The following is a 72,089-nucleotide window of genomic DNA, read 5'->3' as shown; positions in this document are numbered from 1 at the left end:
TATAAAAATGTCCAAGCAAACCCCGAAAAATCTCAAAAATTGACACAACACTCCTGTTGTTATGTGTTGACACTAGGAAAAAATTGAAATCGAGAAGAGGTAATGGATATCGTTTCGTCTAGAAAGGTGAAACGTTCCCTATCGAAACCATCAAGCTTGTTGTGAGAACCTCTGGTTTGTGAGAAGCATATCCCCAAACCTGCCCAAATGGGGCAAAAAATTTACCACGGCATGTTGATGCCGCTCCATGATAGCATGCCAAGTTTCCTAAATTTCAGAGGATCTTTGGATTTACTAGAATTTAAAAACCAGGTATCTCAATGTTTGTGGCCGAGTGACGGTGGCAGGGTGTTTAACATTCATTCCCGTTTCGTGCATGGGACCTAAGCATGTAACCAAGATCACAGATTTGAATTTTCAACCAATTTATATGCATTAGAGCATGTGCATGTAGTTCAAATTTGAATTATGCACATAAATTTATTGAAAATTCAATTAATGCAAAAAAATGTCCAAACGAACCTCGAAAAATCCCAAAAATTGACACAACACTCTTGTTGTTCTATGTTGACACGAAAAAAAAATGAAAGCAACAAGAGGCTATAGATATCGTTTTGTCCCCAATGGTGGGACGTTCCCAACCGAAACCATCAGGCTTGTTGTGAGAAGCTCTGGTTTGTGAGAAGCATATCCCGAAACCGGCCCCAAATGGGACAAAAAATTTACCACGACATGTTGATGCCGCTCCATGATAGCATGCCAAGTTTCATGAGTTTCAGACAAGCTTTGGATTTACTAGAATTAAAAAACCCAGTAACTCAATGTTTGCGGCTGAGTGACGATGGCAGGTGTTTGGCATTCATTCTTGTTTCTTGCATGGGACCTAAGCATGCAACCAAGGAAACATATTTGAGTTTTCAACAAATTTATATGCATTTGAGCATGTGCATATAGTTCAAATTTGAATTATGCACATGAATGCATAGAAAACTCGGTTAATGTATAAAAATGTCCAAGCAAACCCCGAAAAATCTCAAAAATTGACACAACACTCCTGTTGTTATGTGTTGACACTAGGAAAAAATTGAAATCGAGAAGAGGTAATGGATATCGTTTCGTCTAGAAAGGTGAAACGTTCCCTATCGAAACCATCAAGCTTGTTGTGAGAACCTCTGGTTTGTGAGAAGCATATCCCCAAACCTGCCCAAATGGGGCAATAATTTTACCACGGCATGTTGATGCCGCTCCATGATAGCATGCCAAGTTTCCTAAATTTCAGAGGATCTTTGGATTTACTAGAATTTAAAAACCAGGTATCTCAATGTTTGTGGCTGAGTGACGGTGGCAGGGTGTTTCACATTCATTCCCGTTTCGTGCATGGGACCTAAGCATGTAACCAAGATCACAGATTTGAATTTTCAACCAATTTATATGCATTAGAGCATGTGCATGTAGTTCAAATTTGAATTATGCACATAAATTTATTGAAAATTCAATTAATGCATAAAAATGTCCAAACGAACCTCGAAAAATCCCAAAATTTGACACAACACTCTTGTTGTTCTATGTTGACACGAAAAAAATGAAAGCAACAAGAGGCTATAGATATCGTTTTGTCCCCAATGGTGGGACGTTCCCAACCGAAACCATCAGGCTTGTTGTGAGAAGCTCTGGTTTGTGAGAAGCATATCCCGAAACCGGCCCCAAATGGGACAAAAAATTTACCACGACATGTTGATGCCGCTCCACTTTAGCATGCCAAGTTTCATGAATTTCAGACGAGCTTTAGATTTACTAGAATTTAAAAACCAGGTAACTCAATGTTTGCGGCTGAGTGACGATGGCAGGTGTTTGGCATTCATTCTTGTTTCTTGCATGGGACCTAAGCATGCAACCAAGGAAACATATTTGAGTTTTCAACCAATTTATATGCATTTGAGCATGTGCATATAGTTCAAATTTGAATTATGCACATGAATGCATAGAAAACTCGGTTAATGTATAAAAATGTCCAAGCAAACCCCGAAAAATCTCAAAAATTGACACAACACTCCTGTTGTTATGTGTTGACACTAGGAAAAAATTGAAATCGAGAAGAGGTAATGGATATCGTTTCGTCTAGAAAGGTGAAACGTTCCCTATCGAAACCATCAAGCTTGTTGTGAGAACCTCTGGTTTGTGAGAAGCATATCCCCAAACCTGCCCAAATGGGGCAAAAATTTTACCACGGCATGTTGATGCCGCTCCATGATAGCATGCCAAGTTTCCTAAATTTCAGAGGATCTTTGGATTTACTAGAATTTAAAAACCAGGTATCTCAATGTTTGTGGCCGAGTGACGGTGGCAGGGTGTTTAACATTCATTCCCGTTTCGTGCATGGGACCTAAGCATGTAACCAAGATCACAGATTTGAATTTTCAACCAATTTATATGCATTAGAGCATGTGCATGTAGTTCAAATTTGAATTATGCACATAAATTTATTGAAAATTCAATTAATGCATAAAAATGTCCAAACGAACCTCGAAAAATCCCAAAATTTGACACAACACTCTTGTTGTTCTATGTTGACACGAAAAAAAAATGAAAGCAACAAGAGGCTATAGATATCGTTTTGTCCCCAATGGTGGGACGTTCCCAACCGAAACCATCAGGCTTGTTGTGAGAAGCTCTGGTTTGTGAGAAGCATATCCCGAAACCGGCCCCAAATGGGACAAAAAATTTACCACGACATGTTGATGCCGCTCCATGATAGCATGCCAAGTTTCATGAGTTTCAGACAAGCTTTGGATTTACTAGAATTAAAAAACCCAGTAACTCAATGTTTGCGGCGGAGTGACGGTGGCATGGTGTTTGGCATTCATTCCCGATTCTTGCATGGGACCTAAGCATGCAACCTAGGACACAGATTTGAATTTGCAACCACTTTATATGCAATTGAGCATGTGCATATAGTTCAAATTTGAATTATGCACATGAATGCATAGAAAAATCAGTTAATGTATAAAAATGTCCAATCAAATCCCCAAAAATCCCAAAAATTGACACAACACTCATGTTGTTCTATGTTGACACTAGGAAAAAATTGAAATCGAGAAGAGGCAATGGATATCGTTTCGTCTAGAAAGGTGAAACGTTCCCTACAGAAACCATAAGGTTGTTGTGAGAAGCTGTGGTTTGTGAGAAGCATATCCCCTAACCTGCCCCAAGTGGGACAAAAAATTACCACGGCATGTTGATGCCGCTCAATGATAGAATGCCAAGTTTCATGAATTTCAGTCAATCTTTGGATTTACTAGAATTTAAAAACGAGGTATCTCAATGTTTGCGGCCGAGTGACGGTGGCAGGGTGTTTGACATTCATTCCCATTTCTTGCATGGGACCTGAGCATGTAACCAAGAACAAAGATTTTAATTTTCAACGAATTTATATGCATTAGAGCATGTGCATGTAGTTCAAATTTGAATTATGCACATAAATGCATTGAAAATTCAATTAATTCATAAAAATGTCCAAACGAACCTTGAAAAATCCCAAAATTTGACACAACACTCTTGTTGTTCTACGTTGACACGAGAAAAAATTTGAAAGCAATAAGAGGCAATGGATATCGTTTTGTCCCCAATGGTGGGACATTCCCTACCGAAAACATCAGGCTTGTTGTGAGAAGCTCTCGTTATTGAGAAGCATATCCCCAAATGGGACAAAAATTTAGCACGACATGTTGATGCCGCTCCATGATAGCATGCCAAGTTTCATGAATATCAGACGATCTTTGGATTTACTAGAATTTAAAAACTAGGTATCTCAATGTTTGCGGCCGAGTGACGGTGGCAGGGTGTTTGACATTCATTCTCATTTCTTGCATGGGACCTAAGCATGTAACCAAGAACACATATTTGAATTCTCAACCAATTTATATGCATTAGAACATTTGCATGTAGTTCAAATTTGAATTATTCACATAAATGCATTGAAAATTCAATTAATGCATAAAAATGTCCAAACGAACCTCGAAAAATCCCAAAATTTGACACAACACTCTTGTTGTTCTATGTTGACACATGAAAATTTTTGAAAGCAATAAGTGGCAATGGATATCGTTTTGTCCCCAATGGTGGTACGTTCCCTACTGAAACCATCAGGCTTGTTGTGAGAAGCTCTGGTTTGTGAGAAGCATATCCCCAAACCTACCCCAAATGGGACAAAAATTTTACCACGACATGTTGATGCCGCTCCATGATAGCATGCCAAGTTTCATGAATTTCGGACAACTTTTGGATTTATTAGAATTAAAAAAGCAAGTACGTCGACGTTTGCCGGAGAGCCACGGTGCCGTGGTGTTCGAAATTCATCCCCATTTCTTGCATGGGACATAAGCATAAACCCATGGACACATATATGATTTTACAACCCATGTTGGTGCACCGGAGCATGTGCATGTAGTTTAATTTTGAATTGTGCTCCTGAAATGTCTGGAAAACCAATTTAATGTATAAAATATCCAAACGAACCCTGAATAATTCCAATTATTTTACGACACACATATAGTTGCATGTTCACTGCAGATAAAAGGTCTAGCAATTCAAACACCATACATTTCCACTGTGACCCCATTATGTAATTCAAAACAAGATGAAAAGTCAAGTAGATCCCACATAGTTTATTATCACCAACCGTGTGAGCTGCAGTACAAAATATCCTGGAGCACCGTCGGTGTATAGTATGCCTATGGCTTACACGAGAAGGTGCGTCGGCTACAGTCCACAGCCGGTGTGTCAAGAACACTAGATCACTCCCCAAATATTATTTCACTATTCAATCATCACCGGTGAAAGATGGGGACATGTACCCGCGTCGTGAGGGCAACTTCGGCAGCCCACTCCAACGAGAGCGCGGCCGCGGCCGCCATGCGCGTGCTAAGAAGGTGCATGAGCGCGGCTGCACTCTGCGACCGGGCGGCGAAGGCAGCCCAAATGGCCGTTGTTGCTTCTCAGGTGGCGGCTGCAACATTGCCTTGGGGATAGCAACTGGCGAGAGCGGCACAACAGCTCTCTGTTCTGCAGTGCCGGCCTTAGCCCTGATGGAGGCCAGCCACGAACATGTCGAGGCCGCCCTTCCCAGCTCGTGGCGGTCACCACACAAATCAAACGAAGCTTCTCCGACAACGGTTGGCAACCCACGGCCGAAGAGTTGGCAATCGCCACTACAAAAAATACACTTCCGTGATGATACGTGTTTGTCACAGTAGGTCACTTTTTCAGTCATGCATGTACGTCCATGACGATTTTATGACAAAATCAAGATAGTGTTCCATGACATTACCAAAATTATCATCACAGAAGTGTCCACTTCCATGATGATAAATGGTGCGTCATGGAAGTGTTTTCGTCAAGGGCAACTGACACATGGCATCCACCGTAACAGGTCGCCGTTAAGCTATAGGGTCCGGTTTTGGATCCAATAACCCGTTAACAGCCCTGAGCAATGGGGATTTTCCACGTGTAAAATTCTCACTAGCCGGAGGAAACACGTGTTGGCTCTCCGTTGGGACAGATGTCATCCACTCATTGGACAGGAGGCGCCTATGATATGTCGACACATGGCATGGCCCAACAGAGGCCCATTCTGGTGAAAAGGCCGGCCCGTTTGACTTGGTCAAAAGGTAACGGGCCGGCCCACGGAAAGCCTGTTAACGACCTATTCGTATATAGCCCATTTACAGCCCGCTAACTCACGGCCCATTACGGCCTATCGGAATTAAGCCTAGTAGCTTCATCTGGGCCGTCCAATATAGTTCCAGCCCATTGTAACTTCCGGCCCATGTATTGCCCATGATGTCTTTCGGCCCATATGAGGCCCTTTGTAACTCCGAGCCCATTAAAGGCCTGAGATGAAGCTGGCCCATGATACACAGTGTATCGCTTTATACCCATTAACGGCCCATTATTCCGTCGGCCGTTTCCAGCCCGTGTTAACTTTCGGCCTTCTAAGGGCCCATTTATTCTTGGGCTCATTTCTAGAATTCAGTTAGTTATGGTCCGTTATTGGCCTGTTCCGTTTGTGGGCCAAATTCAGCGCGTGGTTACATTCGGCCCGTTTGTTGCGCGTTAACCCGTTGGGCCGTTTTCATAGCGTTATCAAATACGGCCTATTAACAGCCCATTATGGTCCATAAATAGTATGGTCCATGTTTGGCGAAATGATTATACGCCCCGTAGAAGGCCCATGGATCCTATGACCCGTAGAAGGCCAATGGATCCTACGGCCCATAGAAGGCCCATGGATCATACGGCCCGTAGAAAGGCCATGGATCCTATGGCCCGTAGAAGGCCCATGGATCCTACGGCCTGCAGGATGCCCATGGTTACAACAGTCTGTGTGTTGCCATGGTTATTGTGGCCTAGTTACCAAAAATAGGTTATTGTGGCCACTAGAAAAATGCGGAAAAAGAACTGCAGTGACTACAAGCACACAACTAAACAAGACAATAAGTAAATGAATAAGCAAGCAACTAATGCTAGCCTATTACAGCTATTACACATACTACATCCATTGGGCATCAAAGTTCGCCACCAGTGCAAATATAGGGAACAAAGCAGCATATTACATACACTGGCCGTCAAAATTGGCCACCAGTGCAAATAAACGCGGCAGCAAAACAAGTCCATAACTGAAACAACTTCAGAAGAGCTCAAGAAACGTTATCCTGGGTATCCACCATGCTAGCAATAAGCTTAGCAAGCTTATTAGCTTTGTCCTGTTTGGCGCTAAAATTCTCCAACGCTTGCTGTTGCACCAGAAAGTATGCATCTGAATGCTCCAGGGACTTCCGCAGTCCTTCCACTTGTCGCAGCACAGCTGATCGGTCTCTTTGAGCTTGTAGTTGAGACTCAAGAAACCAAACTGATTCAGACAATGAGTTTGAATAGCTTGTGCAAGGGGTAGTGGCCAATAACTTGAACAGTAAACCAAGACAGGACTTTGGGGTTGTCTCACTGTCCTGAAGATAGATTTCCTTAGCTGCTTTATGAGCTTTGTTGGAGACCAACAAGGATGTCTCACTATCCTGAACCTTATCTGCATTACTTCCTTTACCATTGCTTAATAAGGCACTCTTGCCCAATATTCTGTCAGCATTCTAAAAGAAGAAACAAGCAGACACATAACAGGTTTAGCATGTACTAGTATATGAAACTCATTTCGGTGAACCAGTTCATTAGTAAGGTGGACAAGATTAAACTACCAAGTCTTCTATTGCCAAGTAGTACATTATACAAGCATCAAACAAACATATATCTATGTCCTATGGTCACTGCATTGTCTTGCCAAATCAAAATAGAGACACGGTTCAAATCATATCAGTTCAAGAGAAAGCAGCACTGAAAGAATACAAAGCGTGGGAAACTACATGGCACAAGAAGATTTCAGATGGGTACCACGGGTCTACATGTACAACAACACTATTGGCTCTGTTGTGATGCTAGTAATGTGCATGTTATGAGAAGTCAACTGTATACACAATTGAAATTGAAATTAATAGATCTATTTATAAGAGCAAAACTGCTAAAGAAACATGCGTAAACATACTTGTTGTGCCATTGGAGTTTCAATTGGATCATTCAATTTAATAATAAGTTTGTATGAGTAAATACAGTGATACAAGAGCAAAGCAGTATGCATGATAGCAATGGATTCTTAAATGAGAACAGTTGTTCTTCAGGTTTAAGCACATGTTCTACATGAACTGAGTAAAGTAAGACACAAGCATATAGTACTTACAAAAAAATGAGCTCATAAACCTTACCACATTCTTGGTTCGGGACCAGTACAGAACAAGGCATTCCCAGTCATCGTCCAGTAAATGTGTCTGAGAACGTAAGGGAATTTGATGAGTTTGTTTGCCAGTGAAGTACGTTTTCTTTAGGTAATTCCGATACTGCCACCAAGCATTCTTGAAGATAGCAGAGGTATTAGCACAGGTTACCTCATCCTGAGTTTCCAAATCGGTCCTTCTCTATAGAGAAAAATGGGAAAATTTGTTGTATTATAACCATCATGGAGGTAGAATGTATGGGACAAAGCAAAGTAATTGCCATGAATAACATTACTTACACATAACTCCTGGACAAACACCTGCAACTGGCATTTTCCTTCATCTTCAGTATAATATTTCCATGATGGGAAGATACGCACATAGGATTTAACAACATCAAATGTGATAGATGCTAAACTATGAATGGCTGGTTGTGCTTCCTCCACAGGAATAGGTGTACTAACTGGTGGAGTTGGGGTTCGCCGTGGTAGTACTGGCGCTTTGGGCACTGGAGCTGCCTTACTAACTGCTCTTGTTTGGGAGCTCTGTGGTGGAGATGGTGCTGTGTCAACAGGAACTGGGTTACTATCTGCTAGGGTTGGGGTTAGATTGGGTGAAGCTGGTTCTCTGTCCATCGCAGTAGGGATACAATCTGCGAGAGTCTGGGTTATGCATGGTAGCGCTGGTTTTCATGCATGTACAACCGGGGCGCTATCTCCACCAAGAGGTAGCACTATTTTATTTGAAGAGAGTGTTTTTACTTCGCTAGATACTGCCATCACCCGCTCCAATTCAAATGGTTGATAAACAGGAAACATAGTTGAATGTACAGACATTGTATGAGAGACAGATGCAATAGATAGTGTGGAAAAAAGAGGGCATGAAATAGTTGACATGTATATTTTTTAACTAAAACGGATAGCATGACATAATTTCACATATATGATGTCTATCTAAAGTGGATAGCATAGCATAACATAATTCAATGATATGATGACTAACTAAACAGGATCGCATGACATAATTCACTTACATGTTATCTAAGTAATCAGGATGCATGATTTAATTCACATATGTGATTTATATGCTTAGCAGAGGGCATTCGCATATATGATGTCTGAACTAAGAACATGGTGTTGAATATTGTGTATATGATGTCCAACTATGCAATGCAAGACACTATATGCATGATATGAGCAGTATATCTATGCCAAGTTAGAGCATACACCACGGTGGGGGAATAGGACTGGTCATTTGTCTCTGAATCCATCTCTGAGGAGCTACCGGGACCCAGCAAGAGATCTGCTTCGACGGGTAGCACTTTCTACTCTGAAGGCCTTGTTTTCACTCCAGATTTTTCCATCAAACACTCAAATGGCTGATTCACTGGAAGAGTAGTTTAATGTACAAACATTGTTGACAAATGGAAATGTAATGAAGAAAAGGATGGGCAAGATATCATTCAAATATATGATGCCTGGTTAAACAGGATGGCGTTGCACATTTCACATATATTATGGCTGGCTAAAAGACATGAGACTGCATAATTCCCATATATGATATAGAAACTAAATAGGTGGCATTATAGAACATGCCTAAACTAAGCAGATGACATATATGATGTCGAAAGTATTGCAAGGCAACATATGCATGATATGACTAACATCATCATGCCAAGTTAGAGCAAACACCTTGGGGGGTAAATAGGAGTGGTCAGCTGCGTGTGAATCCGCCTCAGAACAGATATCTTCCTTTGGATTACAATCTGGAGAGGGGGGAGGGTTTGCCATTGAACCCACCATGGAGCGATGTCTGCATGGCATTGTATTGCCGCGCAAAACTCTTCTCTTTTTCTCTACATGTTCAGCATGACTGTGTGCAATATCTGACATGATACAAAAAAATATAGTGAGATTGTGTAAGGAGAGAATGCAGAAATCTAGAGTGATGCTAACAACCAGTGCATGGATCCAAAAATAATGATAGCAGGCTAATGATTGCTTTAATTTAATAAAAACAGATGATGATTTCTTTACTATTTGTTTCCCACCCAAGATGAACAACATAGGCATACCCTAGGTGAACCAGATATTAGACAGAGATACTATTCATTGTTGCCTCGATATGTGCCCCACAACTAAGTTAGAACTCAAGTTTGAACATTAATTTTGACCTGACTTAGAGTCTTAGAGGTGAACAGGACGATAAAGTAGCAGGTAATATTAGAGTCTTAGAGGTAAACAAAAGAATGTGACCTCTGTTGTGGACCCGTGTACTCCTCAGGTTCATCTGCTGAGTAGATGATGGTGATGCCGTTGCGGTGGGTGCCGGCGGCAGGGAAGGAGATCTGAGGCGGCAAAAGATGGTCAGGAGTCATGATGTCTGGTTTGGTGGATGCTTCGGTCGATGGAGTAGCTCAGGTGAGGTGGACGACGTCGTGGCAGGAGCAGGACAAACCACACAAAGTTTTCTTCGACACCTACGTGTAACTAAAGTAATTCTGTAAGGGCTCATTTGGCTTGCATGATTCTAAAAATGCAGGGATAGGAAAAACACCAGAATAGGATAGGAATGCACATGGGAAACAAAGCATTTGTGAACATAGGATTTCTGTCAACTTGGGTGTTTGGTTCACAGCAATTGGAGGAGCAGAGGAATGCAAAGAAACATTGCCAAAATAAAGTGAAACCATATGAAAGTGTGTACAGTTAGAATGTTAGTCTGCCAGTAATGCACTTGGTCTTGTTTTCATGCATAGGGTTTTGAAAAGTAGGTCCAGTGGATGTTTTGCACCATTCCTTTCAATAAAATGCATGAAAAATTGAATAGTAGAGTTCCATAGGAAAATTTCCTATTGCTATGTTTTTCCGTTGAACCAAAATAGCTCTAATGGATCGACATGAATGTAGAGTAATAAGTGATGCGACAAGTGTACAACCTCTTTGTTGTAGCCGTGTCGAACTCAGCATCATTGGGTTGGTCGCTGAAGAAGTTGAGGCAGAGGTGGCCGTCGGAGGTGTGGAGGAAGATCCGAGGAATCTGTAGACGGCGTCCAGGGCACTGCTCTGTTGTGATGGATAGTTCTGTTGTTGGAGCAGCTCCGACGAGCCGTAAGACGTTGAGGCTGAAACAGCACATGACAGACATCGGTAATCTCAAGTGGAATTCTAATAGCATCTCTAATAGATGATGAAATACATTACCAAAAAGCGATAGATGTAAAATTTACATCACCAAAAATCACCGGACTACAACAGATGAGGTAAAAACTGTTGACTCTGAACTTAATTGTCGAAACTGAAATTTACTGTGGAATCTGAATGTTACTGTCGAAACTGAATGCAATGGTAGCAGAGAGACACTTCATATGTAGTTTAGGGAGGGCATGCAGTTCACTTTCAACCTACACCCCTTTGATCCGCCAGCCACCACCGGCTGCACCGCCGGCACCCGCCGCCCGCTGCCGGCGGCGCACCCGCGCTGCCTCGCCGCCCCAAAACAACTCCCCACCGCCGGTCCGCCGCCACCCCGGCCAGCCCTATAGGCCTCCCCGCGCAGAGCTTTTTCTTCGGCGATCCCCATGCCACCACCCCCCCACTGCGCCCTCCCCCCATCACCGGCGACCACCACCCCCACCCTGAACCCTAAGATATATAGTGGGGTACCTCCCCGGCGAGCCCCCCTCCCCGCTGCGAGTGGTTCTCCCTTAACTCCGGCAAGCCCCCCCCCCCCACCCGCTGAAAATCGACTGACCAAAAGTCGATTCAGTCAACTAAAGTGTACCTAAATCGGAGCAGAGCAGCAGCACAAGCGAGGGGAGATCAGCAGCCGCAGCGCGAGCGAGTGAGTGAGAGCCGGAGCAGCAGCAGTAGCGCGAGCGAGCGAGAGCCAAAGCAGCAGCAGCAGATCCGACTGGTATGGACACCGCCGCCGAAGGGGCCTCGCACTGGGGGACAGCCACCATGGAGATGTCGCCTGCGGCACCGGCTTCGAGGTAGCCGCGCCATGGGGGTGCGGGATGGAGCACCGTCGGCGCCGGGAGGCCGAGTTAAGGAGAAGGTCCAATGCGATGAGTGTACAACCTCTTTGGTGCCGCCGAGTAGGCCTCGACTTCGTCCGAGGAGTCGGTGAGGATGATGCGTTTCCGGTGGAGCAGGTTAAGGCGGTGCTGTAGGGATGGAGCAGCCGCGATAGACGAGGCGATCGTCGGAACAGCTCCTTGGAGGTGGAGGACGGGGCGGCTGAACCGGCGGGACGACGAGATGGATGACGGATCCTCATCTGGGGAGGTGGATGAGGGACGTTGAGCTGTTGTGGTGGATGAAGTTGTCGGGGAAGAGGCTCCGGCTGGGGAGCGGTGAGGTGGCGGACGGAGGAGGGTGGGGTTTCGCGGCTGGAGCGGAGAGGTTATGGCGGCCTGAGATTTCGAATGGTGAAAAGGAGGCGATGGGAGGGGGAACCATGACTTAGGGCCGCGGTTGTTCAAAATGTAGGGTGTGTTACAAAAGTACCCCCGCCGATTTGAACTAGCGGCCCTTTCGGCTCAGGGTTAGAAGGAGGATTTCGCGTGTTGGGATTTGGCAGCTGGAGGGAGTTTTCGCGCGTGTTGTAATTTCGGGATACCAAGGTGCGGGTTATGAAGGCGCGAGTTTTGGGAGCACGATATCTGAATTTTCGGGATATAAAAAGGCGCGGTTTGAATTTTAGGGACAAGCCTAATGTGTAATATTGTACTTGTACGTACCAAATCAATTCGCACTTCCCTCAACGAAAAAACGAATTATGATCCCGACACGCAAAGAGAGAGTCTTGTCCCGTTTTACTATACAAATGCTATTCAAAGTTATGAATCCATGTTATGTCCAATTAAAAAAAATCGCTGGCTTTATTGCATGTAACCTACTCATACCAACATTTTAGTGCATTCCAAATGTCTATACTACCGCTGCAATTCGAACTAAATTTGAATTCGTTTCTCTATTTGAATAAGAATCTACGATCATGATTGTTGCCAACTTCAACCATCATTCGTGTATTACCTTAACAACACACCACACGATTACCATAGAGATAGATATGAACCGTGTGTACTATATGAACTCAAATTCAATTTTTTAAATACACTTGATGCTGATTCCAGATAATAGTACATTTGATGTACTAACTAGATATTCATTATCTAAACCATGTTCCATACGTGCACCGTGTTTATCACACAAAGTATAGTGCCCCGCCCCTACATTATGACAAGTATTTTGCCCTGAGCTGCAAAAGCCACACATTATCCCAAATTATAATCAATGTTCTACATTAAGATATATTCTTCAAGTATTCGTATCCACTTTTCTATAATGAATTATGATCTCTCTTCGTCTTTTACACCTTCACGATCCTCTTCTCTTTGTAGCTAGCTAGCGCTAATTTTCTATCGTGCATGCACACGCCTGCCCCCTCTCACCCTCCCTCAGTGTCCCCTCCATCGCGCACATTCGTTATTTCTCTTTATGTCGTTCACCCACGGTGTGTGTAGCCCCCCTGGCTCCTTCTTTCTGGCACACACCGGTCAATATACCTCTCTAGCCAAGTGTGCCTACCACAAACACACACTTCCCCTCTTCTCTTCTCACCGTCCATGCCCTCCTATGTCCAATACAGTTCCACGCAGGTGCACACTCCCGCCCTTCTTTTCATCGATCTCATACTCACAAACTCCTCCCCCCTCGACATAGTAGGCCTCTCACACCACCTCCTAGACGCCCCCATCTCCCCCTGTCCGTCTCTCCGGACCTTAGTTGCTTCTAACACATGCATGCATGTATACGTACCAATCTCCCTACATATAGCTAGGTCGACTGTAATTCTTTTTCTCCACGCACTGATAGACTTACCTCACTAGTTATGTCTCTCCCTTTCTCAGACACATGACGGTTGATCTTCCTATGTAGTTACGTATTCTTACCACAACCATATCATCCCCCTCATCATCCTTGCATACCTCCCGACCCGTCTCTCACACACACGTGCATAGACAGGCAGGCATCCCCGGCCCTCTCTTATTGATATTGCACTCGTACCCTCCGTTTGTCTAGCAGGCCTCTCCCACGATTTGTGAGAAGCAACTCCATCACCAACGCTCTGACACTCTACCTTTGTCTTTCTCCCAACCTTATTCCTCTACTACACATATGCATGGATGTCGATCGATCTCCCTCAATACATAGCTAGGTCTCTCTCCTTCTCCACACATATACTAGTCGATCCACCTCTCTATAGTTAGGACTCTGTCCCCTCCCCCCCCCCACACACACACCGATAGTCAAACTTCATAGGTAGGTATCCATGGCACAGAGAAAAACTGCACCTCTGCCCTCTCAAATTCCAGTAGGCCAACCGCCCTGTATCTTTGTCATGGGCAAACACAAATTCGATGGCACTCTTTATCGATTGCGCAGCCACACACTTCATCCCTGTTTTCGATTCTATCGATATCTCTCGCCAATGATCCCTCTACTCTCTTCTCGTGGATCGCTCTGTCTATATATGATATATCCATGACTCTGTTTCACACACATTGCATATGTTATGTTTTTTTGTTTGAGATATCATCGACACACTGCCTCTGTTTCGCACAAACCATCTCTCTCATACCCACCCACGTACATACATGCACCTAAAGAAGAGGTGCACGTAGGATGCACGTACTCATGTCTCGTTCCCGGCCACACCCGCGCGGGTACACGGTGGAGTTCGTTACTGTACGAAAAGGTAGCCCACGTGATAATTTGACGTGTGTAGTGGTTATTTACTCGAAGGAGGGTCGTGTACCACGCGTAGACGGAACAAAGTTCGACTTGACGTGTTACTATTAAATAAAGTTTTATTCCTCAATGGCACGTACAGAATATAAAATGATTGTCGTTAGGAAAAAAGAAAAATCCGGTCCACTATATACAATGGAGCCTGCGTGCCGGGGTTTGTCTCTCGTCACACCATCTCACACAAGGCGGCGGTGGCCTCTCTCTCACCGTTGGTCAGTGATCCGGCCGCATCCCGTCTGCCGGCGGAAAGGGAGGATGTGCATCGTTTCTCTGTTCGACGGCGTTGAGGCAGCACCTCCCGATCTGCGGTACCCGTCGTTCTCTCTGACCAAGCTTTGGCGCGGCAGGGCCTTTGCCACTTGCTCGCTGCCGCAGTATGGGCAGATCCCGGCCACCAGCGCCCTCCTAGTTTCATCCCGACGACCCTCAGGTACAGCTTCCTCCGGCTTTGCTCCACTTCCCATCTTCCCATGTTGCTGCATGTGAAAAATTCTACATGTGGATCTTCTTTAGTTGTTTGCTTAAAACGTATCTCGGCCGTCGTACTTTCCATCTTGCAATCTCCTCCTCAAACCATTTTTGACAAACCACCATGCCGCTATCTTTCCCTTATTACATGGAATATGCTTCTTTTTTGTCGGTGTATGTGTCTTCAACTCGTGTTATTGGGCAGTAATTGTTTCCTTTGTACCTCCTTTTGCAAACAAGGCTATCCATTTCACCTCGTTGCTATTACGACCTTTTGGTGAACTGCACAAATCACTTTTTTCTCAAGAGTGTTTTGTGCAGTTCCGCCAAAATGTCACACGGGCAATGTTTTTACATTTCTGTGGGACTGCAGAAAGGGAGATTAGTTTTGCAACCCTCCTCATCCAACTCCGTGCCTCATCTTCTCCAACAAGTAGTTAGTCCTAAAGAGAGATCGCAGAGGTGATCGACTTCTATTTGCGTGTGTTATGTTTCATCATCTAGTTCCACTATTACTGTAATCACACTGACTGGATATCTTTCAAACTGGGATGGTCAGCTCGATTTTAGTGGAGCTGCACAAAATGATCGGATTGTGATGTCCTCCATACACCTCACTTTGGCTACAGAGCTGGGTGAAACTAGCTACGAACCAATGAACATTGTGCCCAGGAAATGGAGCTATGCCTATGGACAACATCGATCAATAATATATTTTTCTTTATTTGTACACCTTGTGACAACTTTGTCTTCAGTTGTGATGTGAATATTAGCGCTGATCTGTGAACCATTGAGATGCATTTGCAGCCATGGTAGTTTCATTTGTATTTGATGGAATGTTGTAACGAGATAATCTTGAGGCAAGAGGACACATGAATCCTAAGTTGAAACCCTTTTTTTCCCGCGGGAACCAAAGTTGAAACCTTCATAGCATCACAGTACAATTTCATTAAAATTTTGCGTACATATAAACAAATCCTGAAGGATTGATAGCAATGCAGAAACAATTCAACTTCGTTTCGCCAACATGTGGGACATCCTTCATCCGGCTCCACCTGCCATGCAGCAATATTGAGCGCACGACTGCAGGGAAAGATTCACCGCGGTCGTTGCGCCGCAGTAGTAATGACTAGTGAGCCGTCAAATCACAGAGCCCCACCTTCGCCACAGTAAGTTGCTCGGACGAAGCAACCATCATTTCTTTGTTCGTTGAACCCGCTGGTACTTCCATATTCCCAGAGTAATAAGTTGCTCGGGCGAAGCAACCATCACCTCACCTTTCCCATAGTAAGTACTACTCCCACCTTTCCGATTTATAGGGATTAATTTGAAAATCTCTTCAACCAAGGTAGATGATGAATGCTGGAATTAATTCCGTAGTTTGCAAAAGTACTACTCCCTCCGTCTAGGTGTGTAAGTCACCTTACGAAAATCAGATATTCCCAAAACACTTAGGTGCAATGCATTAAATTCCGTCCTCGTTCCCCTCACTGCCTCGTTCATCAGCGAGCAACTTTTTTGGCTGAACCACGCGGGGGGGGGGGAGTTAATGCGGGAGAGAATGAGCGACCTATGCATATAGAGAAGGAACACGTTGATTAGGGGAGGGATTGACCCCAGTTTGCATGCACGTCAATGGGCCTGCATGGGATGGCTGAAACGGCAGCCCTATTAATTAGGGATTCATTGCTGATCTCCGCTTGGTTTAGGAGGAAAAAAGTGGTGCGGTGATTGGAAGAATTTTCGGTATGATTCTTTGGCCTCTTCCAATCCGCAACCACTTAGGTCGCCCTGCTCCACCTTAGGTGACTTACACACACCTAGACAGAGGGAGTACTCTCATTTTTCTCAAAAATTTGTGTAAACCGATGCATTAATTACACCACATGCATGCATGACCACTTAATGACCAAGAACTTCTACATGCATTGGTGAGTTTTTTCTTCATCCTTGGATGCAGTGATTTAATACACCTTGAAATCTGAATATGTGATGGAGTAGTAGAATTGAAAGTTATAAAACGGAAAAACAATCTTTTTTAGATGAGCCCTATAAACCAGAAAGGAGGGAGTACCTCCTTTTTTTAGTCTAGAAACAACCACACGCGAATATTGGATGGTATCAGCACAGCAACTGAATGAAAAATTGAAACCAACCAATGAACTACTACTACTGGTGAGCGTTTGCTAGTATCATGTACTCCGTATGTCCTTGTATATAGGGCTTAATGCGTTTTCTGAGACTAACTTCGGCCCTGTTTGGATCCATGGGTTAGAGTTAGTTTGAGCTAGTTGGGGCTCAAATAGCCCTAAAGTATCCAAACATGAGGGTTAAATTGGAGCAAGTTTCCCCAAACCCACCCAAAAAAACTATCCCACCCAAGAGTCGCTAACATGTGATGAGTTAACCGACCTCAATAGACGGCAAAAACGCCAGCCCGCCGCACTTTGAGAGAGACAAGGAGCGAGAAGCGATACGGGCTGGTGGATTACTAGATCTAGGTGTCGCACAGAGGCCAAGAAATATGGTGATAGCATAGGTTAGCCATGTAGTATGATGTAACTACACTGGGCTGCCATGTTTCGTACTCTTTCGGTCTACTGTGGAGATGATTGGTTGATTTTATATCGCTGAATAATATAAAATACTATTATGAGTGCAGACGCTCCACCACGAGGTTCCTTGCTCCTTCTCGATCGTCAGGAATCTATGTTCTTCCACTCTCTTTTTACGTGAGCTTTGTTCATCCTTTTGCCGAGGTGCACGTGTCATGCAAGAAAATGGAGATAAGCAGTGCGTAAGTGAGTCATGCACTACGATGGCACCTCGTACTACGCAATATTTTTCCTCCTCGATGGCACGTGAATAGTGCATGTACTCAATGACGGAGCATGGGATGGTAGCCATGCATATGGTCGGCCCTTTTTGGAGAGTACTAAATACATATTAACTTTGATGTGTCCCGTCAACTCGCAGAACGACGAGATGCACACACTGAATGACGGAGCACGGGATGGTAGCCATGGACATGGTCAACCCTTTTTGGAGACTAATGCACTACTTTTGATGTGTCCGGGCCCCATGCTCATGTATGCCAACGTGGTACTAGTCAATTATTTTGCCTGAGTCAGCTATCACACACTTTCGATGCCACATCAATATACCCACTAGAAACAAGTTAGACTTGTTCGGTTCAACCACCTCCCTAGGTGTTTGGAGAGGAATTGGCCAGCGCGAGGCAGTTCTATAAGTCTGCATGCGGCTTAAAACAAGGGAAAATGCGCGAACCAGCTAGACGAAGGAGGGAAGCTTCTACATTCGCAGGGGACGTGGCATTGGCTATTGGGCGGCAACAATGCGATCATCCGGGTACGCCATAAAGGATACGAAGAGGCATCCTATATCAGCAAGGACCAACTTCCCTACCGATATCTCATCTAACAGAAATCTCAAGTTAACTGTGCTGAGGCTGGTGTAGTCATGAGATGGGTGACTGGATGGGAAGTGGACTCGATGTTAACTAGAGGGATGGGTTACTGCAAAGGTTTATTATAAACCTTTGCAGTGACCCATCTGTCTAGTCAATATCAAGGTCTTTGTTTTGTAATTTTTGACATTTTTTGTTTTTTGAACACATGTTAATGAAAGATTTTTTGAACATAATGCATCCCAAGACATATATGCTTATGTGGCATGGAGTTAATGAGGAGAGAGGTGTTTGTAGTAACATAATATGTTACCGTAACATAACGCACACCATTGCAAAATGAGTATACAACATAATAAATGAAGGATTGCATGACCCAACATTTACGTTACTACCCCTATGATGATAGTAACATAAACTAGTAACATGCATATGCTACTAGTCTAAATTACTGCCCACTATGACTAGCCTTAGCATGGTTAATAATATAGCCAACTGATGGCTACAAGGAACCGCCATGTCATCTACAGCCATCATCTATATGCACTCATACAATAGTGTGGGCTAAAAGGTTGGCTATTAGTACTTTAATACTTTTTTCCATCTTCTCTCTATCTCTTTCTGCACATTTATTGCATTTACCTAGGAATGCGTATATAGTTAGGCTCTTGCATGAGAGCCCACTCCCCTTACTTTTTATCATCTCTCTCCTCCACATAGGCAATAATGCCATGTAAGCGAGCTATAAGCCCACTACTGTACTTGCTCTTAGAGCAAGGATAATAGTGGGCTTATAGCCCACTTACATGGCATTTTTGCCTATGTGGAGAAGAGAGTGATGAAAAAGTAAGACTAGTAACAATGGGTAGTAACTTAGACTAGTAATATGCATATGTTTCTAGTCTATGTTACTGCCTCTATAGTGGGGAGTATATGTGGTGTCATGCAACACTTCATTTATTAGGTTGTAGACTCATCTTGTCTTGGTATGTGTGATGTTACAATAACTAGCTATGTTACCACATGCTTCTCTTTTCTCATTAATTACTCGCCACATCATCTGTTTTGTGTGATGTTACCATCTATGTTACTCCCACTATGGGTAGTCTAAGCGGAGTGGGCTATCATGCAAGAGCCTAGCTATATGCGGATTCCTAGACAAATAGAATAAATGTGAAGAAAGAGAAAGAGAGAAGGTTGAAAAAAGTAGTAATGTTATAGCCAACCTTGTAGCCCACACTACTATAGAGTGACTATAAATGATGGCTATACTTGACATGGCAGTTTCTTATAGCCATTAGCTGGCTATACTATTAGAGCATCTCCAATAGCTTGTCTATATGGAGGTCTATACTCGTTTTCCATGACGTGATCCCAAAACAGGCGTCCAACAGCTTGTCTATATGGTCGTACAAATATACACATCCTCTAAATCAACCTCGCCAATGTCCACACCTGGACAATGTGAATGTGTTGTCTAAACTCAGCTGCAGTCGTGATTTCTTCCTCTCCCCAGCGACGGTCCACCTGTCATGGTCCCTATATATAGACGTTCTGATGCAAAACTGGGCATGTATATGAGGTAATATTTTTAGACCATTGTCTATGTGAATATATAGACATCCAAATATACACATGCTACTGGAGATGCTCTTAACCAAGCTCTTAGTAGGTGACCTTGCGCTTGGCTCTTCGCCTCTTCCGGAAGTCGAACAATAATGATGGTACTACAGTAGTACTTCTGGCAATCTGACACCAAATGAACTGCTGCACGTCCACCACTTGTAAGCAAAAGTTTCTCCTCGTGCTTCGAGCCACCGCGCACGCGTTGGCGAGGGAGAAGGCGTAGTAAGCAAGCTTCTCGTTGTTCTGTGAGTTGCCGCATGTTGGCAAAAGGATAAACAAAGCTCACATCCAAAAAAAGAGCGGAAGAACATAGATTCCTGATGACCGAGAAGGAGCAAGGAATCTCGTGGTGGAGCATCTGCACTCATAATATTTTATATTATTCAGTGATATAAAATCAAGCAATCATCTCCATAGTAGACCGGATGAGTGCGAAACACGGCAGCCCAGTGTAGTTACATCAGACTACGTGGCTAACTAATACGTCTCCAACGTATCTACTTTTCCAAACACTTTTGCCCTTGTTTTGGACTCTAACTTGCATGATTTGAATGGAACTAACCTGGACTGATGCTTTTTTCAGCAGAACTGCCATGGTGTTATTTTTGTGCAGAAATAAAAGTTCTCGGAATGACCTGAAAATCCACGGAGACACGTTTTGGAATTAATAAAAAATATCGGGGAAAGAATCAGCATCAGGGGGCCCACACCCTGTCCACGAGGGTGCAGGGCGCCCCCCTGGGGCGTGCCCCCTGCCTCGTGGGCCCCCTGGGACTCCACCGACCTCAACCTCAACTCCATATATTCACGTTCGGGGAGAAAAAATCAGAGAGAAGGATTCATCGCGTTTTACGATACGGAGCCGCCGCCAAGCCCTAATCTTCACTACAAAAAAGACACGTACATGACATTTTGGGCCGAACAATTTTTTTTCTGTCATACTTATGACACTTCTATGATGATAATTGTGACAAAACCCGGTATCATCATAGATGTGGTGGGGTCCTACTTCTATGACAAAAAATCATGACAGAAAATGGGCTTTTTCTCCTGGGCGGGCCGGAGACGCAGCTGCATGACATTCTTTGGGCCGTCCATGACGGAAAAAACCGTGGTAGAAGCGAGGGCGACGAAAATATCGGGGTGTTCCCGGTTACGGTGGGTGGTCGGGGCCGAGTGATGTGTGTTTCTCTCGTACACGCACGCGCGTGGGTGCGAGGTGTTGGGATCTAACTGAACCCGAGCGAGGCGTTGGGCTCTAACTAAACCCGAGCGATTGCACTGCAGGCTACGCGTTACCAAACCCGAGCGATCGATCGATGGCTGTTAACTAAACCCGATCGAGCGATTCCTTCACTACTGCTGCTAACTGAAGCTGATCGATGCTGCCTCTGGATGAACAGTGAGCGTTGCTGGGGGGGTTTGGATGAACAGTTCCCGGTGGGGGTGGATGAACATGACCCCGTGGTGCTGCCTCTGGATGAACAGTGAGCGTTGCTGGGGGGTTTGGATGAACAGTTCCCGGTGGGGGTGGATGAATAGGACCCCGTGGTGTTGCCTCTAGATGAACGGGACCCTGATCGATCGAGCCGGTTGGGGCTGAATGAACAGGACCCCGTGGAGGGCTGGATGAACAGGACCACCCCGTGGAGGGCTAGATGAACAGTAGACGATGGAGGGCTGGATGAACAGTAGCCCGTGGAGGGGTGGTTGAACAGGAGCCCGTGGAGAGGGCTGGTTGAACAGTAGCCGGTGGAGTAGAGCGCGGTAGAGGCTGGATGAACAGGAGCCCGTGGATGAACAGTCACAGGTGGAGGCTAGAGGAGGTCAACGATGGATGAACAGTAGCCCGTGGAGGCTGGAGGGGGTCGACGGTGGAGATGAACAGTATCCCGTGGAGTCACGTTTTGCGGTATGCCACGCCCCTCCTGATAAATAGGACCCCCGTTTCGACCGTAGCGCTCCAACACAAGTTTGTTTCCTCCGTTTTGCGGTACGCCACGCCCCTCCCGATCAACAGGACCCCCGTTTCGACCGTAGGAGGTCCGTTTCCTCTGTTTTGCGGCATGCCAAACCCCTCCCGATGAACAGGATCCCGTTTCGAACGTGGACGGTCGAACACAAGGCCGTTTCCTTCGTTCTGCGGTACGGCAGGCCTCGCTTCTGTCGGTGTTCTGGGAACGGGGGTCCCCAGACTTGGCTGCCTGCGGCCCACGGCGTGGCTTTGCTAGCAGGCCTATACGGCCCATCTTCATCAACAAGGCATCCAACACCCTCGCGAGGGGCTAAGCTTCGCGAGGCGGACGACACAAGACCTCCTTAGGAGCGGCCTCGCCAGGCAGGCTCGCGAGGGGCGAAGAGATCAAGGCAAGGCAAACCTCGTGAGGTTCTCGTGACGTGAGCCATGACGATCGAGACCAGGCGGGCGCCAGTGCGCGCAGCGTCCTTGTTTCCTCTTTGGTGCTAAGAAGGCAAGCGCATGCGCGGAGTACTGAGGCATCAAGCAAACGTTTCCATATCAGTGCAACGAGACCAAGACCAGCAGGACGGCAAGATGGAGGTCACCATGGAGCCCAAGGCGGCGTCACCACCAGAGCCTTTTGCAGGCGAAGACCGCTTTTGTCAGGATAAGCTATACTAGCTGTCCCCTTTCAAATTGGTCGTTGTTGGCTCCCTTCCCGCTCAATATTTGGGAAGAGGACCAGGGCCTATATAAGTAGAACTAGCCACCACCGTAGGAGAGAACTCATTCAGAGGCGGCTCGATCTCATCTTGAGTAATCCTCACCCACACAAGTTCGCCAAGCACAAGAACACCTCATCCTCAGGAGGCTATTCTTCCCCCTTTATACTGTTCATCACAAGCCCAAGAGGCAATCCACCACCACCACACTGGAGTAGGGTATTACACCACAACGGTGGCCCGAACCAGTAAAAATCTTGTGCCTCTTGTGTTGTGAGTTCGTTGAGTTCGTCCGCGAGATCTTAGCAAGCTAGGGCGCGGATCGGTAGGAAAAGATCTTTGCGCGCACCCCAGAGTTCGAACCTTGAGGGTTTTGCCGGAGCCCATGATCCGACATTTGGCGCGCCAGGTAGGGGTGCGCCGAAGCTTCCCTTCCGTCGCTCCACGTCACGTCGCTTCATCGTCTCCATGGCGGATGCACGCCGCGCCCGCGCCGAGCGCAGGGCTGCCCTCACCACCCGCGTTGCTCAGACGGCCCCTGTCGGCGGGCCACCCCATCGCTCTCCGTCGCCTGCCGCCAACACCGCGACCGGCCCGGCGGGGAACGAGCAGCAAGCATCCTTGCTGCACCCCTCGGTGCGGCGAGACGGCCGCACCGCCACTCCATCGCTGACTCCCGCTGGTTCGTCGTCCCACGCTCGTCGCGCTCCCACGGACGCACGGGCCGCGCTCCTCATGGCGCACGAGCTCCTGTGCTACCACCCAGTCGACGACCTCTATGAGGACTGGCTCGACCGCATCGCCGAGCTTGTCCGCGCCGCAGGGGGCTCCCCTGCGCCGTCCCTCTCTGCCTCGCCCTCCGCCAGCCACGGGCAATGTAGCTCACGGAGCACCTCCACCACCTCTGCACGAAGACGGCGCCCTGGTGCCAAGGCACGCGGCTCCACGGCACGACCCACCGCGCCCGGCGCCCGCGCGTGAAGAAAGAAGTTGTCAACAAGTCCCTCGACTGCAAGAGAATGCTCTGCCACTCCTCGCACCGCTGCCCCAGGATCGCTTGCCGTAGTGGTGCGCGGGCGTCAAGACCAAGCTCCACCTCCAAGGTGGGCCCCGGTGACCACGGCCAGCTGCCGCGCCTTCACCCCCGAGCTGCGTAGCGTCGCTTGGCCGGGCAAGTTCAAGCCGGATCTGCCTCCTCGCTACGACGACACCCCCGACCCTGCAGAGTTCCTGCAGCTCTAGGAGCTGAGCATCAAGGCGGCCAACGACGACGAGAAAGTCATGGTGAACTGGTTCCCTATGGCGCTCAAAGACGGCGCCCGTTCGTGGCTCCTGAACCTGCCTCCAGGCTTGATCTCCTCTTGGGACGAGATGCACGACCGCTTCGTCGCCAACTTCCAGGGCACTCGCGACCGCCCCCCGGCCGCGGGTGACCTGCGTCGCGTCAAGCAGCAACCAGGAGAGACCCTCCAGAAGTAAATCCAGCACTTCAACAACGTTCGTCTCAAGATCCCCAAGGTGACGGACGAGGCCATCATCTCCGCATTCTCTGATGGCGTCCGTGACGTCAAGATGAAGGAGGAGCTCGCTATCCACGAGGAGTTGTGCATGTCCCTAGAGCTGTTCAACCTGGCGACCAAGTGCGCAAGAGCTGAGGAAGGGAGCCTCTCCCTCCTTGATCTCCCGGCTGCAGACTCGGAGGAGAAGAAAGCCAAGGCCAAGGACGTGAAGCGCAAGGGAGCAGCCGTGCTTGCGGGCGAACCGGACACCAAGCATGACAGAGATCAGCCCGAGTCATCCAAGAGCAGTCGACCGTTCTGCGCCTTCCATAACCTGCATACCCACAACACCAGCGACTGTCAAGAGCTCAGAGACATTCGAGAAGGACGCTTCGGTCGATGTCCCGAGCGTAGCGACCGGGGCTACGGCCGAGGAGGAGGACGTGGTGGCGGACGCTCGGACGATCGTTGCCCGCGCCAGGAGTGGCCCGACTGGCCTCGTGCGGACCGCTGGCAGGATCAGCCTCGCGAGGGTGCCTGGAGGGACCAGCCTCGTGAGGATCGACCTCAGGGCAATGCCGGTCTTCCCCCACTACCGCCACCGCCAAGAAGGAATGACGACCACCATCAAGACGAGGGGGCTGGGGGCTTCCAGGAGCCGCGTGCTATCGCCTGCATCTTGGGCGGAGCTCGGGCCCCAGCCCCGCAGCGTATCTTCAAACGGTTTGCTCGTGAAGTGAATGCAGTCCTCCCCAAGCTCGAGGCCACACGCCCGCTCAGGTGGTCCAAGTGTGCCATCACCTTCAGTTCGGCAGATCAACTCAAGTGCGCAGCTACCGGGGGCGCCCTCCCGATACTTTGCTCCCCAGTCATCAGCAACATGCAAGTCACCAAGACCCTCATCGACAGCGACGCAGGGCTCAACGTCCTGTCTGTCGACACGTTCGACAACCTCCAAGTGCCATATGACCAGCTTCAGCCTACCAAGCCTTTCTCAGGAGTAACCGACGGTTCCACCACACCGATTGGGCAGGTCCGCCTCCCTGTCACCTTCGGAGAACGCAAAAACTACCGCACCGAACTCATCGACTTCGACGTTGCACACATCCGTGTGCCGTACAATGCCATCCTCGGGTATCCAGCCCTGGCCAAGTTCATGGCGGTGACCCATCACGGCTACAACGTCCTCAAGATGCCGGGAAGCGGCGGAATCATCACAGTCCCGTGCAAAGAAAGAGATGCGGTGTGCGCCCTCGAGCGTGCCTTCCAAGCTGCAGCAATCGATGACCCCGACAGCAAGGGCGAGCGCCCTCCTGAGGCCACCCCAAGAAGAAGAAGCAGCTGCACCACGCCGGGCCTCAGGCAAGCGGCGCCTCGTCAGGGTCAGCGCCCGCGCCTGGGGCGCCTCCCTCCATCACATAGGAAAGCGCGCCCAGCGCCCCTCTTGGGCAGGGCTCGAGGGCTCTCTTCTAGAGGGCCTCAGACTTTGCCAACATCACGAGGGAGGAGCTTGGGCACCACTTGGAGGCGTGCTTCATGGCATGTTTCCCTCAGGAGAACACAGGGCGAGGAGCGCCCACCGCTCGGGAGTTCATCACCAGGACCACTCAAGAACTGCAAGACGCAAGGGCCATGCGCGGCGACTGCCGCTCACGAAGCGCAGCTCCCCACCTAGGCGAGGATGCTGGGCTGCGTGTCTGCATCGACGTCCCAGGGCTCAACAGGGCCGCATCTCAGGAGCCCTTCTGGCCTTCGCGCGTGGGCCGCTGCGAGGGTCCACCGTACGGCAACGTTCGCATGCCTTTTGGCCTGCCGAGCGTGTCGTCCGCCTATCAACGCAACTTGAGGCGTGTCCTGGCAGCTCAGGAGGCCAGGCATCACGCCGTCCTGACGGAGATGGAGACGGTCCTCAAGGAACCGCCCGGACCCCCAGAGCCTCCTGAGGCTCACGGCCCCGGTGGCTCATGAGGAGCAACTCCTTTGCCGCGTACCTTCAGCTGCCCCGACATCCCTTCATTGACAGAAGCAGGTGACATTTTCCAAGTTTATTTAGCTGGGAGCGCCCCCAGGGCTGCATCATTCCCAGGCGGCGTGGGTCCGTCCCTGTGGCATGTATCCCTTCTTATGTCTTTAGCTTACCTTGCTGGGGCGCCCCTCGTGCTGCATCATCCCCAAGCCGCTCGGGCATGACCTAGTGGCATGTATCTCCCCTACCTTCACTTAAGCCAGTTTGCTTTCCATGCTTAACCTACCTATGACTATCACCTGTTTGACTCTCACCTCCCACGGAGGCTACTCGCGCTGGCACGGCGCTTGTGCACGGGTCCGTCCCTGCAACGTCGACAAATCTGAGCGGTCGAGCTCTGGCTCGCGGCACGCCCCGCGCACGTCACCTCACCAGGCCCTCCGTGCCTTCGTCTCCTCGCGAAGTAGCCGGCGGCGGACTGGCAACCATAATGGAAAACTGTGTTTCTCCTTGTGCTGGCTCACAGGAATCTCATGAGAATGACAGCAGGCAGCACCGCTAGCTCCCTCTCCTCCCATGCAATCCGCTTGCGCGTTAAAACGGGGGCTCCTCAGCATCGCGACTCAGGAGCTCCTACTGGCTCTCCAGCCCTCACCCCCTGGCCTTGACCACGGCACGCGACCTGGCATACCAGCGGCGGCTGAGCTCGCTCAAGGGCCGCTACATGAGGACATAGAGCGCGAAGGAGAGCGTGGAGAAGAGGGGGGAGGCTCGCATGGACCTGGCCTAGCTACGCATTAACACGGCGCATCGCAAGGAATCGACTCCAGACCGCCAAGATAAGTCTCGCGCTCAGATCGGCTAATCGTTGGAGCCTAGGAGTCACGCTCGCCGCAGCTCTGTTGCGGAACGTCGCCTCCCTTTCTTACCTTACCACGGCTGCTTGAGCGCTAAAGGGGACCTCCTGAGCATCGCGCCTCAGGGGCTCTTACTGGACCTCGGGCCGCTCACCTCCTGGCCTTGACCACGCACGCGACCTGGCATACTAGCGACGGCTGCAGCTTGCCTGGGGACCGGGACCTGATCGCGTCGAGCAACGAGCCGTCGTGAGGTTGGAAAGGAGAGACCGAGCCTAAACAGGACATGCATTCGCAATTCTTCATAACAAGGATAATATCAACAAAAGGCATTACAGACCCTTTACACGCCCCCACGGGGTACTTCTTGATTCCTCGCAGGGAACAAAAGACAAGAACCTAGGAGAACCCTATCTACATGCCCCCGCGGCCGGCGCCATCATCAACAGTGGGCCGCGGAAGGCTGGTGGCAACCCCATCCAGATCAGCGAGGGCGGCGGCTGGGCGCTGCTGCCCTGCTCCGGGCGCGGCAAGAGCTCGGGGGCACGTAGCTGTCGTCGCTCGTCCCCGGAGTCTCGTAGAGCTCAGGAGAACCACTGGACTCCCAAGGGTCGCTGCTGCTGGAGGAACCGCGAGCGGAGCGCGCATCGACCCGGCGCTCCCCTCCGGGGCAGCACTCCAGGCGGCGGCCCTCCGCATTGAAGACCTTGAAGGACAGCGTGGAAGCACCATCATAATCGAAGTGGATCGCGAGGGCGCCCTCGGCACGGCAGACCCGCGCGACCTCACCCCAGCCACGGGTCATGAAGATCTTGCCAGGGGAGACCGCTTTGACCTCTGCACCGGTCGCCGGAGCGTCACAGTCAGCATGCTGCAACCAGAGCTCGAGGGGTCCCCTCGGCGGCATCACGTCGGAGAAGAACCGCGGGAAGCAGATCCAAGTGCTTGGGGGCATCGCCGCCCACAGCACGAGCTTGTGAGAGGAGTCCGCAGCATGGATTCCAGGGGCGATGGCGCGAGTCGCCATGGCGTGGAGGCCGCGGTCGCGGCGCGGGCGGTGCCGCTCGTCGCTCCTTCCTCCTGAGCCCTGGGCTTGGGCGTACAGGGGTAGCGGATACCTAGGAGGAGGCTGCTCGCACCAAAGCCTCGTCACCACCTGCATCGCCGCTGCGTCGCGGCGGTGAACCGACCTCTTCTTCGGCGGGAGCGGCGCCGGCACGTCGAGGGGAGTCTTTCCCTTCTCCGCAGCAGAAAACCTTCGGATGGGCGCCATTGCTACTAGCAGAGGATCGTGGAGGAAGGAGCAAACAGGATGGCAAGAAGTGGCGATGGGGGCTCTGCCCCCTCCTCATTTATAGCAGGAGAAGGCCAACCAGCGCCCCCACGATCACATGTAATGATGGTGTTCCTTGCATGTCGCATGGACTTGTCAAGTCGGGCAGTTGCCGAGGCAGCGTGGGGAAGCGGAGACGCCCACGTCCAATTAAGCGCCACGCGTCGACCAAGGCCGCAGGCTTTTGGGGCCCGTGATGCTCCACGCTTGACCTTTGGCTTCGGCTCGAAGCCAAGCCTGAGCGTGCCTTGGGCCCGGGGGCTACTATCGGCGTTCTGGGAATCGGGGTCCCCAGACTTGCCTGCCTGCGGCCCATGGCGTGGCTTTGCTAGCAGGCCTGTACGACCCATCTTCATCAACAAGGCATCCAAGACCCTCGTGAGGGGCCAAGCCTCGCGAGGCAGACAACACAAGACCTCCTCAGGAGCAGCCTCGCCAGGCAGGCTCGCGAGGGGCAGAGAGATGAAGGCAAGGCAAAGCTCGCGAGGTTCTCGTGACGTGAGCCATGACGATTGAGACCAGGCGGGTGCCAGCGCGCGCAGCGTCCTTGTTTCCTCTTTGGTGCTAAGGAGGCAAGCGCACGCGCGGAGTGCCGAGGCATCAAGCAAAGGTTTCCATATCAGTGCAACGAGACCAAGACCAGCAGGACGGCAACATGGAGGTCACCATGGAGCCCAAGGCGGCGTCACCACCAGAGCCTTTTGCAGGCGAAGACCGCTTTTGTCAGGATAAGCTGTACTAGTTGTCCCCTTTCAAATTGGTCGTTGTTGGCTCCCTTCCCGCTCAATATTTGGGAAGAGGACCAGGGCCTATATAAGTAGAACTAGCCACCACCGTAGGAGAGAACTCCTTCAGAGGCGGCTCGATCTCATCTTGAGTAATCCTCACCCACACAAGTTTGCCAAGCACAAGAACACCTCATCGTCAGGAGGCTGTTCTTCCCCCTTTGTACTGTTCGTCATCAGCCCAAGAGGCAATCCACCACCACCACACTGGAGTAGGGTATTACACCACAACGGTGGCCAGAAACAGTATAAATCTTGTGTCTCTTGTGTTGTGAGTTCGTTGAGTTCGTCCGCGCGATCTTAGCAAGCTAGGGCGCGGATCGGTAGGAAAAGATCTTCGCGCGCACCTCAGAGTTCGAACCTTATGGGTTTTGCCGCAACCCGTGATCCGACAGTTTCCATTGGTTGTTCCGTCCAAGCCCTCCCGATGTACACGACGACGCATTCCGTTCCGACCCAGCCGGTTGCCTCCCCATGAACACGACGACGACGCTATTTCTCTGTTCCGACCCAGCCATGTACACGAGCCCTGGCTGTACGTATGCGCGAGTAGCCGTTCGAGACCCTGCCCGTATGTACGTACGTGGCCGTATTTTCTTTCTTGCACACTGGCCGTTGTACATACGTGTACATGCTACACGCGCGCCTCTACTACGACACGTGCACGCCTCTACATCGACCAGTATGTACATACATGGTCGCGACCAGAATGACAACGCTACGTACGCTTCGACCAGGTGGGTCCCGACTGTCAGGCACTTCCTTGCGTGCGAAGATGTAGCTGGTGGGTCCCAACAGTCACGGGGGCGAATCGGTTTTTTTTGCCCAGACGCACTTCCTTGCGTGCGAAGATGTTGCTGGTGGGTCCCAGCAGTTAGGGGGAAACGTTTTTTTTATGAAATACGATGGCCCGTTCGGTGGGTCCCAGCTGTCAGGTGGAGGAATAATTATTTTGCGTGTAATAAGGAGGCACTTCCTTGCTGCGGCCGTGGACCCAGCTGTCAGCCTCTCCACGTACAGTCCACGTCTGATGGAAGTCGTTCCTTGACCACGTTGACCACGCCACGCCGAGAGCACCAGGGCAGTGGACGACGGCGAGGCCTAGGAAGGGGACGACGCGGAGCCGGGGAAGACGCGGCAGTGGATGCCCACGCGTAGAGGAGTATGAGGGTTCACTGGTTCGGCTCCTGTGTGACGCTGCCGTCGCCGCAGAATAACAGGGGGTGTGGATGAGTAGATGGATGGCCTGGCCAGCGGTGGCAGTAGTAGTGGGCGGTGAGGCCTCTACCGCATCGCAGCCGGCCACGGGAGGCAGGAAGACGAGGCACGACCGGCGCTGGTTTGGGCGGCTGGAGCAAGAAGACGAGAGGTTGAAGAAGCACTACGGCTGTTGGATGGACATCGTACGGTCACTGGAGCTAGAATCGTGCATATTGACTAAGTTGACAAAGTCCTCCGTCCCCGTCAACTTATTAGGCCCACAAGTCAGCCTGCCACTATACTGGGTCCCAGCTAGCAGGGGGAGTATTCATTTTTTTTGTGCGTAATAAGGAGGCACTTCCTTGCGTGCGAAGATACAGCTGGTGGGTCCAAGCTGTCAGCGACGTTAACGTTTTTTCGCGAAATACAGAGGCCCTTTCAGTGGGTCCCAGATGTCAGGTGGAGGAATCATTATTTTGCACGTAATAAGGAGGCATTTCCTTGCGTGCGGCCGTGGACCCAGCTGTCAGCCTCTCCACATACAGTCCACTTCAGATGCATGTCGGTCGTTGACCACGTTGACCAGGCCGCGCCGAGAGCACCAGGGCGGTGGACGACGGCAAGGCCTAGGAAGGGAATGGCACGGAGGCACGGAAGACTCGGCAGTTGTTTCCCATGCGGAGGGGAGTATGACTATACGAGGGTTTACTGGTTCGTCTGCCGTCGCGAGAGAATAACAGCAGGTGTGGGTGAGTAGAGGGATGGCTAGGCCAGTGATGGGAGTACGGTGGGGCGGTGAGGCCTGCGCGGCACCACAGCCGGCCGCGGGGAGGAGAGAGCAGGCAGTCCCGCCGGCGCTTGTTTGAGCGGCTAGAGCAGGAAGAGCAGAGATTGAAGAAGCACGACGGCCGTTGGATGGACATCCAACAGTCACTGCTTGTGCGTCAACCTTTTTTTAGGAAAGCCTCAAATCTGTGGAAAACATCATACAGCCCATCTGCCATTATTTCTAATAATTTACAGCCCATTTGCTAATTCTTATGGTTTTTTTGGAGCCCAAATTCTTTTTGTTAGCATTACAGCCCATATTGTGGCCACGGTTAAAAAATTATACGGAATTTTGCATATTTCGGTGCGGTCCGAACTGTTTTTAATCCCGAAATTTCGAGTCACATTTTGCGCGTAATAAGGAGGCATTTCCTTGTGTGCGGCCGTGGACCCAGCTATCAGCCTCTCCATGTATAGTCCACTTCCAATGGATGTCATTCGTTGACCACGTTGACCACGTCGCGCCGATTGCACCAGGGCAGTGGACGACGGCGAGGCCTACGAAAGGAACGACACGGAGCCGGGGAAGACAAGGCAGTGGCTGCCTATGCGGTGGAGAGTACGAGGGTTGACTGGTTCGGCTGCCGTTGCCGGAAAATAACAGGAGGTGTGGGTGCGTAGAGGGATAGACAGGCCAGGGATGCGAGTATACGATGGGGCCGTGAGGCCTGCCCGGCAGCACAACCGGCAATGGGAGGCGGGAGCAAGCGGTTCCGATGGCGCTGGTTTGGGCGGCTGGGGCAGGAAGATCAGAGACTGAAGAAGCACGATTGCCGTTAGATTGACATCTAACGGTGTGACGCTGGTGTTGGGTAACGTAGTAATTTCAAAAAATTTCCTACGCACACGCAAGATCATGGTGACGCATAGCAACGAGAGGGGAGAGTGTTGTCCACGTACCCTCGTAGACCGACAGCGGAAGCGTTATCACAACGCGGTTGATGTAGTCGAACGCCTTCACGATCCGACCGATCAAGTACCGAACGCACGGCACCTCCGAAGTTCTACACACGTTCAGCTCGATGACGTCCCTCGAGCTCCGATCCAGCCGAGTGTTGAGGGAGAGTTTCGTCAGCACGACGGCGTGGTGACGATGATGATGTTCCACCGACGCAGGGCTTCGCCTAAGCTTCGCGACGGTATTATCGAGGTGTAATCTGGTGGAGGGGGGCACCGCACACGGCTAAAATATCGTATATCAAGTGTGTTCTTAGGTGCCCCCCTGCCCCCGTATATAAAGGATCAAGGGGGAGGCCGGCTGCCTATGGGGCGCGCCAAGGAGAGGGGGGGAGTCCTCCTCCTAGTAGGAGTAGGACTCCCCTTTCCTAGTCCTACTAGGAAAAGAAGGGGGGAAGGAAAGAGAGGGAGAGGGAGAGGGAAAGGGGGCTGCGCCCCCCTCTCCTAGTCCAACTAGGACTCCTCTGGGAGGGGGCGCACCACCTCCTGGCTGCTGCCCTCTCTCTCCCCTCAAGGCCCATTAAGGCCCAATACTTCCCCGGGGGGTTCCGGTAACCCTCCGGCACTCCGGTTTAATCCGAAACTTCTCCGGAACACTTCCGGTGTCCGAATATAGTCGTCCAATATATCAATCTTTACGTCTCGACCATTTCGAGACTCCTCGTCATGTCCGTGATCACATCTGGGACTCCGAACAACCTTCGGTACATCAAATCATATAAACTCATAATAAAACTGTCATCGTAACTTTAAGCGTGCGGACCCTTTGGGTTCGAGAACTATGTAGACATGACCGAGACACCTCTCCGGTCAATAACCAATAGCGGGACCTGGATGCCCATATTGGCTCCTACATATTCTACGAAGATCTTTATCGGTCAGACCGCATAACAACATACGTTGTTCCCTTTGTCATCGGTATGTTACTTGCCCGAGATTCGATCGTCGGTATCTCGATACCTAGTTCAATCTCGTTACCGGAAAGTCTCTTTACTCGTTCCGTAATACATCATCCCGCAACTAACTCATTAGTCACAATGCTTGCAAGGCTTATAGTGATGTGCATTACCGAGTGGGCCCTGAGACACCTCTCCGTCAATCGGAGTGACAAATCCTAATCTCGAAATACGCCAACCCAACAAGTACCTTTGGAGACACCTGTAGAGCACCTTTATAATCACCCAGTTACGTTGTGACGTTTGGTAGCACACAAAGTGTTCCTCCGATAAACGGGAGTTGCATAATCTCATAGTCATAGGAACATGTATAAGTCATGAAGAAAGCAATAGCAACATACTAAACGATCGGGTGCTAAGCTAATGTAATGGGTCATGTCAATCACGTCATTCTCCTAATGAGGTGATCCCGTTAATCAAATGACAACTCATGTTTATGGCTAGGAAACATAACCATCTTTAATTAACGAACTAGTCAAGTAGAGGCATACTAGTGACACTTTGTTTGTCTATGTATTCACACATGTATTATGTTTCCGGTTAATACAATTCTAGCATGAATAATAAACATTTATCATGATATAAGGAAATATATAATACTTTATTATTGCCTCTAGGGCATATTTCCTTCAGCTGGTAGAGTCGATTGTTGACTAAGTTTCTTTTTTGATAAACCTTGTGTACGCATGAACTTAGTAGGCCCACAAGTCAGCCTCCAAATCTGTGGCCGACAACACAGAGCCCATTTGCTATTTTTAATAATTTGCAGCCCATTTTCTAATTTTAAGTAATTTATTACAGCCCATTTTCTGCCCAGGACCACGGTCAAAAAGTTCAACCTTATTTTGCATATTTCGGTGGAATCCGAACTTTTGTAATCCCAAAATGATAAACATTTTTTAAGAACTTATTGATTTGCCAAAAAAATTGTTTTGTTTTTGTAAGCAAATAAGACGTGGGACAATTGAGTTGGTTTAAGGGAAAACCAGTGATAAAAAAATCAGTGCTGGGAGGGAAAACAACAACAAAAATAAGGATGTAAATATGAAAAGTGAATTTTATGTATTTTCAATATAATGATACGTGTATATGAACTAGTAAAACTATAGGTAGAGATTAGAAAACGGATGTAGGACATGCGTTTCAAGAGGAAAATAGAACTGGGCCGTGAGTTTGATCCAGTATAAAAACTGCCTGCGGTTGTTGTAAGACAAAATATAACTAACGCTGGCGGGCTAGAGGCCAGTAGATACCTGCTGGATCTTTGTGCCCCGTTGTCGTCATGGGCTGGGCCTGTAAAAAACAAAACCAAGCCTGGGCAGTCTACAGCCCAATTGAAACTTGCTCGATGTGAAAAAACAATATATGTGCTCAATAATTGAGAGAATTCTGCAAGTACAAACTGATAACTAGGATGCAGCAGGGATATTGTTTTTTCATCATAATAATAAGAGCATGCACTTGTTTGAAAAAATTGGGAGAACTGGGAATTCGAATGGCAGGTGCTTATGCTACCCATCAAATAAAAATCAGGTGCCTAAAAATTCGTTTCGAAACAAATGTTGGAAGCAAATGCCAAGTTCATACCAAAAGATCGTTAACAACAATACCAAATTGCGGACGACAAGGTAGTACAAGTACCTATACCAAACTAACATAATCTTTTTACTCCCGGCCCTAGTGTTCGTTTGGTAGAAAATCTTGCAGAGGACTAGCTCCCGCTCCTTCTCTTGCTCCAGGTCCCCGAGGTGGTACTGGTGCATCACCCAGTTGGTCCTCTGCTGGTCGAAGTTCTTGTTGGTGTGCAGCACCAGAACCTTTTTGTTGCCCGTCTGCCGGCCGTTGACCATCACCGGCAAGGTATTGCCGGTGTTGTGCCACATCGCGTGCATGCCGCACTCTGACTGTATCTTGCGACGCATCCACGTGCCCCTTTTGAACTCCCTGGAATTGCGCTGGAAGAAATGCTTGCATAGGCCACTCAGTGTGATACCTGCAGTATTGTCGAATACAGGTTTTAGTGTACGTAGTTGGCATTTTCATAACATATTTGGCATGTTGCAGTCACTTGTTTCACTTTTTATTAACTGTCAAATTGTAATTGCTTCACCAGGTCTGCGTCTAAAAAGAAAAATAGAGCTATAAACAAAGGAATATGTTTGTGCAAGTAGACGGCCGATCGGTGTCTTACCTGGAAGTTTCTCAGGATGGGTGTAGCATATGTCGTGCTCGCTGTCGATGGTTGGTATAAACAAATTGATGAGAGGGTGAGATCTCGCGCTGTCAGCACTCACTTTGGCCTCAAGGTGCTCGATCAGCTCCTGATCCGTGGGATCGAACTTGACGCTAGCCGGCAGCACCGGCCAATCCTTCTTCGACTTGCATGGGTTAATTCCAGTTATATGGTACTCAATGTATGATCAATCGACTGTTTTAAGTGAATGATGAAAGATTTCGACAGATAAGTGGTACTCCAAATCTGAAGTCCAGAATACCCAAACACGCCGCCCGGGATTCTTGTGTCACCTCACGCGCAGTGTGTTGTCACGTCAATTCAGTGTGTGGACATGATGAATAATTTGACCGACGTATACTAGTACTGCTACTGTACTACTTACTAGTCGTATTTAGTGTCACATTTTAACCATAGGTTTAACTAACAAGTACGCACTTGAAGCCTAAGTGATATATATATATATATATAGTGATGCTATTCATCACCCAGGGTGCAGAATAAGTTATTCTTCACCTGAGGTAATCTTACGATCACTTCCTAATTAAATTACATTTGGAATTCAAATAGTTACATTTCTATTAATTCACTACGTAAAATTTGGTATAAGAAAATTAAAATATAGGTCATAAGACAAGAAATTTTGCAGTTTATGTATATTTTTGTCGGAGTAAACGGCCACGGGTAGCCCAACCGACTACCCCTGGTTCTTCAGAAAAATTATCAGGCCTTTGGGCCTTCAAGCACTCCAAGCATTTGGGCCGCCTTCCCTGGCCGGCTACCTCTGAAGCCGACTCCCGGAAGGCGACCCAGCCTCGAGCAACCTCTCCCTAGGACGACTACGGGGTGGCCGACTCCAAGAAGCCGGCCAAGAAGGACGTTGGCTCCTAGCAGCCGGCCGAGACCACAACCACCAAAGCCGTTCCCACATAACGGCGACACGACGGGGTGTGGCCACAGTGCGGCCCACTACCCCCGAAGCCCGAGGCGGGCATGGCTACAGGAGGCCGTACGGGACGGCCGTCTCCCGTGCGGCTCGGCACTGTAGCCATGCTAGCCTCGACGTCATCCACAACCAACTCCTGTACGGCCCAAGGACTACGGGCCCCTTCAGCCACAGAGAGGCGTGAAGGCGGCCCGGCCTTTCCCAGTCGGCCAAGAGCATAGCCGGCCTCCAGAAGCCGGCTACTCCCTTCCTCGAAGCAGGAGCCCCATTAAGGAGCCAAGATGAGGTAAGGCTACAGTGATGGACCCCGAGGCGGCCCACTGTAGCCACGCTTACCTCGACAAAGCCCTCGTCATCATAGGCGAGGCTACAGTAAGCAGCCGCCGACAAGACCCTAGGCGGTGGGGCCGGCCTGTCGACCAAGTAGCCGGCAGCCGGCGGGACCCTGCAGCCGGCGGGACCCAGCAGCCGGCGGAGAAGCCGGCGAGCGTAGACACTGACGGCTGGGACCAGCTCCCAGTCGGATTACCATTGTACCCCCGGGGGGTAGGCCTATATAAACCCCCCGGAGCACCCATGCAAAGGGTTCGCTGCTAAGCATAGTTGGCCTCTGAGCATAGAGTTGCCTCCTAAGCATAGCACACGCACCATAGATAGAGAGAAGCAAGAGCTAGTCTTGTTCTTCTTCTCCCTTGATCTCAACAGCTCTAGGAGCGATTGTAGCTACCTTTCATCGATCTAGTGATCATGCGGAGACCCCGCAGAGCAGGACTAGGGGTGTTATCTCCTCGGAGAGCCCCGAACCTGGGTAAGATCCGCCGGCGTGCATGTCTTCGCCTCATCCCGTTTCCAGGCACCGGCGACATTTTATTGGCTCCCACAATGATAAGCCATCCCTTGGCATATGTCGCACCAACCACCCGACATTTGGCGCCCACCGTCGGGCCAGGTGCACCGTCGTCCGGAGACCTGTTCTGGACGGGAACCCTCTTCCTCCCCCGCGAGCGCAGCCAGCCTGCTGCGCCCGATGGCGTTTGCCTTGACGCGCTGCAAGGCGTCGACGACGCCTGCGCAGCGAGCTGCCTCGCCGATCTGCTCGGCGAGACTCGCATCTCCGACGAGCCTGCGTCCGACGCAGGCACCGACTACCCCGAGAGCCGCCTCGTCAGCCTCCTCGACCAGCTTCACGTCTCCAGCGAGCCTGCTGCAGACGTGAGTCGGTCGGCTCCACCGACCCGATGCTCGTCGACTCTGACACTGCATCACTTGACGCCTACCCCTCCGACGTGGTGGTCTTCGACGACCCCCTTCCTCGAGCTGACAGCGGAAGCAGCGCTATCACCGAAGTGCTGGTCATCAGCCACGTCTCCAACTCGGGCGAGAATGCCCGCGACGCTCAGCAAGCGGCGATGCACGACCTCTCCGTCCCCATCCCGGCCGACGCCGACGCCGAGACCTTGGAGGCACGCCGCCTTGCCCTCATTGCGGAGGGCCAGAAGATAGCCTCCATGAGACGCCTCACCGAGGCCCACCAGCGCGAAGTCGACCGCGCCGCCTTCGGCACGCCGCCGCCTAGCGGCCCGAGCCGAGCCGGCTTCGTCCAGAAGCGCGGCGCGGCCGTTGCAGGCATGCTGGGCGCAGATCGCCCCGTCTACGCCACCCCGCTTGAGAATCTGCGAGCCGCTCGGGCGGCTGCAGAGGAGCTCAATGGGTTGGGAGCCGATGAGCTCCCCTACATGACAAGACGGATCCAGCAGCTGCTCGACGCGGCTGCAGAACGGCACGAAGCCGGCGCCCGTGCCGATAGTCATCCCCCGCGCGGGGAACACGCCGCGACGTCCCGCTCGCCGACTGCGAGCGGCGCACACCAGAAGAAAGACAAGGAGCCGGCTGCCAGCCGCAGCCGGACTCACATCACCATCGAGCGCGACGCGGAGGGCCGCCCTCGAGCAGTAGAGCACCAAGGAAACCTGCCTCCTCCCCCGCCTCGAAGAGAAAGACGCCTCAGTCCACCGCCCATCACACATCCGACTCTTGGCGACCGACTCGGCCGCCGAGAAGGAGTCGGCGAGAGTGACGCCCGCTATAGGATCGACCGCCTTGCTCGATCCTTGGCGTTAGAAGAAGAAGACGATGTCGGCCCGCCATGCTTTGGCCCCCGCATCCGCGACGAGCCCTTCCCCAAAGGGTTCTCGCTCCCCAGAGACACGCCCAAGTACAACGGCTCAGCGAAGCTGGAAGATTGGCTCATCGACTACTCCACGGCCGTCAGCATCGCCAACGGCAATCGGCGCGTCGCCGTGAAGTACGTCCCCCTGATGCTACAAGGCACGGCGCGCACATGGCTCAACAGCCTCAAGCCCTACAGCATCAACAGTTGGCTGGACTTCACCGAAGTTTTCGTCCGCAACTTCACCAGCACCTACAAGCGGCCTCCCAAGCCTCGCCAGCTCTCCCTTTGCGTCCAAGGGCCCAACGAGTCGACCCGCGACTACCTCACGCGATGGGCCGAGCTCCGCAACTCCTCCGAAGGAGTGCACGAGGTCTAGGCCATCGAGTACTTCACCGCCGGGTGCCGAGAGGGCACCCTCCTCAAGCACCGACTCCTCTGCGACGAGCCGGCTAACCGCGATGAGTTGCTGATCACCGCCGACAAGTACGCCACTGCCGACTCCTCGATGAAGACCGAGCTGCGAGTAGACGCCTCGGGGAAAGTAATTGCTCCGGCTCCCAAGACGCCGGCTGGCGACCCTAATCGGCGCCCCCACCAGAACGACCACAAGCGCAAGGGCCCCATGCCGACTTCCTCCAGTCGGCAGGTGGCCACAGTTGAAGACGAGCAGCCCGAGGATTGGCCCGCTCCCAAGAAGAAGGGTGGCCGGCCGCCCTGGCAGCCGTCTTTCTCCTACGAGCAAGCACTCGACGCCCCTTGCAAGTTCCACAGCGGCGCGAAGCCGTCCAACCACACAACCCAGAAATGCCACTGGCTCACCCGCATCACCAAGGGTGAGGGAATGTTGCCGCCTCCGCCTCATGGCCAGCCGCCTCCAGCCCCCCAGCAGTCGGCGGCTCGGCCGGCAGTCGGCGCCATCCAAGACGAATTTCCCGAAGCGCAGTCGGCGCCGGCAGCACCAAGAAGTGAACGCAGTCGCCTCTAGCACCGCCGAGTTCATGCACTGGTCAGAAAGGCCAATCAGCTGGAGCCAGGCCGACCACCCAGAGGAGATGCCTTTGCCTGGCTCCTACGCAATGGTCTTGGACGTTACCCTCGCGACGGAGAGGCGAGCTGCCAGATTTTCCCGCGTCCTGATAGACGGCGGAAGCAGTATCAACATACTGTACCGCGATACCATGGAGAAGCTGAACATCAAAGTGAAGCAGCTCATGCCGAGCCGCACCGTCTTCCATGGTATCGTACCCGGCCTATCTTGCTCTCCAATCGGCAAGATCAAAATGGATGTTCTCTTCGGAGACAAAGATCATTTTCGCCGGGAAGCAATATGGTTCGAGGTAGTGGATTTGGAGAGCCCCTATCATGCACTGCTTGGCCGACCTGCCTTGGCCAAGTTCATGGCTGTGCCCCACTACGCCTACCTAAAGATGAAGATGCCGAGCTCGAAGGGGATCATCACGGTAGCCGGCGATTACAAGAAGTCCATCGAGTGTGCCATGGCCAGTAGCCGGTTGGCCGAGTCCCTCGTAGTGGCAGAAGAGAAGAAGATGTTGGAACGGGTTGTGGCCATGGCCGGCAAGCAGCCGGCCTTGTCCCCCAACCCCAAGGATTGTGATGCGCAGGGCTCCTTCCAGCCTGCCAAAGAGACGAAGAAGATACCTCTGGACCCGGAGAACCCGGAGAGGTTCGCTGTGATAGGGGCGAATTTGAGCTCGTCGACTTCCTCCGTGAGAATCGAGACATATTTGCATGGTCCCCAAAGGACATGCCGGGTGTCCCGAAGGATTTCGCCGAGCACAAATTACATGTCCGAGCTGACGCGAAGCCGGTCAAGCAACCCCTCCGCCGACTGTCAGAAGAGAAGCGAAGAATCGTGGGAGAAGAGATAGCCCAGCTCCTTGCAGCCGGCTTCATCATGGAAGTGTTCTTTCCAGAATGGCTTGCCAATCCAGTTCTGGTTCTGAAGAAGAATAACAAGTGGCGTATGTGTATAGACTACACGAGTTTGAACAAGGCCTGCCCAAAAGATCCGTTTGCTCTGCCACGGATTGACCAAGTGATAGACTCCACAGCCGGATGCGAGCTGTTAAGTTTTTTGGATGCATACTCTGGGTATCACCAGATCAAGTTGGACCCGGCTGACCGCCTGAAGACTGCCTTCATCACACCCTTTGGAGCTTTCTGCTACCTGACAATGACATTCGGCTTGAGAAATGCCGGTGCCACTTTTCAGCGTTGCATGCAGAAATGGCTCTTGAAACAACTCGGCAGAAATGCCCATGTCTACGTAGACGACATTGTGGTGAAGACAGAGAAGCGCGGTACCTTGCTGGAAGACCTGAGAGAAACATTTGCCAACTTGCGCCGATTCCAAATCAAGCTCAACCCCGAGAAGTGCGTGTTCGAAGTGCCAGCCGGCCAGCTGCTAGGCTTCCTGGTCTCCGAATGCGGCATTGAGTGCAACCCCGTCAAGATCAAGGCCATCAAGAGGATGGAGGTTCCCACCAAGCTGCGAGATGTGCAGAAGTTCACTGGCTGCTTAGCCTCCCTGAATCGCTTTATCAGCCGACTAGGAGAAAAAGCTCTCCCCTTGTACCGACTCATGAAGAAGTCCACTCACTTCGAGTGGAATGATCAAGCCGACCAAGCCTTCCATGAGTTGAAGAAAATGCTGACCACTCCGCCTGTCCTGGCTGCGCCGACTGAGAAGGAGCCCATGCTCCTCTACATCGCCGCGACTAGACGAGTCGTCAGCACTGTTGTTGTGGTCCAGCGCCCGGAGGAAGGCCGAGCCCAGCTAGTCCAGAGGCCGGTCTACTCTCTCAGCGAAGTATTGTCCAGCTCAAAGCAAAACTACCCGCCCTACCAGAAGATGTGCTATGGGGTGTACTTCGCTGCCAAGAAACTGAAGCCCTACTTCCAAGAGCACCCCATCACGGTCGTGTGCACTGCCCCGCTCGCCGAGATCATAGGCAGCCGGGATGCATCCGGCCGGGTGGCCAAATGGGCCATTGCCTTGGCGCCCTACACGATCTTCTATCAACCCCGCACCACCATCAAGTCGCAAGCATTGGCCGACTTCCTCGTCGACTGGGCTGAGACCCAGTACTTACCGCCGGCTCCCGACTCTACCCATTGGCGGATGCACTTTGACGGGTCCAAGATGCGCACCGGCTTGGGAGCCGGCATCGTCCTCACCTCTCCCAAAGGCGACAAGCTCAAGTACACGCTGCAGATCCACTTCGCCGCCTCCAACAAGGTCGCCGAGTACGAGGCACTCGTACATGGGCTCCGGCTAGCCAAAGAACTCGGCATACGCCGGATCCTGTGCTACGGCGACTCAGACTTGGTGGTCCAGCAATCATCTGGCGACTGGGACGCCAAGGACGCGAATATGGCAAGCTATCGTTTCCTCGTCCAGCAGATAAGCGGATACTTCGAAGGGTGCGAGTTCCTTCACGTGCCAAGGGCCGACAACGACCAAGCAGATGCCCTAGCACGAATCGGCTCCACCCGACAAGCCATACCGACTGGCGTCTCCCTCCAGCGCCTCCTCAAGCCGTCCATCAAGCCGTCTCCAGAGTCGGATTCCATCTTCGTACCGCCTGCACCAGATACAGCCGGATCCGACTGGAGAAATCCCGCAGGCGGCACGGGGACTTCGCAACTGGCCCGGGGACTGCCGTAGTGGCACCCGGCCCGGGGACTTCAGAACCCGGCCCGGGGACTGCGGCAGTCGGCCCGGGGACTGCAACGACACAAGAAGCGGTGGCCGACTCCAATTCAACGCCCAACCCACCCACCCGAGTCATGGTGGCCACATTAACAGAAGAAGAAGTCACAGCTCCCTCATGGGCCCAGCCCATCCTCTAGTTCCTAGTCAGCAGAGAGCTGCCGGCTGACGAGATCTCAGTAAGACTAGTGCAACGACGAGCCGCAGCATACACAATAATCAACAGAGAGCTTGTGAAGCGCAGCGTCACCGGAGTCTTCCAGCGTTGTGTCGAGCCAGAAAAAGGAGTGGCAATCCTCAAAGACATCCACCAAGGCGAATGCGGCCACCACGCAGCCTCAAGATCCCTTGTGGCCAAGGCTTTCCGCCATGGTTTCTTTTGGCCGACTGCCTTGGAGGATGCTAAAGAAATAGTCAAGAGTTGCAGAGGATGTCAAGTTTTTAGTTCCAAGCAACACCTGCCGGCTTCTGCCCTCAAGACCATTCCCCTTACTTGGCCTTTTGCCGTCTGGGGACTGGACATGGTGGGCCCTTTCAAGACAGCCCGCGGTGGCCTGACGCATCTACTTGTTGCTGTGGACAAGTTCACAAAGTGGATTGAAGCAAAGCCAATCAAGAAACTCAATGGGCCGACTGCCGTAACATTCATCACCGACATCACCACTCGGTACGGCGTGCCGCACAGCATCATCACCGACAACGGCAAGAACTTCGCCAAAGGAGCACTGGCACGTTTCTGCGCGACGCAGGGCATCCGACTGGACTTAGCGTCCGTTGCCCACCCGCAGTCAAACGGCCAGGTCGAGCGAGCAAATGGACTCATCCTCTCCGGCATCAAGCCCCGACTGGTTGTACCACTGGAGCGATCGGCCGGCTGCTGGCTCGAAGAGCTGCCGGCTGTCCTCTGGAGTCTGCGCACTACACCCAATAAGTCAACCGGCTTCACCCCATTCTTCCTCGTGTACGGTGCCGAGGCTGTCATCCCAACAGACATCGAGTTCGACTCGCCTCGGATCACCATGTACACGGAGGAGAAGCCAAAGAAGCAAGAGAAGACGGCGTGGACCTACTGGAAGAAGGCCGGCTGTTGGCACTCAGCCGGTCCGCCATCTACTAGCAAGGGCTGCGCCGCTACTACAACCGCAAGGTCAAGCCAAGATCCTTCCAAGAGGGCGACCTTGTGCTCCTGCTGATCCAGCGAACAGCCGGCCAGCACATGCTCTCGGCCCCTTGGGAAGGCCCCTTCGTCGTCAGCAAGGCACTCGACAACGACTCCTACTACTTGATCGACGCGCAAAAACCAAGAGCACGCAGGGGAGACGACTCCGGCAAGGAGTCGGAGCGACCATGGAACGCAAACCTCCTAAGACGATTTTACAGCTGAAAAGCAGTATGTATCACGCTACCCCTTTTGTATTAAGTACAAACCAACAGGCCCCCCGAACAGTACTCGGGGACTGCCTTTTATTTATCTATGAATGATGAGTCTCATATCCATGAATGTATTATTACATTTTGAATTTTTGTCCGGCACCGGGTTCGACTAGTCGGCCCGGGGACTGGCCGCCTTGAGCTATATCGAAAGTTTTTCCTAAAGTCAGAAAAGTAGTGCGCCGGCTCCCAAGTCCTCTCTTGTTGAAAGTCGCAGCTCAAAGAACTGACTGTCCGACTAGCAAGAGAGAAGACAGAAAGGACGCCCACATGAAAAATGGCTAAGGAACAACTAACCTATATAGCAAAGAGACGGCCTCCAAATATGCCTGCCGGCTGTCAAAGCAGCCGGCTGGCCGGCTTCCTAAAAAACTTAGCTTTAGTCCAGCAGAGCCAAAGTACTTCCCTCCCCAATCGCCCAGGCACTCCCCGGCTACAGATTGCAGAGCAACTGACTGGGGAGGCGGCAACCAAGTGAGGGCGGCAAAGGAAAAAGCACAAGGACAAAGAGCAAAGCACAAGGAAAAGGCCGAATGCATAAGTTATATACATAAAAGCCGCCAACAGGCCGGCAAATGACATAAGTTCGAATACACCCAGTGGGTGGAATTGTGCGAATTTAACCAAACATTGTTCTAAAGAGTAACAAAGCAGAAAAGCAAAAGGCGGCAGACGGGTCACGACATGAAGGCCGAGCTGGTCGGTGAAGGCGGCCTCGCTGGCCGAAGGAGTGGCCGCCTAGCGGGTCTCGGCTTGGCCACCACCTACGGCAGGCGACGCACTCGCACGCGACGTGGTGCTGGAGGTACGGTCAGGCTGAGGCTGGCCGGCTGCTCCACCAGCCGGCTCGGCGTCTTCACCTTCCTCCTCCTCTTCTTCACCCTCGTCGCTGGAGTCGATCTCCTCCGCCGAGTCTTCGCCGTACGCCGGGTCCAGCCCGAACCACTCTTCCGGCTGGACGACTCCATTGTCGTCTACCTCGGGGGCGAAGACGCTGGTGTCGGTATAGTCGGCGATCGCCGAAGCCCGCCGAATGATGGCCGGCCGCGCCGGCTCCAGCTCCGTGTCGGCTTGCTGCCGCCAGGTAGCCAGCTGGTCCAGGCTCAGGCCGGGATACCAGGCCTTGACGAACTCCAGCGCCCGCCTGGCACCGGAGCGAGCCGCCGACGCCTTCCAAGCCTCGAAGCGGCCGACTGCCACCTCCAGCCAGTCGGCAGTCCGACTGGGGGTGCGAGGGACCACTTGGCCGGGCCAGAGGGCGGCCAAGACCTGTGACCCGGCACGCTGAAGCCGGCGGAGCAGCCGGTGAGCCGGCTGGATGCGAGCCTGGATCGCCAGGAGCTGTTCCTCCAGCGAGCGGCCGGCGGTTGGCGAGATCTCGAAGCCAGGCTGCCTTTTCGCTTGGCGACGGGCCTCGGTGGCCTGGTTGGCGGCAGTCGAATAGCCAGGGAAATACTCTGCGCGAAGAAGAAAGGAAGAGAAGAACACCAAAATCAGAAAACAAGCCAAAGTGGCAGATGGCAAGAAAGGACGAAGGGGTAGACGGCTTACCGTCAACCAGATCCTCGATCTGGCCATAGCCGGAGACCAGAGTCTGCCTGGCCTCTGCCCAGTCGGCCGCCTCCGTCTCGAACTTGGCCTGGAGGGTGGCTTCGCGATCCTGCGCAGCCTTCAGCGCCGCCTTGTGGCCTTCCTCCTGGTCGGCCAGCTGCTTGACCAGGCGGTCGCGCTCCTGCACCAAGGCGGCAAGCTTGGCGTCCTTGGCACGAAGAGCAGTCTGGGACTCCCCCAGCTGTGCCCTCAGACTGGCGTTGGCCGCTGCAGAAACGGAAGAAGAAGAAGAAGAAGAACAATAAGAAGTCGTCAAGGAAGATCCGACCCGACTGCCCAGCAGTCAGCCCGAATCTCGGGGACTACACCCAGTGGGTGCGCTGACGCGCCCCCACATGAGATAAAGATCATGTCACGTACCTCGGCTCTCAGTAAGGTCGGCGGTCTTCTGAGTCAGCTCCCGAGCCTGGGAGTTGAAGGCGGCCGCTCGAAGGTTGTAGTAGTCCTGCAAGATGGACAGAAGACCCAAAGTAAGAACAAAAACAGCAAAGGCAAAATCTCCAAGAAGTTCCAAGCCGCCTGCTCAGCAGCCGACTCGGAACTCGGGGACTACACCCAGTGGGTGCGCTGACGCGCCCCCACGGAAGAAATCAAGATCAAGGGAAGAAATCAAGTTCAAGAAGAAACAAGATGGGAATACTAACCTGGATGGCCGCCCGCGTTGCGAGGAACTCATCGGTGAACTGCCACAGCGCCGCGGCTTGGCTTTGGAGCCGGGTACGGACGTCTTGCGCAGCCACGTTCACCACGGCCGTCCCTCCGCCTAGTGTCCACCCCGAGATAGCGCTGGCTGCCTCCGCATCTCGGGCCGACGAGCTGGAGCCGACGGCCGGCTGTGGCTCCGACGCGGCCTTCTGCGGCTCCGACGCGGCCTTCCCCGCACGCCGGCTTGGCGGAATCCGGACCGCCACCTCTGCCCTCGCGGCCGGCTCGCCCTCCGCCAACTGTGCAGGCGGCGAATCAGGCCGGCCGCCTTGGGCCGCCCAGTCGGCGGGGTCGGCTCCGGCCCCTTCTCCAAAATGATGACGTCGTCGCCGCTTCCTCCCAGCCCCGGCTGGGAGCCGCTGGCTCCCCCTGGCGAGGGCTCCACGTCCCCAGGCGCCACGACGCGCAGGGGGGTGACCATCAAAACCTCCCCTGCTGCCGCCGCGGCCTCAGCCTCCGCCTGGGCCCTGGCTGCGGCCTCGGCGAGTGCCTTCGCCGCCTCCTCCTCCCGTGCCGCCTGGGCGGCGGCTGCCTTCCGTGCCTCCGCCTCCCGTGCCTCCTGCTCCTCCCGCGCCTCCCGCGCGTTCCTTTCCGTCGCCTCCTAGAGGTCGGCGCGGGGGTCCACGTGGCGGGTGGTGCTCCCAGAGCCCCTTGGCGACTCGACGACGGAGCCGGCAGCCGCCCGCTCAAGTGACAACGGAGCTCTGATCGTCGAAGAAAAGGACGAGAGTTCAAGAACCACCAAAGAAATAAAGAAAGAGAATGCACAAAGAAAGATTCGGACTTACGCCGACACGGTTTGCGGTTGCTTCACCACTTTGCGGAAACGAGCCGCCTTCGCGGCCGCCTCTTCCCGCCTGGTGGCTGCCGCCCCGCCCCTGGGCTTCTTCGTTCGGCTGCCGAATAGACCCTGGGCGGCGCGACGCTTCTGCCCTCCACCCCGAGCAGGCTGCGCTGCGGAGGAGCCCGCACCGCGTCCAGATGCCGGCTGGCGGCGCGGGACGGCTTCGGCTTCATCCTCGTCCGGCCAGTCGTCGAAGGTAGCAGTGAACCTGGAGCCGCCTGCTTCGCCGCCGGCTTGGCCACCGCCCGGCTCGACGGCGTCGTCCATATGGACAGCCCCCAGGTCGGGGTCCTCCAGGTCGTGTTCGGTCCGGTCGGGGACGAAGCGGCGCTCCGCGTCTGACCCGCCGGCCGGCCGAAGCAGAGGGCTCTGTCGAAGAACAAGCCGACTAAGTCAGAGTCGGCCAAGAGATGCTCGGCAACAAGGCTGAGACAGAGAGAAAAAGAGACAAGGGGAGCATACCGTAGGCGGAGGATTGGCTCGGCTATATGGCTCCTTGCCGAACTGCCACTCTTCAGTGAGTTGGCAGTTTCCAAGGTAGTTCACCATGTAGGCGACCTCATGGCGCGGCATCTCCTTGGTGCACATTCGGCTTGGATCGAGCTGGCCGCTCATCTGATAGATCAGATGAGGCCGGCTCTGGAGCGGAAGAACCCGGCGCGAGACGAACGCGGCCAGGAGGTCGGGCCCCGTCAGGCCCTCCGACTGGACCATCGCCCGCAGTCGGGCGATGGCGGCGTTTCCCGCCTGCGACAGCGTCACAGCCCGGAAGGACCACTGGGGCAGCCTGCCCGCCGGTGGGCCGGCTACGTAAGCCGGCAGGTGGATGTAGTCGCCCCGTGGAGCGATGTTCCGCACGTAGAAGTACGACTTCTGCCACTTCTTCACCGATTGGATCAGCGTGATGATGGGGAAGGGGTTGTCGGCGCCCGATCTCCGCAACACGATGAAGGCGCCAGTATGAGCCGGCACGCCCTTGCTGCGCGTGCCCAGCTTCGACTGGAAAAGCTCCCCCCAGAGCTCAAGGGTGGGGAGGACGCCGAGATAGCCCTCGCACAGGGTGACGAAGGGAGACAGCAGCACCACCGCGTTGCGGGTGAGATGGTGCGGCTGGAGCTGATAGAATTCGAGCCAGGAGCGGAAGAAGGCGCTCACTGGCAGGCCGAAGCCGTGCAAGAAGTGCGAGCGGAAGACCACCCGCTCGCCCTCCTCCGGCCTCGGCGAGATTTCCTTCGCCGGCGCGAGGCGGACCTCCACTTTGTCCGCGCTGGGCAGCCGCCGCGTGTCCCGGAGGAAGTCGACGTGGTCGTCATGGACGTTGGAGCCGTCCCAATCCCCGCCAAGCTGCTCTACGATGGGAGGCATGGCGAAAGCTAGCAAGGCGGCGGAGGAGCGTGCGGTGGAAGAGCGCGGCGGCGAGGCGCTGTCGCGAGAACGGGCGAGCGAAGAAGACGGTGGAAGTAGGAGGAGCGTGCGAGGGCCTGCCGCCCTACACCTCCCCCTACTTATAGCCTCACGAGGCCAAAGAGGCCGGACGTGGGGGGAGACGTGGGATTAACTGCGCCCACTCCCACCACGTCTCGCGTTTATTGCGCATAAGTGCGAGCCGAAACTGCCGCACGGAACGTGCGGGCGGTTTCGGGATACAAAGGATCCGCGCCTGGGCCAGGGCGCGGACGTGGCGGGCCCCCTCCCTGTGGCGACGTCCCGTCACGCGCGTGGGCTGGCAGGCTTTCCGGCCACGTGGTTCGCCGACGGCCCGTGGCCGGCCCGCGGCCCGGTGCACGTGCCAGCGGGTTCCCGCCCCACGACTCCAAAAGATTTCGACTCAGGTGGCGCGCCTGACCAAGGCCGGCTCCCAGCTGCCGGCTTGCCAAGATAGGAAGCTGATCGAGCTTCTCAACCCCTACTCCACCTCGAAGCCCAATCAGCTTCGGGGACTACTGTCGGAGAAACGGCCACGGGTAGCCCAACCGACTACCCCTGGTTCTTCAGAAAAATTATCAGGCCTTTGGGCCTTCAAGCACTCCAAGCATTTGGGCCGCCTTCCCTGGCCGGCTACCTCTGAAGCCGACTCCCGGAAGGCGACCCAGCCTCGAGCAACCTCTCCCCAGGACGACTACGGGGTGGCCGACTCCAAGAAGCCGGCCAAGAAGGACGCCGGCTCCTAGCAGCCGGCCGAGACCACAACCACCAAAGCCGTTCCCACATAACGGCGACACGACGGGGTGTGGCCACAGTGCGGCCCACTACCTCCGAAGCTCGAGGCGGGCATGGCTACAGGAGGCCGTACGGGACGGCCGTCTCCCGTGCGGCTCGGCACTGTAGCCATGCTAGCCTCGACGTCATCCACAACCAACTCCTGTACGGCCCAAGGACTGCGGGCCCCTTCAGCCACAGAGAGGCGTGAAGGCGGCCCGGCCTTTCCCAGTCGGCCAAGAGCATAGCCGGCCTCCACAAGCCGGCTACTCCCTTCCTCGAAGCAGGAGCCCCATTAAGGAGACAAGACGAGGTAAGGCTACAGTGATGGACCCCGAGGCGGCCCACTGTAGCCACGCTTACCTCGACAAAGCCCTCGTCATCACAGGCGAGGCTACAGTAAGCAGCCGCCGACAAGACCCTAGGCGGTGGGGCCGGCCTGTCGACCAAGTAGCCCGCGGCCGGCGGGACCCGGCAGCTGGCGGGACCCAGCAGCCGGCGGAGAAGCCGGCGAGCGTAGACACTGACGGCTGGGACCAGCTCCCAGTCGGATTACCATTGTACCCCCGAGGGGTAGGCCTATATAAACCCCCCGGAGCACCCATGCAAAGGGTTCGCTGCTAAGCATAGTTGGCCTCTGAGCATAGAGTTGCCTCCTAAGCATAGCACACGCACCATAGATAGAGAGAAGCAAGAGCTAGTCTTGTTCTTCTTCTCCCTTGATCTCAACAGCTCTAGGAGCGATTGTAGCTACCTTTCATCGATCTAGTGATCATGCGGAGACCCCGCAGAGCAGGACTAGGGGTGTTATCTCCTCGGAGAGCCCCGGACCTGGGTAAGATCCGCCGGCGTGCATGTCTTCGCCTCATCCCGTTTCCAGGCACCGGCGATGTTTTATTGGCTCCCACAATGATAAGCCATCCCTTGGCATATGTCGCACCAACCACCCGACAATTTTACACTATGTTTTTACGTTTGTAAATTTACATAATATAAAATATTTTTTACGGTGATTATATATTTTCTTACGGAATCTTTTTACGTCAGAAATAAGACAAAACTTACAAAACGTAAAATTACGGTGCATTGGTGGTAAAACAGAAGGGGGTGAAGAATAAATATTCCTCACCCAGGGTGACAGCATCTCCATCATCATTATCAGTACATCCTGCGCAGGTGACTTAGGATGCACTTGATCCCAGAAAGGTATCTATCCTTCAAACCAGAGGAGTGCTTCAAACTAACAACAGTACATAATATCCAACAAAAGAGGGTCGTGCTACAGCAGCAAAATACATGGCTCAGTCTACATATCAGTACGAATCAAGTTGTGCATATTTGTTGTTGGCATGAACCACATCGCCGCATGTCAGGTTTGCAAAAGCCATCTATCGCATGGAAGCTTGATGCTTTCACACACTGAAAATTATCTGGCAACAAGCTGTGTCGACGAATCTCTGGATATGGTGATTAATGAAACCCATGGTATGATGTGTAAACACAGTCCCCCTGGCGAATGGAAGTTGCATAGCACGGTAATCATCGCTGGTGATATGATCGATGATTGGTTGGATGATCGGATAATTGAGCCCGAGGAACATGGAGTGGTTGCCGAGGCTATAAACCCGCCTCCAGTTGAGTACGCCTGGCCCAACGTAGCTGGGATCTTTCTCGAACACGAAGCAACCATAGCCATCAATGTCACGAACGCCCCAGGCATTGTACTGCATGTGGTTTGATGAAATGGTTTGGTCAATTTGGTACGTGCAAATGAGCATCAAATGACCACCGTCAGCTGAACGAGCGATAAACCACCACCCATCGGCTGGTATGATTCCAGGTCCTGGAATCATGAAGGCCAGCGCATTTGCGTCTGCTGCAACAATTCAAATTGGAGACCAAAAGGACAAAAATAAACAATCATGTTCAGAGTATGTGCGGAATTAAGATTATTATAACAGTGACACATATCATAGACAGTGAATTGCAATGTCGTGGTCATAATCATACCCCAAGTTAAAAAAATAAGCCAATGGCTTTCATATTCTAGCAATATATCATGGTTCAAACATCATGTAACAATGAGAGGAAAACAAATATGACTGGGCCTACTCATATTCTACCATAGCACTTACTACAGTTATCATATCAACTCTAAGCAATAACATGCGTTGTTATAAAAATCCTGGAAATTAGAGTAACATATAGCAATCATGAGGTTATACTCATAATATCTATTCTAACAATCATTAGATACCAATTGTTCTCATATCAACTCTAACAATAACATGTGTGGTCATAAAAATCTAGGAAATGAGAGGAACATATAGCAATGATGTGGCTATAGACATACTATATATTCTAAATTAGTTACAATGAACAGGCATTCGTATTCTTAAGGTAAAGATGAGATGAGATAGAATAATTACACGATGATAGATTCCACCAGTATAGGCAGCCAATATGTGCGTCGACCGCATAAACGATGCCATCGTGCACTATAGCATCAGACAGAAGTGTTGGGTGAAGAGGATCGACAACGAGCCATAACCATGTATGGCGACCGGATTCCAGATAGACTAATCCCACGTTGAACACGACAATGAGCTTGTAACCCATGCAGTCTTCTGATGGTGTGGGCACTTCACGGATTACAACCTTCAGCAAACAGAGGTCGAGCCAAAAGCTCGACGCGTCTCGTGCGTAGTAGGCAGGAGTGTCCGGGCATCAGTAAGCAGGGTGTCTTGAAAAGAGCTGGCCGGTTGCAGACGAGTAGATGGTACAAAGACACCGAGCATGCGGCCAGACGGACGGTGCTGAGTTGGTTCATACGACTACAGATCTGCTCCAAGAGAACATCGGGGAGGGAATTCCAATCGCGGCTCTACGTGTCAGTCGGTTCTACCATTGGGGTTTTCGGTGCCTGCGAGCCAGCGGGGAAGTGGATTCGGGCGGGCGAGCGAAGAAGCTTCTCCTCGTGTGGCCGAGCGGTGAGCGGGGGGATATGGTACGCGCGAGCTACCAAGGAAGATAGCGCGGGCGGGCGAGCAGTGAGCGGGAGGAAATGGTGTGCGGCTGACGATGGGGAAGAGAGGAGGAAGAAGAAGAGAGGAGGAAGAAGAGTGGAAGACGGGTAAGAAAGTGCATTAAACCTCAATTCTACTACTACTACTAGGATATACCGTCCTTCGGAGTGTAAATAATTACACCGATGACATGTGGGTCTACCACAAGAGGGCCCATATGTAAGTTAATGGAGGACAGAAGCGTGCTCTACTGGCAAACATGATGGCAGTACTGGGTAAGGCTGATTTAGTAACACCAACACGCTGGTTTAGCTTATTAATTAAGTGTCCCATCTGCTGCTGCGTGTATTGTCACTTCACTGCGAAGACTAGTTGAATAGTTCTCTCTGACCGAGATGGGGAATAATGGATCGCGAAGACTTCCTTTCTACATTATCCCTATGCCTCTACGCTCACTTCACTCATTTTGCTCCGTACGTAGTCACTTGTTGAAATCTCTAGAAAGACAAATACTCCGTATTTGGGAACAAAGGGAGGATTTTACTCCGTATTTGGGAACAGAGGGAGGATTTTACTCCGTATTTGGGAACAGAGGGAGTATCACCATATGGAGGGAACAGAGGAAGCTTGAAATATGAACATGCCAATGGGAGGGAGTAAGCCCCATGCATGCATGCAACATGCAACACTCACACGTACACATGGACGCACGCAACACTCACGCACCCATGCGGCACACAACACACGACGCAAAACACACGCTCACACTCAAGTGCTCAACCTACTCCCTACGTCCGTGCAAGACTGTACATTTAGGGATTTACACATTGACCAAGGCATAATTAACGCCCAAAAGTAGCAGACTTATGTGTGCATGCGACAATTGAGAGAAGAAGATTAAATGAAGGTCGTTGCATGCTATAATTAAGGATAGACATGTAGCCTATACCTAGAGCACAAGTTGGTGCATTAGTCAATCAATATCAATTTAGATTAAAGGCTAAATGCATTGGAAGTGTAGATGTACTACACTCTTTGTTTTTTAGCTGATTTCTTTGCTCTGCCAACTGACACGTGGGACCCAGAAACCAGGTGACAATTTAACCAGTCAACAAAGTGCCACGTCGACTATGTGGCCGGTCAGTAGGGTGCAATACGGTGCTCCACAATCAGCTAGTGATCGCATAATCACCGCAAAACTATATATAGTGACCGTAAAGAGCGTATTGTTACATACGTTGACCGCCAGTGTATTTTTCTCGTTTCGAATTAAGCCATATTAACCGGAAAGGACGCAGTATGGACTAGTACTAGTACAGCTTTGATGTGTCCCGTCAACTCGCCGAACGAGGAGAAGCTTGCTTACTACGCCTCTCCCTCGCCCCCGCATGCGGTGGTTCGCAGGACGAGGAGAGGGTTTTGACTACAGTGCCCTCTCCCTCTCCCTCGCCCTCGCCCAGGCGGTGGACGTGCAGCAGTTCAATCAGTGTCAGATTGCCAAAAGCATAATGTGTACTGTAGTATCATCATTGTTGGACCTTCCGAAGAGGCGAAGAGCCAAGTGCAAGGTTCACACGAGTACAAACTGTTGAACCTCCCGAAGAGGCAAAGAGCCAAGCGCAAGGTTTTATAGGAGTTGTTGTCCTAGTAGGAGCATACTACAACTATAGTGAACGATGCTTTTTTTGCGGGATGCCGCCACGTCACGTATATCCAATGCCGTGCCACCTTTTTTTCTCAAAGAGCGTGCTGGAGCCCGTGCAACAACCACACAAGTTGCACGTACACATAACACATTTACTAGTAATAAATTCTAAAGGACAAATGCCAGTACGCCACACAAGTTCATCTCCAATTCATGTGATAAATTTGTGCACAACTAGTCTACATATATTCACAGCGCTACCGTTCAAAATTTACCGTACTCCACTTACACGTTATAGATGGGCTACATGTCCTCCTCCAGGTTCCAGTCCCAGGTGTTCTTCATGGATGGCACAATCCATAGCGGTGGGCAACGGGAATCATTGTCGCAGCTTTCTAGTCCGGTTCCACACGATGGAGACTCATCCAAGCTGAAGCGGCATAAATCAGGGATAGTGTGTCCCAGCATGTCGTTCATCCGGCAGTGTGCACTGAAGACACAACCATGCTTCATGAATGGCAGGCATTCCATGTCGTGGACGGAAGGTGGCATCCGCTTCACAATGGGGTAGCTGTCCCCAATGAAAAGCGAGTACTCTCCAAGAGTGTTCCTCGGCACCCACGTAGCATCACGGGGGTCGAACTCGGTGCCGTTCATCTGGTACACGCGGCGTCTCAGATCTGGACACATGGTGATGTACATAGTCAAGGTCCATGCATAATAATGTTGTGCTCAAATATGGCGGTCAGTAATACTGTGCAGCAAATAGTACTACTCCGGTATAGAGGAAGTAAAATAACCGGCTTATTATATATGGCCACTCTTGGCTACATGGATGAGATAGTAAGACATGGAAAAACAAAAATGGTGGCAGCTAGTGGGTTCAAGTCTTCAAGGACCTAGCTAGCTATACGCGTCCTCCAAGGTAAAAAGTACTCCTACTAGTACGTAAGTAGAGTACTAGTACAACAATGAAAGAGAAGGAGAGAGGGTTAAAAAATGGAATACCTGGGTAGATGGTGACGGTCCGATCGTGGTAGATTGTGTGACCATATTGCACATCAGTGGTACCACTACTGGAATCTGGAAATTTGCCGTCTGCCACCTCTTTGCCGTCCGCTTCCACAAAGAGGACGGCAAAGAATGTGCAGATGGCAAAAAGTCTATTTGTCGTCCGCTGTTTCTTTGCCGTCAGCCAACTGACGGCAAAGAGCTAGAAGGCAGACGGCAAAGGGCCAGGTGGGCCCCACAGGGCACGGTGTGGCTAGGTTAGGTTCTTTGCCGTCCGCCAACGGACGGCAAAGAGGAGACGTGGGCTAGCCCTAAACGGCCGCCCTCTTTGCCGTCGGCTAGCAGACGGGAAAGAAGGCCCACTTAACGGGCCGAGCCGTCTCCCCTCTCTCTCTCTTTCTCTGTCTCCCTCCCGCGCGCCCGCCTCTCTCCTCCCCTGCCGCTCTACCGCCGCCGCCCGCCAACCCCGCCCCAGCCGCCATCCAGCCCTCCCCCCGCCCCCGCGCCCCGTCGCTCCGCCGCCCCGCCGCGCCCCGTCGCCGGAGAGGCCTGCGCCGGGCCGCCCCGGTGCCGGACCCCTCCCCGCGGCCCTGCGTCGCCCCACCCCACTGCCGCCCTCCTCCCCGCGGCTCCTGCGCCCCCCGCCCCACCGGCCGACCTCGCCCTCCACCGGTGATCCCTTGCAGGTTTGTTCTTCCCCCCTTTTTTTAGTTTAGTTTCTTTTAGTTTGGTTTCTGTTTTTGTTTTATTTTTATTTTTAGTTTAGTTTTATTTTCAGTTTAGTTTTATTTTTATTTTTAGTTTATTTTAGTTTAGTTTATTTTAGATTAGTTTTAGTTTTAGTTTAGAAGAAGAAGAGGGGTAGAAGGAGGAGGAGAAGGGAGGAAGAGGAGGAGGGAGAAGAAGAGGAGTAGAAGGACCCCATAAGCCGCTCATCCTGTTGTAAAATTTTAGTTAGGTCGATGGAAGAAACAAAATTGCTATGTTATTCATCTTTCGATTTAAATGTGCAGTTATTTCATCGCTACGAGGGTCTGGTGTTGGACGAGCTCTGCCCCTGCGTTAGTTGGTGAGCACAAATGACATTTCCTCCTCCCCCTGTATTAGCTCTGTTCCGGTCTTCGTGCCGATGAAACTTGCTAGCTATAGGTGTCAATCATCAGTATGCGTAACCACTATGCTTCTCCCGTTCGAAAGGGTTACATCTATAAATATGCATGCATTTGCATATTTATAATCGTGATTCTTTCGAATTGTCCAACGTTATCCATGGACAGCCCGAGTATGTGTAGATTGGGTTCGTTTTCCCATATGCTCTGCTCCGGATCCGATGCAGAATTTCGTCAGTGCCTCCTTGTTGTTCTCCGGGTACACATCCTCTTTGCTTATTGCCAAGACGTGTATCAGGAGAACAGCGGGGAGGTGCTGCCGAAATTTTGCGTCGGATCCGGAGCAGAGCATGGGAAAACGAACCCAATCTACACATACTCGGGTGGGATTAGGACCTATCTTTACCTATTAGCGTGTAGGTTGCATGGACGTAATAAAACTAACAAACTCCATTAACTGACGGATATGGTTTGCTTAATTATGTATATATTTCTTGTGTGTCCAGTAGGAAGTCAATATGAGTGATCGTGCATGGATATACACCGGTTACACTAGTTAGAAAGTTTGGACCGAGGAATGGTTAACAAAAACCAAGGGGTTTGTTAGAGCCGCATTTGCAAATGGTCAGGAATTTAGCTGGTGCCCCTGTACCCGTTGCGATAACTATAAAAAGAGGACGAGCTTGAAATGAGTAAAGACCTGCAGAAGTTTGGTTTTACGCCTGGTTACACGGTCTGGACATTACATGGTGAGTCTGCCCAACGTGCCAGAGCCGAGGTCCGTCGTCGCACCGACGAGCATGGTACCGGGACCGCAGACATGGTGCGGACTTTGACGATGCTCGGGACTCGGACGAGGAGATGGAGGAATCTGCAAAGGCCTTCACTGAAATGTTGGTGTCCTGCAAACGTCCTCTCCACGAGCACACTGAGCTTTGTCAGTTGGATGCCATCTCACAAATAATGGCTTTGAAGGCTCAATTCAACTTGGGCAGAGAATACTACGACGCGATGATGGCAGTATTCAGACGATTTCCCATATGCCCTATGAGAAGATACATGCCTGTGAGAAAGGATGTGTCTTATTTAGGCTTCAGTATGAGGACTTGAACTATTGTCCCATTTGCAATTCTTCCAGGTATGTTGTGGTAGACAACAGTATGGATGAGAAGACACAGACCAAAATACCCGTTAATGTTCTTCGGTATATGCCAATCGTACCAAGACTTCAACGTCTTTTCATGGTCGAAGAGACGGCCAGACAGATGACATGGCACAAAGCGGGCAAAAGAACCGAACTAGATACAGATGGGAATGTGATGATGGTGCACACATCGGATGGTGAAGCGTGGAAGCGCTTCGATGCATTACATAAGGAAAAAACGGCAGATCCAAGGCATCCTCGAGTCGCCGTTAGCACAGATGGGTTCAATGTGTTTGGTCAGATGGCAACCCCATACAGCTGTTGGCCCGTATTTGTCATTCCACTCAATCTCCCCCCCCCCAAGCAGATTATGCAAAGAAAGAACATTTTCCTGACGTTGATAATTCCAGGGCCCAACTATCTGGGGAAGAATATGAATGTGTACATGCAGCCGCTTAAGGACGAATTGCAAGAAGCTTGGGACAATGGGTTCAAGACATATGACGCCTTTAGCAAATAGAAGTTCATAATGCGTGCCTCGTACATGTACTCGACGCATGACTTGCCGGTGTATGCGCTAATCGTTGGCTGGTGTGTGCATGGAAGGTTCCCGTGCCCCACATGCAAGGGAGGTCTTGAGTTTCGTTGGCCGACGGCAGAGCGCAAGTATAGTTGTTTCGACTTGCATAGACCGTTTCTACATCCTGGCCATAAGTTCAGGAAAGACAAGAAGAACTTCATCAAAGGTAGAGTTGTCAAACACTCTGCACCACCTACGTTGATAGGCCAACAGATCCTAGATTAGTTAAACGCTCTCGAGCCAGATCCAGAGCGTCCAGGGTATTTCAAGGGGTATAATAAGGAACACGCCTGGACTCACAAGACATGCTTCTGGGATCTGCCTTACTTCAAAGACCTCCTTTGCCCACACAACATCGACGTGATGCACACTGAAAAGAATATCGCCGAAGCCATTTTTGGTACATTGTTCGGCATAGAGGGGAAATCAAAGGATAATACCAAGGCTAGAGTCGATCAAGAGGAGCTATGTGATAGACCGTTACAAAACATGAAAGAACTGAAAGGAAAGGGGAACTGGACGAAGCGAAAGGCATGGTTCAATCTTGGAAGGCCAGCTATGAAGGAAATTATTTTGTGGCTAAAAATGCAGTTGATGTTCCCCGATGGGTATGCAGCAAATCTAAAGAGGGGAGCGAGTCTTCAAAAATTGAAAATATTTGGTCTAAAAAGTCATGATTGGCACATATGGATTGAGCGGATAATGCTGGTGATGTTGCGTGGCTTCATCCCTGAGGATGAATGGCTAGTATTGGCAGAGCTGAGCTATTTCTTCCGTGTTCTTTGTAAAAAAGAACTATCGCCTGGCCTCCTAGAAGAAATGGAACAGTTGGCGCTGGAGTTGATCTGCAAGTTAGAGAAGATCTTTCCGCCAAGCTTCTTTAATCCAATGCAACACTTGATTTTGCATCTCCCGACCGAGGCACGATTGGGGGCCTGTGCAAAATCGTTGGTGCTACTCAATTGAGAGGACGCAGAAGACGCTTCGAGCAAATGTAAAAATAAACGTAGAATAGAAGCATCGATGGCGGAGACATTCATCACTGAGGAGGCGGCAAACTTCATGACAGCACACTATGAAGCCAAAAATCGTCATTTGCATAATCCGAAGCCTCGGTACAATGCTGGTGAACCTCAAAAGGGTCAATCCAACCTCAGCCTATTCAAAGGGAATCTCGCACCAGCCGGTGGTTGGAAACCAGTAAGGTTGGATGTTGAAGAATGGCGGACCATTTCGCTATATCTCTTCAACAACCTAACATAAGTGCGGCCGTACATGGAGTAAGATCTCGGTACATTCTTTCACAACTTCTAATTCCTTTGAACTTCTCTTATTCCTGGATATTTGATGTAGTCGATACGTCGCCATATTCTCGTATGGAGCGGTGATCCAAAAGGATTCCGTCGAAGAGTATGAGCTTCTGGCAAAACAAGGAGCCGAATATCCCGGTTTCATCTCTTGGTTCAAAAAAAAACAGTAATTTCCATTAGACTCTTTCTTTTCTTTGGCTAATTTGCGACTAATGCAACAATCCTTTCGTATTAAACTTGTAGGCTAATTCAGAGATTATGGATGCCTAATTGAGACAAGTAGCTAATGGTTTTGACTATAAGGTCCGTTCATTTGACAAATACGACATCAACGGGTATCGCTTTCGTACCTATGGCAAAGAGCTATCTATGGCCGACCAAAAGTCTACAAATGGTTGTGTCTCTGCTATAGGCGAAAGAGGTATCGAGTATTATGGAAGAGTTGAAGCAATTTATGAACTTGAATTCTATGGTGAAAACCCACCAAACGTCGTAGTCTTCAAATGTTATTGGTTCTAGCCGAGTGAGACTAGAAGGACTCATGAACATATAGGGCTAGTTGAAATCAAACAAAGCACCCATTTGGATGTTGCCGATGTCTATATTATGGCTCAACAAGCAACCCAAGTTTTCTATCTACCGTGGGCCTGTCAAAGTGATCCAAATCTCAGTGGTTGGGACGTCGTTTATGAAATGCCACCACGTGTTAGACCACCTCCCCCCAATGAAAAGGATTATGAACCTCACATTAACCAAGACACATATGACTAAGGAGAATTCTTCCAAGAAACACGTATTTCCAAAAAACGTTTCAAGAACCGCTCTATTCCACCCCAGAACATTGAAGTAGACAACGATAGTGAATCCGACTTCACCCCTGAGCCGGAACAAGAAGAGCCGGAAGAAGAAGAAGTTACTGCTACAGATGACCTGTCAATGCTTGAACGATTACGTACAGGTGGCCTTCCACATGATGATGCATTTATTAATGATGATGATGAGCACGTCATTACCGATAGTGATGATGATGATGCTTTTATTAATGATGATGACGAGCACGTCATTACCGATAATGATTATTAGGTATTCAAATTTTTATGTTGTACTTGATTTATATAGTTATTTGTATGAATGTATGATTTATATAGTTGGTATTTATAATTTTCTTACTTTGTATGATTGTTTGTAATACATAGTGCCATGGTCTTGATTTCCGTCCCGGTCGGCCCTCGCCCGCTTTATGATTCGTATGTGGTAAATTCTCTTTCATAACTATTTGTTGCATTTCGCATTTATGACAGTTATGGCCATCAAGTTGACATAGAGATATTTTAATCTAGGAGGTATGTGAACCGGAATTTGAAACGGATCCTCCTGTCAACAAGTTAAATTTAGTTGAAAAAGAAAATGAGTATTTGAAAGAAAAAATTAAAAGAACTGAAGAAGAGAAGATGACATTGGAGTTGTATGTTGCCGATGCCATCGATGATCACAAGATGAAGATGAATTCAATGCGCTTGAAGATGGATGCAATGCGCCTGAAGCTTAAGAAGACTAGAAAATATGCCATTGATAATGATGCTTGGTATCATTATGCCGTTGGATCAATTGTTACCTTAGTTGCGATCTTCATCACATTTGTTGTGATGAGGGTAATTTTTCTCTAGTGTTTTGCTTTACAAATGGATACTTAGCTTATTTTCCTCCTAAATGGCAAAATTACCTAAGTTAGATAAAAAATAAGCTATACTTAGCTTATTCAATTCATTTATGACATACTTAGCATACTTAGGTAAAAAATGGCATGATAATCTTTGTTAGCTCCAAAATGATATAGACTTAGCTTATTTTCCTCGAAAATGACATAATAACCTTACTAAGCTCCAAAATGACCTATTTACCTACCTTAGGTCTAAAATGACCTACACTTAGCATTTTTACCTAGCTTAGCAATAAAATGACATTTTTACCTACCTTAGTTAGAAGAAGAAGAAGATAAAGAAGAGGAGAGGAGAAAAAGAAAGAGAAGAAAAAAAATCTTCTTCTTCTTCTTCTAACTAGTCTTCTTCTTCTTCTTCTAACTAGTCTTCTTGTTCTTCTTCTAACTTTCATCTTTCGCAATTTGCAGATTTGCTTTACATGAGGAAGCTTGGATTCATGGAGTGTACTATTCTTCTGGTCCTTCCTTGTTATTTATGAAAACTTGTTTGGATATGTATGTCTATATGGATATGTTGTTGGAAACTTGTTTCTGGTTATGTATATATGGATATGTTGGACTTTGTTGAACTATGTTGTTGGATTGGATGAAATATGTTGTTGGACATGCTGTTGGATATGTTGGATATGTATGCATGTATATCTGTGTTTGAAACCATGTCTAACTAATGGGATTTAAATAGGAACAGGGGATATATAGCCTCTTTGCCGTCCGCTAGCAGACGGCAAAGAGGACACGTGGCAGTCACCTGTGCAAACTGGGAACACTGGCTGCCTATTTGGTCATTTTGTCGTCCGCTGGCAGACGGCAAAGTGACCAGCTATGCCGTCTGCCAGCAGATGGCAAAGATTCAAACATCTTTGTCGTGTGCTGGCGGACGGCATATCTGGACACGTGGCAGCTTCCCAGTGCTGCCTAGCTAGGCTCTTTGCCGTCAGTCAGCGGACGGCAAAGAACTTTGACTCTTTGTCGTCCGCTGGCAGACGGCAAAGAGCATCGTTAACCCCCTAACGGCTCTCACGCCACCGCTCTGCCGTCCGCTGTCTTTGCCGTCTGCTGGCCTCGGATGGCGGATGGCGTAATCCTTTGCCGTCCGTTTCTAAGAAGCGGATGGCAAAGAAGGCCGTTGCTGGCACGCGTTCATCCGGACAGTTTGCCGTCCGCTAGCGGACGGCAAAGAAGTTTTCGTCCGTGATCTATGCCTTTGTTGTCCGTCATGGCGGACGGCAAAGAAGCTGATTCCAGTGGTGTACCATGGGTAACGACTGCTAAGATAGTAGATCCCAATATGCCAAAGTCAGCTACAAGGTTCCAGGTTAGACCGAATCGCGGATGCAAATGCACATCCAGGATCGGCGATCTTATTTTGATCGCGGGATGACTGGTCCCTGCAAAATAATGGAGTACCGTTAGGGATGCAAATGATGGTTTGTGCATTCCGTTTGTAATCTCCCGTACTGTAGGATGGCAACCAGATGAAACAAGTCCCCTGGCTTGTCACCGCGAAGATGCGGCCTAGATGGCGCACAGCGTCTTCGAATGTGTAGGGGTACAAATCTGCCGCCGCCAACATACGCCAGCCTTTGGCGTTACTGCCTCTTGCATTGATGACAATCCTTATGTCGAACACCGCGATGAGATAGTAACCGTCGTAGCCGCGTCGCTTTGTCGGCGGGTCCGCAATTGCTATCTTCTTCAATCTCATGTAGGCATCATCATACGTATTCAAGCCCAGCCAGTCCAGAAGGTCGATCTCAATGGTGGAGAAGGGGTCTACCGGAACGGCCGCACTGTTGTGGATGTTGTGCAAAATGATGGTGGTATCCGGCCGGAGGTATGCAAGCCAATCTTCGTTGGCACCGACCCAGACCTATATATAAGACGGTGGGCAGCGGAGAAATTACGGGATGGAAATGGAATAACTAAGTACTACATGATCAAACTCCATTACTGACCTGCTCATCGGACAAAATCCGACTTCCTCTCAACGTCGGCAACTCTAGCGGAGTCAACGTGCAACCATGGCTAGGGAGCGGTGGACTATTCGAAGGATTGTCCCATAGAAGAACCTTCTCCTCGAGAACGCATGGAAGACCAACAAGCATGGCCTTTTCCCAAGCCATTTTAAGCACCGTCTTAAAAAAGTTGGTGCAGGAAGCACCGAGTCTTGCGGCGGTGAGGACATCGGAGCGGCGTGTGATTTCTCCCAGAGGATCGTCGTCCAAGGTCTCCCAGCCTCAACGAGGAGGAGAACCGCCTGGCGAATCCATGGGAGCAGTGATGAACTGCCTTCTCTTCGGGGAGAGGGGAACTTGCGAGGAGGAGATAAGAGCGTAGTAACCGCAGGGCCTCGTCCCTTCGAACTGTAGATCGTTCCTTAGGCTACTCATAGTGGGGAGTAACATATACTAGTATCATGCATATGATACTAGTATATGATACTACCTTCATAGTGCATAGTATCATAAAGTAGTATCATAGATTACCATATTTATTGCCATGCATGACACAAAGTAGCATAACATTTAACATGATACAGTATCTACCTATGTTACTATAAGCCTCGCTCTCTTATTTAATTGTGTGCCACATAAGCATGTTTGCTAGTCCCAAGTGCATGTTACCGGTTATGTTACCCCTACTATGGCTAGCCTTAGCGAAGGGGTGAGGCTATTATTTACTACTAGTACTAGCATTATGGGACGTTATGGGATTGCATTATACGATAAATAATAGCACTAGTAAGAAATTTTTGGCAGTAGCTAGTAGTTTTTGGCGTGGATTAAGAAATTTTGGGTATGTTTTTGCTATTTTTTGTACACGCCAACTAGTGTCAAAAAATGTCTTACATTATGTGGCGGAGGAGTACGTACTCGTACTGCAGCAGTACTAGTACTACTTTCTCAACTAGTAGTGCGATGTACAGTACTTCTAGTATAGTGCACCAGTTTTGAACTCTTGAATCTCAGGGCCAAGGAGCTACAGTTGGAAGTGGAGGGTACTACTGTTCTCTAGAACCATAGCTGTACTATCAATGTAGGGAAAGAACACCTGCGTAGTGGCCTAGTGGGTACTCTCGGTGCTCTATTCAGCCGCTCCTCTCACGTAGCTGGCCTACTCAGCCGCTCCTCTCACGCACACACTAGCAGCCTGTTTATCAGCGACGATTACTGCGGGGGCAGAACATTTGAGTTATTTGATACTCCCTCCTTTCCGGTTTATAAGGCTCAATTCAAAAATCTCACCAAGCAAGGTAGATGGTGAGTGGTGGAATACTTTTTGTAGTTTGCAAAAGCACCCAATTAATGCTCTTGTTTTCCTCAAAAAAGTATGTTTACCAATGCATTAATTGCAATGCATGCATGCATAAATCACATGCATTGGTCAATTTTCTCTTAATACTTGCATGCAATGATTTAATGCAAACAACCAAATTGAGCCTTATAAAATGGAAAAACTAAAACTTTGAGATAAGCCCTATAAGCCGGAAAGGAGGGAGTATAGCGAGACTAGGCTTTTCGCTTCCATTTGTGGAGGTGTAATGGATCTCGTCGAACTTTGTTAGTAGTTCCTTCTCTATGAATGAGATGAAGCAATGCTTTTGCCTCCGTTTTAAAAAAACACATCAAGAGGAATTTCTTTTATAGTAGAGCCGATAATGGAGTGAAGTCCATGCGTGCAACGCCACAAGCTACAGAGTAGTAGTAGAGCATTTTACGTACAGAGCCATATTGCACAGTTCCCAATGCCCCGCCATGCTTTTCCGGCTCCTCGGGCTTAATTGGGAGGCGCTAGTTTAAATATGCTACTAGCTGATGAGGAAGCTGCAAGCGAGGTGCGGCTAGGGCGAGCACGTGAGCCACGAGATGCTGGGAAGGAAAACCCGTTCACGTGGCTAGGCTATCCAGTGCACCCAGATTGTGGTGCCACACGTCCGTTTGACTTCAAAACTCAAACTACCCATGTAAAATATTGGCTCGCAGCGAAGTTACTATTTAAAGAAAAGGCCGCCGTGCGTTCGGCCGGGATCGAACCCACAAAACGAGGTATACACTCCCGCGACCACTAGTAGTACTCGTTGGAGTACAATGCAACCTAGAATCTCCTTTTGTCGCTAGTAGTACATTGTTCCTTACAAGAAACCCCTCATAATGCAAGAAACCACTAATAATGCCAAGAAACTACTACCACTTGCATACGTGGCAGACTTAAGATAAGAGTACCTTATCAACTATTGTACATGCTCTTACAGCCCTACCAAGAAACGACTACTCTACAAAGTGCCGTTATAGGCACGTTTCAACCCATGGCCCTGTTTGGATACATTTGTTGTCAATCTAACCCTGCCATCCAAACACCACTTTGGTTAGAGTTAGTTCAGGGTTAGAATATAACCTGTGACTTAGAGTATCCAAATAGGGCCCATGTCGCCCATTAAATCAACGCCTTCTATTCGACCAGGTGTTATGATTTGTGGGACCTACATGTCAGTCTGCACAAAAATCCCCGAGTAACCTCCTACCTCCGGCCCGTCCACCTAGTCATCCTCGGCCATGGGACGCAGCTACCACCGCGGGTAGAAGGCGAGGTCAAAACCGCCGGCGGTGTGGAGCCCATCTTGAGGCACCCCGGATGCCAGTCCGACCGGCGCTCGCGCCCGCTAGCTAGCCAAGATAGCTCCGTCCAGCTGCTTGTCTGCAAGGTTTGCTAGCTAGATTAGCACGGCGGCGCGGCGGCTTGCTCGAGCGCGCCGCGCTAAGGCCAGCCATCTGGCTAGAGCGAAGGCTAGCGCGGCGGCTTGCTCGCTCGTGAGTCACGCTCGGGCCAGCCTGCCAACCCGTGCAGAGGCCAGCGCGGCATCCGGCCTATCCGGCGGAGTGGCGGCCAACTGACGAACACGCATCAGTACTGTTTGAAGTAATGTTCAGGAAAAATAATGATTTAAGGGGGAATAACAGGATAGAAGGTCGGATGTGGGTCCCTCGTGTCAACAGTCAAACAAAATGTGTTGGTTTAAGCTGCCTCGTCAGCACGGACATGTGGGCCAACCCTGTCATAAATGGGTTTAAACTAACCTAATCGGTAGGTAGTAGTTTTTGCCGTGGATTAAGAAATTCTGGGTATGTCTTTGCTATTTTTTGTACAATAGATTCTTCCTAGGGCTGGTTGAAAGTGGTAGTTTTTTGTTAAATACTCTACATATTGTTAGTAGGAGTGAAAGTTAAGCTTTGGAACCCAATAAGCAAGGCTAGTTACATAGTGCATACGTGTACATGATTGAAAGTTAATATCAACCATGAGTGACTAATATCTTGATGGAAAACTCGAAACTATGGAATACTAGGGAAAAAATTGCATAGTTGGAAATACTAGCAATGTTCATGTGCGTTGCAACGAATCATAATTAGAATAATACTTATTCACAAACTTGATACAAAACACTCTAATTTTCATATACATATATCACTAGAGATATATTATGTTTCAATTAGAATATATTCCTTGGGCTGTTTTGGTGAGGTCAGGGAGGGATGTGGTTGGTTTTAAGATACTAATTATGGGTTTTTCTGCAAATTGGTAGACAAGTGGGATGTTTGTGAGAAAAGGCAAAAACTTACCTCACAGTCGTTAGATGTAGATCTAATGGTCACAAACGACGGATGGCAGACACACCATCATCACCAACTTAGTCTTCTGTAGGAGTACTAGCAAGATCCGTGCATTGCACGGAACATCAACATGCATTTTTTTTATAAAAACACTCATTGTGATTGACCCATGCGGGAGTAATCCCATGTGTAAAAACTAATGATATCTCGAGAAATAGGAGATAAGGTGAAGAGGAGTGAGGCGTGGTGGTGATTGGTGGTCGGACTGAGCGGAGGCATGGGGATTGACGACGCCGGCAGTGGCCACCAGGCCAGTTTGTTCCAGAGGCTTCCTTTCTTAATTGCTCAACAATGAGGTTGTTGGAGATAACGATGAACGAGGGAAGGCCTTTTCTGCAAATGTGGAGAGGGGTGCAGGTATCTTTTAGTTTAATTTCCATCAATCAGATATAGATCGGATGGTCTATATTGCAAGATGGCACACGTACCATCATCACCAACTCGATTTTTTATAAGAGAAGAAATATAAGTATGGAGATACAAACGTATTATCAATACTTGTTTCCATAAACTAGCATATACATTCTATTCAACGCCTCAGCATGTGAGGCCTTAGCACAATGACTTCTCGACTGTGTAATACAAAGGTTTTCCCGTCGCCGATAAGGAGGGGGTGATGGTGGCGCGCTTTTTGGCTTGCTCTAGTCCTAGTAGTCATAGTAGGTGGTCTAAGCACGCGTAGATTTATTGTTTTTCACATCTCGTGTTCGCCGTACTGCCACGACTGTTGATGAATAGAGGGTAAGTTATTCACGGGGAAACCCTTGTTGAGCGTGTTTGCGAGAGAGAGAGAGAGAGACAGTGTATGTGTGTGATATGTCTAGAGACTGAGGCAATGATAACAGATTCTTTGTGTCTATGTGTGTGGAGGATAGAGAGAGACATGTACATGGGGCTTTGTGTTGTGTAACGTGGAGACACATATACATAATTAGAGAGTGAGTGTGTGAGATACACATGCGGACATGGGGAGAGATGAGGATCCAGATTAATGGGTGTTTGTGCATGTCTGTGTGTGTTTGTGCACGCATTTGTGTGTGAGAGGGAGTGTGTGTATGTGGAGTAGAGAGACCACTAATGATGTAAACCTAGTATAAGGGAAGGGGGAATGGTCTGACATGTGTAGTAGCGGGATAGCATGGGTGCGGGCGGGGGGAGCAGACTATTTGGAAGAGACATTGATTGTGTGTGGGAGAGGGGTGTGAGAGCGAGAGAGAGAGAGAGAGAGAGAGCTAGCGACGCAGAGAGAGAGAGAGAGAGAGAGGAAGAGAGGGGGCGTTTGTGTCCATAAATGGCGTATAGATAGGGAGACAAAGTTGATGTTGTTTGAAATTGGCCTATGTACGGAGACGCAAGGAAGCGAGTCATCGTGTGTGTGATAGGGACTTCATGAGAGATCTAGAATAGATAGTGTAGAGAACAATGTGCGAGATCGAGAACGATGATACATTAGGGAGCTATGGAAAGAGTCACGACATATATGTATACAGGGAGGAGCTCAGGCGGGTCCGCATGTGGGAGAGATAGAAAGAGGAGAGTGGTGCATAAAGAGACAAAGTGTGATTGTTTTGAAGTGGGGGTGGTGTGTGAGCTGAGAGTGCGAGAACCACATAACTAGGGAGATAGACGTTTGGGGGCAACGTTTTGTGTGTATGGGAAAGATACACTCTACATAGTGCGTGTGCTTGGGAAAGAGGGATGCCGGGAGACCTAGCTAGAGAGTGGGGGAAGAGATGTGTGCATGCCCAAGAGACAAAGTGATAGAGACCTATATTGGAGTCCGGACATTAGAAGAGAGAGGGGTGTTAATGTGCTCGTGTGTTGGTGTTTGGGGGAGGGAACGACTTCTCTCTGTGTGTGTGGCGGGGGGGGGGGGGGGTGGGGGACGAGGGGTGGGGGTGGGCGACGAGGGGGGGGGGGTTGGCTTCAGATAAAGAGTGATGTATCTATATTTGAGGGACTTTAGCATAATTGAGATATACATGGTCAATAGTGTGTGCACTCAAGGTTGATCAATTTGTTTCACAGTTTGGACTATGAGATAACGATACTTTTGAACATGCGTGATATACTTTGATGTACCGGAATTACAAACCTAAGATTGGAATTTTGGAATTCGACTCCATCATTAGCTTTTGTATTCATTTAAAAGGAGGTACACTTTTAAGCCGGGATTTCATGATTTCAAATTTATATATCAAACCTAGAGGTATACACATACGGCATGTTCAAACTTTATAATCATCCACTTTATTCATACACATACACATTTTTGCTTTTGTCATCACATTTAGGATAAACACAATTGGAATTTCATTTGAATTGGACCATATGATGGTATTTGCTTGTAGTAGCTCAATGATCCATATTTCAATTGAATGGACAATCTAAGTTTCGAGTTGGAGACACTGATTTTCAAAACTTGCACTTTTTTTGCGTGCAAAACAAACAAATTCTCAGCCATGATATCATACTCGGCCGTACAAGAGCAGAATATAATTTCAGGCGCCAAAAGCTTTCAAACATCCCGCTCACATCGAAATATCTCGCGCCCGAAATTTTAGCCCTGCGATATTCCTGTTTTACCCCTGGCACATGAACGGAAAAGGGCTGCTTTGGTAACTCCATTGTTTTACCCTCTTTGCCCCCAACATTCTTCCCTAGAGCCACTCCCCTTCCCCTCGCCGCCCCCCAACCATGGCAAGCCGCCGAATCTAGTCCTCCACCGCAGCGGTGGACCTCACACCCTGATGGATCTACCTTCCGCACCTTGGAACCCCCAAATGCCAACTCACAACTTCACCGGAGCCGCTTCAGCGACTGGCTTGTACACTGCTCCAGATCTCCTTGAACGCCATCATGGTCCACCGCACCGGATCTGCTTAACCGGCGCCCTCGTCCACCACAGTGTAGGCGCTTCACTGACTCCCTCGTCCGTCCCTTCGCTGGCCCTTCATACAAGCCCTCGTCCGCCGCAACAGATCCGCCTCACCGAAAGCACTGTACAACACGCCCGCCGAAGCCTTCGTCCACTGCACCGGACCCGCTCCACGGACGCCATATTCAAGTCCACTGGCCCTGCTTTACCGACGCCGCAGCCTCATCAGGTTATTTCGATCTGTACTCCTTCGGTTTTTCTCTTCATCATGCAACTGTTCACTTACCACATAAGAGCTTTCTTGTATGTCGACAGGCGCCGCAACCTTAGCACCGGAGCCGCTTCAGCGACGGGGACAGCCGGCCCAAACTCAACCGCAACACGAGCACCATCGACGATCCTTAGCTATCAAGTGTGCCAACGATACCCATATGCCGCCGAGAATCAGGTACTATTATCCAACGGCCGGCGCCTACGTTCACTTTCTTAGCATAAGCACCGCACCTTTGAATTTCTTCAGGGCATCATTCAATTTTTCATGAGACGCGCTATTCTGTTTGCACCTGTAGGGCCATACTTCTGGCAGTGAACATGTTACATGTGCTAAATTACATACCAGTGCACATATAATTAATATGCTTTAGTTTTGTCCTAAGTATTACTATACTTCCTAGATATCACTGCCTACTATTTTACTTCTTGCATGCTATATTTATGATAATGGTGTTGTTCTCATGCCACCTTTTGGTTCCATCAGACTGCTTCATGTTTTCTATGCTTAATTACACATCAGCAAACTAGCATGTGGTTCCGCTGGTTTTTGTTCGTTTTACCCTACATTTTCTAATGCTAGCTATTACATCACTGCTACGAGCCTCTGTTCATTACTTTTTTTGTGTGTTCTTGATCTTCCCAAGTTGCGTGACTAATTTGATGCTTCAATTAATTATGGTGCTGCCAACCCCATCAAGCAAAATATTTGTTCTTTTGGGGCTGGCACCTCGAACAAGCATAAAAATAGAGGGAAGCAGATATATTGTCGTGTATGCACACACCCTTCTTTCATTAGTTTAGATGAACCATTGATGATCAATTCGAACCAGTGCATGCGATTAAAATTAATTTTACCTAAATACAGGGTGCAGAATAAACTACAACAATTAGATTTGCAACCACGAGATGTTGACGATATCTTCAAAGATCATTGCAATAGCAGCGAGGCTTCACAGCAACATATGGTAAGCCAGTGTGTTTTAGTACATGTGAAATGTAATGCATGTGGGCTACTTTTTTGGCTTGTGCCCACAACCTATAATCCTACAGAATAACAAATAGTTTAGTTGTCTGCTTTGCTGTATTGCTTGATTCGAATGCTTGTTTGTTACTTGTTACGCTATACCTGAGTTGGCCAATATGTCAGCAGTGCCTGTTGTACTATCGTAAAGAAATGCATGCCTAGTTCATTTGAGTCCTTAACTTTTCCTCTAAACCTCATCACAAGGCTGTCTTCGTAGTTTATATGAGGCCACACTGTTAAGTGCTTTCTCAGATTATTTCAACTGCTTAGATGCCTTGGCAACTTAAATATAGCGGTGGTACACTCCCTTTCAACTAGGGATGTCAACTAGGTCCCGTTTAATCCCGATTAATGTCCACTAGTGGTATGATAGTTCAAAAGAGTTTTCGTTTTTTGAGGAAAATGAACCAGGGAGCTAGCAAAAACTAACTAGATGGGACTGGCGGATGTCGTTTATTTGCCACTTACATCCCTAGTTTCATCTTACCATTTTCATTTCTTTTCGGCTGATGCTGCTTCGAACCATTTAAATATAGCTTGCCATGCTCGGCAATAATTCGTATGTCGTTTACCATGTAAGCTTACTGCCTGGATCATGCGATAACTATCTCTTACTTATGTCCAGCGGAAACCTTTCAGGATGCCGTTCACACTAGGACACAATATACAACCCCAGAATATATTTGTGGAAGCAGTGCGCCATCCATGTTACCAGATGGTAGCAGTTCAGAGGCAACACTGCCGAAGAGCAGTCTGAGCACAGATATTATAGTTCTTGAGGCTCTACTAGAGGCAGAAAGAGATGGTGTGGCTGCCATGAATGAGGTAATCTCGATCTTGAAGCTGGAAATTATGCAATTAGCTGCACGCATTATGCAAGCAACCCAAGAATTGGAGGAAGTAAGAATGTTGCATTTGAAGACGGAGGAGGTCCTGCTACTTCTGCTATCTGAAGCCCAAGGTAATCCCAGTTCTTCTTTAGATAGCAGTTGAAATTGTCATTAGATTATTGTACTTGCATGTTGTGCCATGTCTCTGAATGGATTATGTTGTAAGACCCCCTATGTTCTCCATGTCTACAAATTTTTTAGCCGAGGTAATCCTCAGTACTTGTATGATTGACATAAGGTGAACTGTTTTTCGTGTGAGCATATTGTATTGGATGAAATAACTGTTTGACTCAAACTGTATCCAACCTACTGGATTCGAAGATCATGACATTTCTAAATCATAATGAGATATAAAGGTGGAATAAATCTTTGTTGTGGTTTTGAAGAAATAAATAACAAAACGTAGAATTATCTGTGGATATTCGTAATCGAATAAAAATTGGATTTGGATTTAGTTGCCAGGGCCCAGGGCAAATGTGAATGCTAATTCTCCCAAGTTTTGAACGAAGCGGCTAAACACCCACTATCATTTGAGGGCTGCCCGAAGCAAGTGTTTCCGAGATGGAAATTACTATCTACCCCTGACACTTGACATCCTTATCGACCGGATTTACACTGCTGTCGATAGGGGTTGACTAGTAACTTCAATCAGACGTGACACGACGGCCTCTGAGCCCATTCAGACACGGTGGGCGCCAAACGTGGGCGGCAAAACA

Source organism: Aegilops tauschii, chromosome 2, assembly GCF_002575655.3.
Source record: "Aegilops tauschii subsp. strangulata cultivar AL8/78 chromosome 2, Aet v6.0, whole genome shotgun sequence".
NCBI lineage: Eukaryota > Viridiplantae > Streptophyta > Magnoliopsida > Poales > Poaceae > Aegilops > Aegilops tauschii.
The sequence above is the reverse complement of the archived record's forward strand: the minus strand, read 5'-3'. Positions refer to the sequence as shown.